At 45.9% G+C, this 59,808-nt stretch overlaps 3 protein-coding genes across 7 annotated transcripts; 1 reads left to right on the top strand and 2 right to left on the bottom strand.

The window, feature by feature from the left end:
• Positions 1–423: 423 nt before the first annotated feature.
• On the top strand, positions 424–32,825 carry smap2 (small ArfGAP2). Of its 4 annotated transcripts, none has more exons than XM_078081848.1 (9): positions 424–537; positions 27,769–27,902; positions 28,238–28,402; positions 28,515–28,574; positions 28,891–28,948; positions 29,105–29,262; positions 29,518–29,689; positions 29,809–30,206; positions 30,376–32,825. In XM_078081848.1, the coding sequence occupies exons 1-9, from the start codon at positions 441–443 to the stop codon at positions 30,493–30,495; spliced, it is 1,362 nt and encodes a 453-aa protein (XP_077937974.1). In that variant the 5' UTR covers positions 424–440; the 3' UTR covers positions 30,496–32,825. The 4 variants fall into 4 exon arrangements, with proteins under 4 accessions (XP_077937974.1, XP_040044342.2, XP_077937976.1 ...); XM_040188408.2 differs by lacking the exon at positions 424–537 and adding an exon at positions 20,398–20,877; XM_078081850.1 differs by lacking the exon at positions 424–537 and adding an exon at positions 25,993–26,198.
• trappc3 (trafficking protein particle complex subunit 3) lies at positions 15,139–19,955 on the bottom strand. Its single transcript, XM_040189250.2, has 5 exons — positions 19,612–19,955; positions 18,585–18,682; positions 17,031–17,130; positions 15,878–16,060; positions 15,139–15,752 (listed from the first exon to the last, which is right to left on the bottom strand). Exons 1-5 carry the CDS (start codon positions 19,651–19,653, stop codon positions 15,633–15,635), a joined length of 543 nt encoding a protein of 180 aa, XP_040045184.1. The 5' UTR covers positions 19,654–19,955; the 3' UTR covers positions 15,139–15,632.
• A 107-nt stretch (positions 32,826–32,932) lies between the features above and the next one.
• Positions 32,933–58,003, bottom strand: rims3 (regulating synaptic membrane exocytosis 3). 2 transcript variants are annotated; one of them, XM_040188410.2, is made up of 7 exons: positions 57,729–58,003; positions 49,183–49,518; positions 39,301–39,442; positions 39,110–39,222; positions 38,400–38,501; positions 38,157–38,296; positions 32,933–37,673 (listed from the first exon to the last, which is right to left on the bottom strand). In XM_040188410.2, the coding sequence occupies exons 2-7, from the start codon at positions 49,451–49,453 to the stop codon at positions 37,461–37,463; spliced, it is 981 nt and encodes a 326-aa protein (XP_040044344.1). In that variant the 5' UTR covers positions 49,454–49,518; positions 57,729–58,003; the 3' UTR covers positions 32,933–37,460. The 2 variants fall into 2 exon arrangements, with proteins under 2 accessions (XP_040044344.1, XP_077937977.1); XM_078081851.1 differs by having other exon boundaries at positions 35,100–37,673; positions 49,183–49,473.
• Positions 58,004–59,808: the final 1,805 nt, after the last annotated feature.

The following is a 59,808-nucleotide window of genomic DNA, read 5'->3' as shown; positions in this document are numbered from 1 at the left end:
AAGTTTGCTGCTTGTTCCTTTTTCCATTCTGCATGTTACCAAAAGGAAAAGCATTGTAAGTTGTAGCATTCACTTAAATGCGCTTGTTTCGAAAATGGTCTTGGCCGAAGCTCTGTGTTTCCAGCGTAGGTCTTGAGGATCAAAATGGAAACATATTGAAACCTTGGTACTGATCCAGCTCTCTTTTAGTTGTGTACATTCTTCATCGGCGGCAAGCGCTGCTGAATAAGAAATAGTTAAATAACAAAAATTTCCAAATCCAGAGGCTCCGGGCAGCAAAATACACCATGTCATGGGAATAAGGAGACAATTGAAGATGCAGTTATTTTTGTGCTTGTATATGTCAGAAAAAAACATATTTCTGGAGCTGTACATCTTAGAAACCTTAATTATCTGACCTAATATTCTACTTCTTGTAGGGAGTTTGCATAATCAAGGGAATGGGTAATCTGGAATGGGTCCTTGCACCGCCGGTTTGGCTCAGTGGCACCACAGCCGGTTGGACGAGACCACTTCTTGTTGCTTCCCACGGTAAAGGTAGGAATGACCCAATCATTAATGTTCTCTATATTCACAATTTAATGCAAAAGGGAGCCAAAATGACCGCAGACTGTGCAACCTCCAAAATGGGCCCCGCATACAAGCACATTCTGTGATTAAAATCAAACCCCAGAGTCAGAGCGGAAATGGTTTTACCATACAGCCAGGATCACAATAACACTAAATATGTCTCATTTTTATACCATCATCCATCATGGGAGTAGAGCATTGCATTCAATGGAAAACCATGGGACGTGCGTAACCTCAGCACAGTGCACGGTACTAACAGAGGGCCGGGGGAATTATCGTTGCCTCACAGCTATATCATTTTAAGCCATGTTAGTGAAATCCCTCCATCGGCGGTGATGAAGAGGTCACAGATTGATGAAGCACGGCTAGAAGCTTTTTGCTTTGCGCAATGACCATGAAATACTTACCAGTCAACACAATTTAAAATCGGTTTTCCAATAAATTGTAATATAATTGACAGATTTTCCCTCAGAACCTAATTTAAGTTTTTTGTGGTATCTATCAGAGCAAAATTCCTTTTTCATGTTCAAACATAACAGCAAATTTATGTAAAACGACACGGTGCAAATGGTTGGTTAGATGCTTTGCCCTAAGAGCAAGCATAACAAATAACATTGAAACTCCCCGTCACTATTCCAGGGTATATTAAGGACAAGTCTGTTATATGTCATGCCCTGGGTCATAAAAAACAGTTCAATGTAAAAAGTTCAATGTGTGCAGCAGACCAAAACAAACACAGGATAGTGCACTGCAAATGTTTGTGTGGGTTTTATTGGGAACATTCCTCATTGGCCTTCACGTTTAAGGGGCCGAACCGTACCAAATATATCAGCTATCAGGGGAACAACAATGTTAATGGGTCAATGTTGAGTCAGGAAACATGTGTATCAGAGGCAGGTTGCCAATGTATAATCTTAAAAAACAAAAAAGCTCTGCAGATATAAAGAATTAAACCTCCCAGATGTGGTGTGCTTTACATATATCCAACAAATAAAGCGAAAAACTGCAAGTGTCTTTCCACTTATGTCACTCGAGATCCGTCGGTCAGTAGCAGCATCTCTGCAGTGTTTAGCAGGTAGGCCAAATACTCTTTTAGTAACCGCCACTGAAATCTCCGGGACTTTGGGGCGCTTCATTGGCTTGACATTTCAAAACATTCCCCAAATCCATGCGATCATACTGAGAGGGAACATCTGTAGGGTGGAACGGCCCGCAGATGAGAACGGACAGTGGTGTGTGTGTGTGTGTGTGTGTGTGTGTGTGTGTGTGTGTGTGTGTGTGTGTGTGTGTGTGTGTGTGTGTGTGTGTGTGTGTGTGTGTGTGTGTGTGTGTGTGTGTGTGTGTGTGTGTGTGTGGTTGCGTGTGTAAAAAAGAGAGATGGTGGTAGTTTGTGGGTGAAAAAATAGTCGGGTATGATTGATTTAGGTCAAAACTGCATTTACGGTATTGTATGTGTCAGATATATCCTTCTGTGGACGCCCAAATACAGGTATTAGTACGTAATTGTGTGTGTGTCATTGTGCGTGTCGGTGTGTGCATGTGCCAACGAGCAGTACAGTCTGATGCCCTAAAATCCCAACGTCGTCCCTCATGGGGGAAAGCGAGGCTGTTCGCAGGGTAAATAATTCCCTAATTGAGATCATATGCGAGAATGGACCAAGTGGAGGAGTACGTGCCCATAAGGCCTTAACTGTTAAATCTTTGGAGCCCCCATTTCACACATTTCAGCCATAAGGTATTTCAAAGGGCTCTACCAAAGAAAAAAAGAAAAAATATGAAAATACTCGAATGGGGTTTAAAATGGGTGAAACAAAATTAAATATTGACATGTTTTACCTATTACCTATTGTAACGGTAGACATGGTACAGAGGTTCAGTCATTACACCACCGTTGAGAATAAACAATAATTTTAACTGCTCTTTGCTTAACCACCATTTATCAAGAAATCTCCTTGCAATGGGATCACAACAACATCCAGGCCAAATCTAGCCAGTGATGTAAATTAGGGGACACATTCCCATTGGTTGCAACACTGTTAAATTGAAAAAAATTTAACTCAAGTCAACTTATAGACACATGGCAAAGTGCAGGAGACCAACTGTGTTGTACAGCCGTGATGCCTCACACACGGACACACAAGGTAAAACACGATACCAGCGTTGCTGTCGAGGTCTAGAGGTGGCAGATAAGAAAACATCATTCGCACGTAGTGAAGTAGACTATTTGCTCTGCACACACTACTAAGCATTGCGAACAAATAAAAAAACCTTCACACTGGGCGAATATCACACTCGTCATAATCACGGTGCATCCAGATGACCCACACGATCCCCGCACACATCCTCCACCAAGAAGCACATGCACAACACAAACAGACACGCTGCCGATCCGTTGCATGTGCTGTACACACCACCCGCCACACGTGCTGCATTTGCAGCCAAGATCAACCCTGACTGACAGCTTAAGCAGATTCAGCCAATCTGTTCCCATCAGGTGTGATGACTGGCGGATTGAGGGGGGTAAATCCAGAACTCCACTGCAAACAGAGAAACAGGCGAATGTTTAAACTGGTCTTTGCCAACCGAGCCAAGGAAAGCAGGACTCTGCGGCCACCTCGGCAAACAGCTCGATTAAAAGGATTTGCCATTGATTTCTCGGTTAAAGTTACAGTGGAAATATTTGGACAAAAGGCTGCTGTCAACATAAATTACCACTGACATGTTTGTCCGTTTGAAAAAGAGAGCTTTAACTTGGCGAAACCTAGAAAAACTCCAAAAAGAGAATGTGAGGAAGACACAAAGAAACAAGGAAGGAGGGTGAAAGTGGAGCGCAGGTTGGTCGATGTGCGTTTCTCTGTGGGAAGCATGTCGGAGGTTAGGTGCACTCCAGTTTGTGGTTCTCCCAAGGCCGAGCAGATCCAGCCCGGCCCACCGTTCTCTAATAGACTCATAGAGTTACACGCCGCTACTCAGAGGGAGGGAGAGAGCCAGGGTTTTCCTGTTCATGTGGAAAAAAAGGAGGGGGAGGGAGGGGAGGTAACCCTAGCCACCGAGGTGGCCCTCTGGAAAGGCCCAAACCCTGCTATACCCTTTCATGAAGCTCTCAGTCGGTCTCATTTTCGAGGACACATACAAGGAGGGGGGGGGGGCAGTGTATAGACTTCGGCGGGTGGGGGGGCACTGCAGACCGTGGTTTTTGACCACAGTTACGTTACATGCCAGTGGGCCTCTGGTTAGGAAAATAACCCGGGATCGTATATAAAGTATATGTCACCAAACACAGGAATCCTAAATTCCAAAGACAGGAATTCAGCAGAGCTCTTTAGTTCTGCTTCACTGTGGTGTGGAGCTTTTTTTTCGCTCCAAAACGTCATCATCTCCATTACAAATTGTTCAGTAGAAATAGTGTGCGGACCCTCATTTGCTGCGTCGCAGGGTACTGAGTCTAACGGTCATTTTGTCGGACACGGCAGTAAATGTTCATAGCTGGTTTTCCCTTTTTTTTCGTCACTGCGTCCTGCTTTCTTCTCTCCATCTTCCCCTCGGCCTCTTTGTCAGATCACCACGTTACCACTCGGATACCAGCGAGGGCCCCGTCAGGCAGGGGTGAGGACTCCACAAAGAACAACGCAGCTCCATATGAACCGACCCCCGGTTCACATGCAGCACCTGGCTAAATATTACCTCAGCAATGCTACGGTGACGTCCTCAGAGAACACAAACGGCATCGTCCGATGACAAGTGCTCTGTTTTTATTAACAATATTATTCTCCAAGCAGCACAACTGTGTGCAGTTAAGAGTGGCAGATTTACTACCTGACATTATAATCAGCTTGTCTGCTGTGGCTGTCTGACTAATACAATTTGCCCCATTTGGCACCCAGATTACTTCTTGTAAGGAATTTTAAGCATTCACTTTATCGGAAGATCTAATCTGACCCCCAAACTGCTCCCTCGGTGCTTTAAAGTAGCTCTCCGCATATTCAGACGCTACTTTTTTTTTTTTGAGCAAGCTGGTTAGCTGCCGTACTAACAGCAGATAGACATTGTTTAATGCTTTTTCTTACCCTGTTCTATGCTGTGTAAAAAGACTCCTTCTTCAACCTCCTTCGGTGCTATAAGCTCTCTTAATACAGACCCATGCATACCGTATTGACATGCTGAGAAAATCCAGAGATGGACAAGGACGACATGCCAAGTCATGGCCGCGGTGAGGGGTTTAGCAAACTGTCAATTGTTAGTTCATAAATGAAGTAGCAATTTTAGACATATTGTATGAAGGAAAACACATTACGGGCTGGTTACTGAGCCTCAAAATTACATTTTTTGATAAGAATATGATAGTGAGACGATATTGGACAATATTCTGACAACTAAAGGACTCTGCTGGGTTTGTGTTTAATTAGGAACCCGTGAAATGACCTGAGTCTCAGCCACGATGTTCAGGAGGGCAGGTTACCTGTGTGCCCTGTCAGCAGAACGAACCGCTGCCAGAGTGTCTTTAAACACCTGTTTCTATATGGAATCTGCTTATCACAATACATCGGGTAGGTCATCATGAACCCATTCTTCTTCATTTCGATGATGTAACCAGTTAGCTACAACACATTATGACAAAAATTAAAACACCCGAGTTAATGAGGCTCCTTGGCTACTGTGCATGGGAACCAAAGAGCTTGAAACAGAAGCATGTGACACTTTGGGCCTCGGCGACCTTCGCCGCCACATGGAATGACTTATATCCACTCCCTGACTGCCAGAATGCGTTGCATTTGAAGTACAACTGCAGCCCTGTTTTTATAATTTAATGAGGAGAATGTCTTAAGTCAGAGCCCTGCTGCACTGTAGGTAATAACTCCAGGCTTGATGCAGATGGAGTATAGCGCAGCAGTTCGAAATGGACAAGGAGAAAAAGAAAACGTGAAAATTTAACATGCAAAGGGATCACTTTGTTCCCCCTTTGCCTGTTAAATGGTCTATTAATTACTGCCTGACAGAAATGAATAACATTTTATTGTTTTACAATTGAAAGCCCAGATTGGGCTGCGGCCATGTTACAGTTCAGTCCATCCAAGTCTAACTAGAAATCTCACACAAAGCTGACTATATCTAGATTTTATGAATAAGAGCGTTCCTTTAGTTCAATAACAAAACCAGCCTCAGAAGTCAAACATTCTCCCTTTTTAATGGGCTTTGGCGGCTCAGAAACTACAACAAAAAGCTCTCGGGTTTCCACAGCTGCTCTCTGCACGGTTCGCGATTCGGGAAACTGATTTGGAGGGATGGATAGAAGATAGTAAGGGGATTCGGTGGACTTGATGCAACCTGGAATACCTCGGCCGGTGCACGCTGACAGTGACGGAGAAGTAAAAACAAAAGGTTTGGAGGGACGGAGATGGATCACAAAGGAAATTAATATCTTGCAGTAACACATGGTGTGAAAGAATGAAATCTCTCTCTCTCTCTCTCTCTCTCGCAGACCTTGTGTTTTTCATTCCTCCCTTCTCCCTCCTCCCTCTCAGCCCTCCTCCACCCCTCACTTGTGCTCCATGCCGATTGAAGTGTGCAAGCATAACAGTCTGGGAAATAGGGGCCGAGGTTTATAAAGGAAATTGTATTCGGGCTGGGCCTGCTATGCTTCGTAAAGTCCATGTTGAAGTAAATGTTCTTACAAAAAGTATTACATTGAAGCCATAATACCATTGAGAGAAAAACAATCCAGAAGATAAGCTGAGCCAATAGGAGATGAGTATACAGCGGTATGTGGAAAAAGGCTAAATGAATCAGTGGTTTATGCCGAAAACTGCTCAGGAATTACTTAATCGCTTGCGGGTATTACTCTTCATGTACAGAAGCCAGACCTCATCCAATTTAGCCCGTATCCCCCCTCCAGCCAGCCAAACGCCAAATGTCTTCTCCCGTTTCACTTGAAAAGTGGCTTCGGTAATGTCGGTATCGAGGGACGACGATTGTTCCCTTCCTTCGCAGGACAGCTTCGTCTTCCCTCGCTCCTCCAGACAAGAATAATAGAAGCCAATTATCTCGCACCGCTGACCTACGGGGTTCAATGTGACAGGTCCGTTCCCACCAAATTTCGTCAATCGGGACTCGAAGGGGGTTTGCGACACCTGCTGTCGACAAAACAGGAAAGACGTCGGTCTAAATGACGATGAGTGCATATGCACACCGTCAGGACGCATTGTTTACTGCATCCGACCTGAACCTAAATGACAAAACACGTTTCCTACGCCCAGCCGACAGGTCAAACAAGTGCATCCCCACTTCCTTTTCCTTTGCTTCCCTTACAGGCCTTCAGAAACATTGGACAGGAAACATTGTTACCATTTTACTGTCCTTTACACACGTGGAACTTCCTGTTGGCTCACAAAGTTCACCGATGCTTAAAACAGACATTGAAAAATGGAGATCCGGGTTATTTCACATTATTGACAAACCCAGACACACTGTACACAAACATGGCCGTGTATTCAAACCATCTTAGTAAATGGAAATAATCACGCATTTCCTTGGAGCTGCCGGGTGGTGTTACAGCCCGACGTGGCCTGACGGACACCAGCAGCGATGGCGGGTCTAAACAGGTGGTGCCACGTGTCTGACTGCATCACACTACCTTTTTTGTGCGTTAAAATCCGTCACAAACGGAAACATCAGATGGTGTTTTCCCAGAATATTACTTGCTTCTATTTCTAGGTACAGTGTTCCTTTTTAAGACTAGGTACACAAGTCTATAAAAATGTGCTAATGAATCACTCAAAGTTCATGGAAACCCCCATTACATGCGTCATCCTTTCCTTGCGGTATCGAGCGTACACACCTTGCACTTCTGACCACAGCCATTCTATTACGTTGGTACCTCGAGCTAACTCTCAGTTTCCAACTATCGTTGTGCAGAGATGTGCTAGTAAAATGGTTTAAAAAAATCAAATTTTCTTACTGATCAGACATAAACTCAAGGGCGTTCCAATTTACAATGTTTTAACAAATCACTTCATGGTACACTATGGTGTTATAAGTTCAGCTAATGTGCACAAAAGCTTGACATAAACAAACATGCAAGCTTTGTCAAACTGAAACTGAAACTGCCACATTGGTAAAAAAATATATACCTGGCTGGGCCCTTCATGTGTATGTGTGTGTATATGGCTTTACAGCACGTGTATAACCATTGTACCGTGTGATGTGTTGAGCGGTACCTCGTGGGTCACAAGGAGCATACTGTTGGTGTTGTGGTGTATGTGACGGGGGTCACGGAGGTGTTGAGCCACTGGTTACGGGAGTAGAAACTGTGATTGACGGCACCTAGTTATAATTATAATATACACACTTACGCTTTTCTTCGTAACACATTCACCCCCTGGCTCCTTATTTTAAACTCTTGTCATCCGACCACCGTTTTGTGCCAATCTTAGTTATAACCACCCACTGACATGTTTTCCCATGTTTGCTAACACGGTTAGTGCTGGAAAACCAAACAACGCATGACCCAGCACTCCATCACCTGGCCGGATGATGTCATCTCATAAATAACCTTTTTCCCCAGCATGTGTCAAAGATTGGTGAGCAATGAGTGTGTGTGTGTCCTAAAATCAGTGACATTTTTTGGTGGTTGAGTAGTGACAGGGCATGTTTTTAAGGCCCTCCCTCCATGTTGTAAAGTCGAACCAGACCATGCGCCACCGGAGCTGAGTGTAAATGGTGGTTTTTGTCTCTGAACACAGTTCCCTCTTTGAGCCTCCATTTGCAGGCCCCCCCCCCCCCCCCCCCCCCCCCACGGATTGAGCATTCATAGAGGAGGTGTCACCATGGCTGCTTCTGGCATCAGGTGTGAGTGTGGATTTAGTGTTTTGACCGGTTGCGGCACGTCTCACCACGGCAACACCAGTGACGTCATTTACAATTGCGCCTGAACCATTGAGGTTGTGAGTGCTATGAATATATTTTGTAGTTTTTCAGTCAGAAGCTGATTTGAAAGCCACCGGGGAAATGGTGTAAAAAGCAGTGGAGCACTTTCAACCCAAAAGAAATTTTGCTTGGTTTTGAGCCGCACGAAAACATGACGAAAACATTTGACATTAAACAGATGCGTTTTATATGATTAGACAAGATTAAATCTCCACCATCGAGAATCGGTGCAGCGACTTTATGAGGCTGTCCTTAGGCCCCGGCAGCTTCGACAATTTCCAAACATGCCAATGTTTCGAATGTTTGGAACCAAATTCCATGGAAATTAATTAAGTAGCCTCAAGGCAATCTAATTCAAAACCACACAACGTGAAGCTTATTATTGGCGTCGAAGCAGCTTACTGCACAAAACATGGCATCCCCGCTAAAGCTAAGCTCAATCCTAAGAAGACATCAATGTGATGATACTTGATGATAATTGTATTTTGTTGCTTGCGTTTGTCACCTATGAATCTCTATGAAGCAATAGCTCCTCTCAAGTTCATGTATCTCAAGTACAGAACTCGCTGCTGCCAAAAGTATGAAGCTAAAATGCAGAAATAAGATATCTCAAATCCATATGTCAATCTCCTGCCAGTAGCTGTCACATCGTCAATATTGCTCAAGAAAATTTTTGTTTTTTCATCTGATTTTGTTGGTTATTTTTACACACGTGATTGTTTTTCAGATATTAAGAGGGTTAAATAATAAAAGCCGTATGCTTCATTTCATGAGTTGAGGTTGTGTGGCTGAGTAGTGACAGGGCCTGTCACTACTCAACCATCATTCAACCATCATGTAAATATCTACTCAGGGATTGTGTCATTCCCAGAGAAGCATACGGCTCAAAGGAAAGTGTTTTTCCTTTCGTCTTGGCGAAGACTCGTCTTCATTTTTTCTCTCACAGCATTATTAATTCAACCCTGCCAAGACATAGGTAAAATAGAGATAGATGAGGAGAAAGAAAATATTATGGACGTTCCTTCGTGGGTGGGCTCCTGCCATTGTCTTTCAAAGCACATGAGGACTCAGTCGCTCAGCTTTCACCTCCATTACAAGCTTCTCCATGATGACTTTCAACGAATCGAAGGCAAAAGAAACCAAATAGGATTTTGGAAAAACTGGATTGTCTTCACAGATTGCCTTTCAATTTCCTTTGTTTCTTTGGAATACAATTTAGGTTTAACTTATTATGGTTTAGTTTGCGAATCACAGAAAGTCCTTTTTAGAATTCGTGTGAAACAGGAACTATAGTGCACTCAGATCACAGTAGCTGACTTCTTGTCCAGTCGGGACAGAGAGAAAAGTGGGATATTTTTGTGCCTGGGACTGTTTTTGATTGCATACGTGTTTGTGTGTGTGTGGCTGCAACATGACCCCTGAGATCCCAATCTTTAATTACTCCCTGCATGAAACCATCCGACTGGTCTATAACTGGCCCCACTGATCTGGATGCCGGCAGTCGGATCGCCAAACATCGACGCGCAGCATGAGAGGCTCGGAGAGCATCCGACAACGGCTCCTGCCCTCCTCCTCTCGGTCGCTTTGGAGCTGGACCCAGTGGGTGTTCAGCCTGGGTCAGATTCACAGTAGATCCGAGCCCAACCCGACCGGCTTATTGGGAGAAAAAAAAGGTTTGAGCGTTATGAGGCCCGCAGAGAGCGCTTTCAACGCCTCTAAATTGAATGAGTAACAAAATCTCTCAGGGAGGTGCAAAGGTGAAGCAGATGCACACATGTTCACATGTAAAGGCCTCTGCAATGCGCATGCACGCACGGCAGAAACATTGCACGTTCGGCGCTGCGGAAAAATCCAGAAGAACTTTTGGCACGGTGCTCACATTACTGAATGACATGAGTGAGGAAATGGGGAAAAGGCAAGAGTTTTACATTCAGGTCCACATGTTTGGCACGAACTATTGCCATTTGAGAATACACTCCCATTATGCAGAGTACATCCACGCACGTAGCGTCTTTGAAGGACAATAAATGCACACAGGTACAGTTAGTAGATCGGGACTTTCATCATAAGTTCAGAACGTTCAAGATTAAAATCTCTCCCGCTGTAGATGTGTAAGCGTGCGGGCTCCACGGATCAGTGAAGAGGTTCGCTCTGTGCACATTGGCCCGTCCAACGTGAATACCCCAATACATCAATCCCTCTTCCCCTTTGTATCACTGCCCAGCGGTTGAACAGGGGGTCTTGAACTTGGCCACAATAGAAAGACTTTGAAGGCTTCACGGTTGGACCGAACTACTACCGCAGATTCCAGCAATATTGGGATGGAGAAAGACTACACCCGATAGTATATATGATAGAAATGAAATATCAAAGTGTGAACACTTGTCTGGCCTTTTCATTACTGACATAAGGACAGATCCACTATTTATTGTATTAGCCACAGTAGCAGCAGAGCTCTCTTCCAGTCAATCCACCAAATCTGTCCATTCTAACATATCAGTTCAGTCTCTTGGATGTTTTTGGACAGGATTCCCACTGACCATGGCGGCCCCCTGACTTTTTAGCGCCACCAGCAGTTCACACTCATAATTGCACTAAGTTTACACTTAGGCTATCGGACAAAATATTCCGACACGAATGGATTGGCGCGACGTTGACAGTCACGGTGGAGTGAAAGCTACCGATGTATTTGGAAACAAAATGGCATGAATTGAAACAACATCCAAATTGAAATAAAATAAAAGTATTTTCCAGTTTGACAGCTCGAGGTGTTATTTGGACTGAAATGTCTGGCCTCCATAATAGGAGACCCAGTCTCCTTACAATCACATGGACTCGTGCGGAAGGTGCCTCAAGTGGGCGGATAATAAATGACCTGCTGAAGAAGAGGGCTGGTGTCTAGATTTATGTTGTGACATTAGCCCGGACGTCATGCATTAAAAGTTAAGACGGACGACCTGCACGGGACACATGTCTCATCAGGAGTACTTCGCTCTAATCGATACACGCTCGGAGTTCTGTTACTCCGAGATGCGATTGGGACGTACCCGCGCGTGGTCGGTTCATGCTTGGCAGTGGCGAGCGCCGACATCCCGTCCCGTGCAGCTGGTGTGCAGCCTCTAGGCAGCCCTGTGCTGTGGGAGGGAAGCTTGGTTTGATTTTATTCCTGGGCAAACCAGGACTTTCACATTCCTGCTTTTCAATTGGAATCAATGTATTTGTTAGTGCCTGGGAGGCTGATATAAATATATGCTTACACATGTGCATTTGGAATAAAAAGGCCCTGGAATAATGACGTTTGAAGTGAGGTGCCGGCTGCCCTCCGGGCAAGCCGGTGTTGTGTTACATGACACTTTCTTCTTCTTTTTTTCTCACCCAATCACTCTCCTTGCTCCATCTTCAAGTGGGAGCTTTCCAAGCTGGAAAGTCCTGCCGCGGTCACATAAATTGTAGTCGGAGCGTTTGCAGGGTTCGGGACGAAAAGGAAGAAGTGTATTGTGGGAAAAGATCAGGTTCAAAGACAAAAAGAGGATCTGCAAAGGGTGAAGCCATAGGGAAGGTCTAAAAACTCCTCTTCGTCACATCTTGGGGGAAAATAGGAAGAACAAAAGAGAGGGAGGAAATTGGAAGCAGAGTAAAGGCAGCTTAGCAGCTCCCATCCAAAAAAGCCAGGAAGAAAGGGGAAGAGAGAGAGAGACTCAAAACAATGCATTAAGTGGCTCAGCGTTGTCCAGGGCGCCGGCTGAAACCCTCATGGAACCAGCCGGGTCAAACGAGTGACATGTCGACGCGCTGAGATCTTTCCTTCGTCAACAAGAAGCCTTGTGACAGCAGGGATCCAGGGTTTTATCAAGACTGCTGATGACCCAAACAGAATTTATAAAGGCTTAAACATGTCTCGCATTCTAGTGGATGGCGTGTCCGTGCGGCTGAGCAGTGCACGAGTCATCAGATTTATAGGAAGTGCTCCACAGTTAGTCTGCAAGAGGGTGATGATTCATGTTCAGAATGGCCTGCAGACGCTCCAGCAGATTTCAGAGCATAGTGTGACCGAAATCAACTTATTCACAACCTACAATCTCCCTTTTATCACAGACAACCGGGTACGTTTTAGCAGACGAGTGCAGAGCCTGTAGATTATGCTGCAACAACTCATGTGATCGTCTTTTTGGGTGCTCAACACAGAGACCCTCACCAAATACCCCCCCTCCCTCCCTCCCTCCCTCCCGCTTCATGGGAACACCTTACTCGGGCTGCCTTTAAACACACTTAAAAGAGCGCTGAGCATCCTGCCGCCAAGGGGCTGACGGGAAATCGAGGTCGACCGCATCTCCAGGCAGCCCCTTCCTCACCTGAGACGGCACGTTTCTCCAAAAAGGTCCGACCATCACACACCCTGTCTTTGATTCGGGCCCCGGCTGGCTTTCCTCGAGCACATCGGCAAAACATTAAGACCAAAAAAAAAGGAATAGAAGAAAAAAAGGGGAGAAGATAATTGAAACAATGACGGACAAAATAAAGTGGGAAAACTAAGAGGAATGGTGGATGGAAATGGATGGAGTGGAGGTAGAAGAAAGGGATGCGGTATTCAATAAGCCCGGGTCAATACCGGGCTGTGCGCTGAGCTTTACTGTCACAGCGTGCCTTTCAACATTTGTTTCCCATGAAGGACACATGGAAACGTTCAGCTGGCTTAAAGCAGATCGGTGCACGTTGTCTCGGGCCGTAACATTGCTACTTGTTTTTCAGGTCTGGGCTGGTAAACTTTTCTTAAAAACACAGGCAGCTGCAATAAACTTGCTCTGATGATAAACTAAACTAAAACTAAACATAAAGTAAAAAACTGCACATGTGCCGGTGGGAAACAAGCTAGATAAACGGTCCGAGATGTGAGCGATGGGAGTTGTCCTTCTTCCTGGAGTGCACGAGTGTTTTCACATCTACGCGGCAGAGAGAGGAGGGGAGACAACGGCAGATAAAAATAGCATCTTCAAAGCAATTCCTTTAGGCCTGAGACGGAGAGTCTTAACTGCACCAACAACAAGAACTTTTACTTCTCTTCGGGGTTTTCCATTCGGGCAACAACACCTGCGGTCTCGCAAAGGGAATCGCAGATGGACAGGTTGAAGTACTTTGTCGTTTAATCATCAGCTGACTTCCCTGTGGACGCAATCATATCCAGACATTTTAGTAGGCCTTTAAAGAAACTGCCTTATTGGGTGTTTGGAAAAAGCTCCTTCCTGTGTGCATTAACACCTGTTCGGTGGTGTAGGTGGTTGTGTTAAATCCGTACCGGGCGTTGGGGCGCATGTGTGTGTGTGTGTGTTTGTGAAGTCAAATACCTGCCGGCATGTGGAAGAGTGATACGGGTCTTCACAAGTGCACAGAAAACCCAGCTGTCCGTCCAACCCCCTTCCGCTTTCCCGCCCTCTTTCTATCCAACGTCCACATCACGGGCCTGCAGGACGCGTCGATATGTGCAGGTAATGTGTTAGCGAGCTCGGCTAATGGCCCACCAGGCGTCCGTTGTCGGGAGGCTTCCACTCTCTATTCTTCGTCCTTTTCTAACTACACCAGACAGGAGTCTGCAGAGGCTTAAGACAGTAAATAATACTTTGCAGCCCTCTGTAATATAAATCACTGCACGTTGTCAACGTCCGTCTAATCAAAAGCCAAAACCAGAGTCCGCGTACTGGTATCGGACATTTGGCTGAACTTTTCAGCTCTTTCCACATTCATAATCCGTAGCGAACCTTTCGTTTATGTTTTCCGGGAGCTTTTACTCCCGTGCAAAATGGGGGAACGTTGGGTCTCCCACAATACCCACTGCAGCCTCGTACTGGGAAAGGGGCTCCCTGCGGCTGGGGAACGCCGTGCACACAGCAGCCTCTGGTGGCTCTATGGAGTATTTTACTTCAAAGAGCCTGAAAACACAGACTGGAAAAGCAGAGATGGATTCGTGTAACAAACAGCTGTAGAATGTGATGGGATGAGCCCCAAGGTTTCCAGCAGATAACCGCCGACAGATTCCTCCAAAAAAACTAAATCCCTGATCCCAGATCTGACAATCTCATCCTCTACAGTCACTGCTTTTAGTAGACTGATTTTGGTACTGATGGAATTCTTCCATTGCACAAACAAAAAAAAGGAAAAACGTGGCTAATGTTCTCATAGTATCTGGACCAGATATCTGCCTCTAGAGCCAGAGTAGGAAGGATTTTTTTGGACGTGTGCGTGTACCTGCGTGTGCGTGTGTGAATGGCTGCCTGTGTTTTGAGTTATTGACGAGGTGTGCAGTCGGTCTGAACAGGCAGTTCTGTTCGTTACTTCAGAGCGACGTAAAGCCATTCACAGGTGTGACAACCAGACCCCCACCCGACACACACACACACACACACACACACACACACACACACACACTCACTCACATCACTTCCACGTCCCCTCAACAAACATAAGAGAAGCATTGAGTCTGTTATTGGTTGCCTTTTCAAAGCGACTGCGGTACTCCAAAGGAAGAAATGCTACCAAAGTACACTGGATCCGAAAGGACAAGGTGTGTGTCCGTGAGACTAGTTGAAATTGTTCGTGGAAGCACAACCAGCATGTTTTCAACTCCCTCGACTATCACACACAAAAGAAGTATCGTATTAAATGTCGCTTTTATTTGACATTCCTACCTACATAAATTAACATGCCATATAATTGGCAGAAATAAAGTGTGATTTCTAGAAAAAGGAAAAAAAAAAAGACATAAAGGCCTTCCAGCCATGCGCCACGAAGAAGACAAAAAAAGGAAAGTCTATACACGGCCGAGTGAAAGGACAAAATTCTTTTTAGAAACAGGACAGATATTTTGACAATAAAATGAAAAAAAAAGTGTCTTTCAGGGTTGTTACGAAACAAATGGTCAGAGGCTTTCTCTTCTTCCCAGCAGGAACATGTCATCCAGGCTCACACATAAACCTTTTTTCTTCAGATGGCCACAGGTCAGTGCCAGGAGGTTTTTACTGAGATACACCTCTTAATTGTACGTTTTGATTTCCGAGTTCATTCGACCTCTGACGGCGTTCTCTATGCAACTCGGTCCCCCCGTGAACCAGACACAAGAAATTGCGTGAGGGATCTTTTCGTCTCCATCACTCGTCTCCTGCGGGGAGATTCTCTTCAATCCTCTTGATAAACTTCATGCGTATTTCTGTCACACTGTCCCCCCTCAGAGTGTCCTGAGCGAATCTCACATCCACGGCCATCTGGACCTGAATAAGATAAGAAAAAGCGCTTACATTTGGGGATCCAAACTGGTTTCCCTGGACTACGCTGTTCTGCGATCACCGTGTGAATTGACCTTTATTGTGAGAAACGTACAGCGGATGGACCTTACCATCTCCAGGGCTCCTCTGAGGACGCCGCACAGCAGGCTGGAGTAGACCAGCGTGCTGTGGTTGTCCGGCAGCTCCACAAAGTCCACCAGTGGGTTGTTCTCCAGGATGAGGGAGAACTCGTCTCCCGCTGGGCTCCAGTTTGTCACACTGGGGGTGATTCCCAGGTACATCTTAAATGCGACCTAAAAAAACGCCACAGCACGGTTGGCGGAGAGGATGAAACACGTTACTCGATTGTAAAACAGTAGTGTTTGATGGCACATTAGTTTAGCGGAACATCATATTCACGCGTACCTTCCCCTTTATGTGTCGGCATTAATGCACTAATCAGCATTCGCTAAATCTGCACCGATACAAATATTCACTGCCAGATTATTTTTTTCAACACATTGAAGCGCAGCAGTTTTGCTGTAATTTGTATTCTTAAGCTGGATCAAGGGAATATATTAGTTAATCAAACCATAGATTCGTTGGTGGGATTAAGCTGTGGTGGTGTTGAAGAAAATGTATTTTTGAACCAAAACAATGATACATTTCACTGATGAGTAACGGATTCATGGCAAGGCTCGAGGTCACAGGATATCCCATATCAGATTAGGTTATCAATGCACCCTCTAAGGACGCCAACCGCCCCCCCCTCTTTGTGACCAAGAGCCGGTCCACTGAGCAAATATGATTTAGTATCGAAAAAATAAAAGATAAGATTGAGAAGAACACAGAGGAAAATTTAAGTACAACGTATCACAAGAGCAATCTGATCACCCAGCTGCTTCAGTAAACAACAGGACTACTGGTGGTGTTTCAGTGCAGCAGAGTGGGGGAATCAGTGTGTGTGTGTGTGTGTGTGCGCGCGCATCGCCTCTTTGGAGGGATCACATTACATACAAAACCCAATCGAATCCTCGCCTTCTAGACATCAACGTTACTATCAGGGAACGCAAAGAAGTGCAATCTTGGTCTCGACTGACTGAGGTTTTTCCCTCCCACCTCTCCCGAACCTTCTTCTTTCCGTCATGAATACTTTAGAGGCTTTTTCAACATCACTCTCTTTAATCCTTCTTTGTCTGTCATCCATCCATCCCTCCCTCCCTCTGTCCGTCTTTGGGAGACATCCACGGTCACTCTCTGATTGGCCCGGAAATGTCCAATTACCTTAGCAATGACATCTGCCGTTTCTCGGAAATCCTGACACCTGCCGATGCTGGAGCGTGCCAGGAAATCCTCAATCAGGCGCACGCCAATGTTATAGCCCCTAGGAAAGAGAAGGAGACAGAGAGAGACATTAGCGAGGGAGGAAAAAATGCAGTGCGTCGTACAGAGTCATTTTTGTGTCATACACATGGCAAATTATAATAATAATGGTCATGGTGCCAAGTCGACTTATCCTTCAGAATCTCAAACCAGCTTATTCTCCCTGATCCCAACGCGGTCTGGCTCGGACTACGACCGCCTTCTAAGGCCAAGCAAGACAAGGCTCATCGCGATGTTCGCCTTGAGAGAGCTTAAGGTTGCTTCACAACCAGGCAAGCGAAGAAAATCCGGTCCAAAGTCCCGTCAGTGGAACAGGATGTTTTGAATTTTTCAGTTATAAACCCATTATTTCTTAATCCTATTACTGTGGGAGAATATTATCCAATGTTGCCTTCCAGAGATTTTCTCTCCTCCATAAAAACACATCGGTGTTCTCTTTTATTGGAACACCCTGTTCCAGGAAGGTAGAAGAGACAGAGAAGTGTGAGAAATAAAACAGGATTATTATTATTAGTAGTATTATTATATCATCTCTCTGCTGTAGTTTGTCTCTGCCTGGAGTATATTATGGACAGAGCAGAGCGGAATGTGTCAAAGCAGTTTTAAAGGAGGACGTATCTTCGTATCTTGCATTGGTTTTCTAAGCAAATGATAAACTTCAACATGTTATACAAAATAACTCCTATATATTTAAATGCAAAAGGCCTACTATCAAGCTAATGCAGTTAAAGTCAAAGTCAAGTCAAAGTAGCTTTATTGTCAATTTCCTGCATGTCAGACATACAAGGAATCTATAAAAACGTTTCCCACTCTCCCACGGTGAAACATATAAACAGATAAGATAAGACAGACATTTAGATACGTATAGATATACATACAGATACACGTACAGCAGCATAAGTTTTTCTTTAAAGTGAGGTTATGGTAGTGCAAAAGTAGTAGCTAGTTACTACTATTGGGCCAGTTCGTGTGACACAGGTGGACTTGATCTAGGTAATTATTCAACTTCATTTCACAAAAAAGGACTATTTGAATTACAGGTTGCAAAGCAAGAAAATAGTAAAAACTCCCAAGCTGGTTAGTACCGTTGCAAGCCCCTGTACCTCTCTTTAATATTTGCATAAATATCTCAACAATACTTAGATCGCTTTGATATAACATCAACATTGTGACATTTGCATATGCAGTCGATGTTAGTTCATCTGTTGCACATTTAAAGGGTTGTTTTTGGCTGATATTAATATATGAAATAAAAAAAACATGGGATAATAACTGATACGTGGTGATAAATAAAGGATCCATGCAGTGTTATGATACCAAAATTGAATGCTATGAAATAATGATATAAGTCATTTGTTTGTTTACTTCAAGCACGGCAGTCTAAAGAAACTAGCTTGATTACCGTAGTTTGGTGTGAACATGATGAGCGGCGATCGGGTCAATGGGGATACTTACATCTTATCCAGTTGTTTATTGACCTCCTCGTCGTTCTCGTAGTCTTTACAGAGCTGGGTGACCAGGGCCCCGTAAGTCAGCGTGAACAGTTCAGAGTTCTACAGCAGAGAAAACAAACTTCCCATGTTAGTGATGCTGGGAATGATTTCATGCTCAAAAAATAGTGAAACACGCATGAAGGAAAACTACCTGGCTACTCCTGCAAAAGACCAATAATTCACATGCACATCTACAGTGAAATGACGAACAGAGAATGAGCAAACCATGCAGAAAGAGTATTAAGACCAGTCTCTTTGATTCTTATCCATATCCATATTATATATATATATATATATATATATATATATATATATATATATATATATATATATATATATCATAAGCCTCCTTAAACCTCTTAAGTTTCTCTGCAGCATGAAGATGGACAGATCATGCTTTGGACAGTTCCTGGTGCTGAAATGAAATCTAACAGTAATCTACGAAAAACATTTTAATAATAAACAATAAACACACTTTGTATATCATTTGTAATGGATACATCATGACTACATTTAGTATTCACTGCAGCATTAACGTTGAAACTGTAAAGCATCCCCCTTTTAACAGTGCCAAAACTAACTGACCCAACAGCAAATGATGACGTTACTTACTGTTATTATTGCACACTATGGGACTTCCTTTAGAAGGTTATCGTAAGTAGGGAACGGGCTAGGACGGGACCATGGTTCAGCTAACGCTACGTTGCCTTACTATTTAGCATGTGTGCTACAAGGAAATAACTACACATTTTATCGAAACCAGTGTTATTCAACTATGACCTAAACACTTATTTAGTAAACTGATTTAAAAGCATATACGGCTTGCATGTCTCCTGTCACACCTGTCAAACATATATACATGAATGAAGACTCGCACCGGTACCGCGTAGCCAGTTGTCAGGTTAGCTAGGCGGCTACGTTTAGCATTTTGCTAGTTAAGCTAGCTAACGTCAGGTCTGTTTGCTTTTAATCCCGCGGGAGTCGCCTACCATCTTCTTGCTGTCTGTTGTTCGGTTGGATTGCCTGGACATTGTGGACAGTGTTAGAGGCTTTAGACTCGATATTAATCCTTTATTTATTTTATTCTGGCTTGGCAGTTATTTCCGCAATCACCAGTCACAGACGTCCACAAACGTCAAGCTCGTCACATTAAATACTACATTTCCGGTCATACTCTAAATGTTTTAATTTGTTAATTAGTTTAACAATAGACACATAACGCATATATATGTTAAGAACACGTATTTGAGTAAAATAACATGTATTAAATGAAAGTCGTTGTTGTTTTCATCATTTCCTTTAATAAAGGGATCAGTCGTTTCTAATCTAACGCATTACATACTTTATTTTGAAGACAAAGTCGTTTCATTTCCGGTTTTTCTGGTAACGTTACCAGCTTTCATGTCCTCTCCTATCAGCTGTCACACCAACATTTCCTTGGCTGTTTCGCTGTCGGGAGGTCGCGCTATCGCCGCCTTTCGTCTTGGAGCCGAATAGCGGCCCACGAGGGAGACGAAACACTCCTCACGGTTGACCACTAGGTGGCGGCACACGTAGTAATTTCACATTAAGATAAACTAACCACTTGTCATTTCTGTATTTTTACAATATTTTAGAAATATGGCCCAGGTTTGAAAAATGTTTTAAAGAAACTGAAACATATGACTTTTCACAAAATAGCTTTATTTTGATACAAATCTATCACAGCATGTGTGTGAGAGTGAGAGAGCGAGAGAGAGAGAGAGAGAGAGAGAGAGAGAGAGAGAGAGAGAGAGAGGGGAGTCACTACAGCTCATTGATGGCTTACAGATGCGCCTTCGCGTCGACCTTTCATTCGCCTCCATTCATTCCGGCTCTGCATTCACGGTGCCTTTCCTCCACGTGACGTCCCGACTGCTGCCAGTGTCTCCCGCAGAACCCGCGTCCTCCGTCGGCCGGGAGACGGTCGTCCCCATCCCGTTGAAACAAACTCGCCCTGCCGCGGCGAAGAGGGACGAGGGACCCGGCAGCATCGGCTTTTATTTTGTCAAATAAACGACTAATTGACAAAAAAAAAGCCGGTACGAGCCCCGCGGGGTGGGAGGCTGAGGGGGGGGGGACGCAGGGAGGGGGAGGGGGTTGTCTAGCCGGCGGGAGGTGGACCAGTGCGATGATGCCGGGCAGATCTGTGAAGGACGTGGACAGGTACCAGGCTGTCCTCACCTCTTTGCTGGCGCTGGAGGAGAATAAATACTGCGCCGATTGCGAGTCCAAAGGTAGGTCGCTATCGACGCCTGTAGTTGCCTCCGCTGATCCGGGGGTCAGTGCGTGAGTCGGCCGCCCCGCTCGTTCACTACACGCCGGATAATGCGGCGTTGCACTGCGGTGCAAGACGCGCGTCCCTACTCGGCTGGAGCGCGGCATGCTGCCACATCACCCAGGTCCCTCGAAGTAATAGGACGGGATATCTACAGCAACAATAGACGCATATTTTATTAGACATAGCTGTCATGGAAGAGGGTTTTTTGGGGGGGGTAATGTTGGAGAACTTTATTACATGATGAATGAGTAAATGAGATCTTAAGTGGGACAGTTTGGGACCCCTTAACCTTCATGAATAGATACAGCAGACATCAAGATAGGCGCATCAGGAATGACTTTGAGTCACCCTGAACAGTTTGTTCCTGCAGTCCGAGTGCAGACGGGGAAGCCTTTTCAAAAGGGCAAGTAACAGTAATCAAATCTGAAAAATTGGAATTATCGGAAGGCGCTGTAACATCCCCAGTGCTTCCCCTGTGTGGCATTCGTTTTCTCTTAAATCACCACGGACAGACAGTCTTCTGTGTGCGTCCGTGCGTCCGTGCGCTGCCCCCTTCACTCCATCTGCAGATCCGACGAGGCTCCGGACGGTGTGACCACCGGCCTTTTTGCTTAACCCGCTTTGCTCTCCTCCATCAACAAAAAAAGGAAATGATCTGTGAATGTAAATACACAACCAGCGGCTTCCACTGAGCTCACCTCGGTCATAAATCCTCAAGTGGAGGCCCTGGATGCATCACTGCCGGGTGTAAAGCAGGGAGGATGGGGTGACAGACAGGGGGGGAGCACCCTTGGGATTCCTCCTGAAAACTTTATGAACGACACCAGTAAGCAGCGCCACGTATTCAAAGGGCATTGAGCTGCATTCTGCCCTGCAGGTTCAAACCCGTGTTTGGTTCTTCGACGGACTTAAAGGTGGGGACAAACAACAGCAGAGAAACCAGAGTTAGAAATCAATAAGGCCTGGGAAGCTTTTCTCCCTGGATGTGTTTGCCAGGCTGCCTCATTACGGTGGGGGGGGACATTTACAATGTTTGGGATAAAGACAAGCGTGCGGCGTGTGCTCGTAGTTCATTTGGGCCGACGTCCCTGTCCGGTTTGTTTGTTCGGTTATCCCTCTTTATACTTTGTACTTAATCTCTGTGTGCCTCATCGACAGGGTCTGCAACTGTCGATCTCTTTCGGGAAGCTGCCGAATGCAGACACAGAGCTGGAGTGTAAGACATATTTCACAAGGAGCACTAAGCGAGCAAGTCTGTCAATAGAGGATATTGATTAACCTCAACTAAACTCGCTCTCAGATAGAAAGTTCGGGTGGTGCATTGCAAACCCGACCAGTGATCTGAGTAGGAAATTAAAAAAAATGATGCTTTGATCCGTTTTTGTTTTTCAGTTTCCTTGCTCAACACAAAATCAAAGCTCTCCATTCTAAGTGAAATGTTTTCATCTAATCTCGTCTCGGTCACACGTATGTGATGCTGTGACTGTTCAGAAGTCAGAAGTCATTTTTGAAAAAGCACCCTGTGATCAGACTCGTGGAGCTCATCTGAGGACTAGACCGCCGTCACAATACACCGATTATATAAACGATGAGGCCTTGTTTGTGCGTTTGTGAAGTGGTGGACTATTCCTGTCCAAATTAGGTGCACGTGGAGAGACGGATTTGGATCTTTTTGGTTCTATTGTTGTTGTCTTTGATTTGCTATCTGCCGCATATCGCTTCCCAACCGCCCTTTTCTCTCTTTTCTTTCGCATTCTGCTTGATGTTTGTCCGTAATGGATCGGCGCCAGTTCACTGTGCAACAGACTGGCCTAATTAGACTGCAGATGAGATTATGGGTTAAGGGAGAAAATAGCAACCACACACACACACATACCAACACCAGTCCCAGCCGAAGCTCCAGCTGTACTCCGAAGAACATCGGCATTTCTTCGTATCATTCAATGGTCTCTAACTATGAAGCAAAGTGTGACTTCCATCAGCTGAGCGGAATTAAACCACGCTGAAGGAAAGGTTACACATCACTTTCATTCCCCAATTGTATTTTTATTCATGATCTTGGAGCATTCGGCCTCCTACCATCAAAGTGGTGCATTATGTTTGTTTTAAACCGCATGCCCCCCCCCTACCCCCCTGCCACCCCTCCCGTCTCAAGTCAGGCTTTTCACCATATGGCTTGTGATGAGGTTCCGTCTAATCTTGTTTGCCTGCACATAGATTGCTGCACGTTTATCACCCCCCCCCCCCCCCCCCTCCCCCCTTCCCCCTCCGGGTGATTGAACAGGAAGTGGTGAGACTTGTGGAGCCAAGTGCAGGTTTACATCAACACACAGAAACACATTAACGATGCTATTAGGTCGTCCATTTCAACAGCGTGCTTACCGTACACACGCTGCACCAATGAAATAATCGCTCCACTTTTTGCAACTTCCTGTGTAAATCTTTCGTCTGTGCCAAACTGGCTTACCGCTTCTGTTTTTTTTGTTTTTTAATGACTTCCTCCCTCTGTGAGACTGTGAATCCTCAACACGGCCACGAAATAACGAATAGATGAGCCAGAGAGAAGGTGATGCGGGTGCATAACGCAGTCAACACTCCTCTGGCTTCAGTCTCAAGAGGCTGCACACATACACGCGTGTGTGTGTGTGTGTGTGTGTGTTTGCGTAAAAGCCGCCCTCCATTATTGTCACTGTTGTACTTGTGTTTACGTACACACGGGTTGCCGTGGAGATATATCACCTGATGTCATGCCTTTTCCCTTCACCTCCACTTAGCCTCCGTCCCCTTACGCCCCTCTGGCCCCTCAGCCAATCAGACGCCAGCAGGGACGTCCTTTGAAACGAGGATGGTGACGGCATTGAGTTCAGAGAGAAGGCGTCAGACGAAGGCCTTGAAGAAAGGGAAACGTAGTAGGACCCGATCAGGGTCTCGATTGTGTGATTTGATGTTCAAACTAAGTTACAAATAAATCAAAAAAACACACAGAAACTGCCACATGCTGTAGAACTGTATGTACTAGAAAAACACACAAGTGAAAAAGGAAAAGCCAGTTGCCTGGAAATTGCTTCATCACAGTCCAGGAAATGGGCAAATTACAAGGAACCGTGTGTTTGATTGTTCTCTAACATTACACAAATAACCCCAGAGAGTACAAACAATAATACCAGTAATAGGATGAATGTAAGCATCAAAAATGCATTATGAGAACCAATAGCTTGCAGTGATGGAGAGTGTTACCCATCTTTTGACAACCCCCACGACTCACCTGCGGAATCACAGTGGCGACACTCGCACAGCATCACAAATGGTGGGTGTTCATAAGTAAATTACCAACACGGGTCCATCTGCTTGCCTCAGACAGGGACCGGGTCACGGGAGGGCCTCTGGGTTTCTGGATTGCTTTAGATGCCGAGGGGCTCGAGGCCGGGACAGGTGTGTCTATACGTGAGTGTGCGTTTGTGTGTCGCTGTCGGTGTGTTTAGTATCCACTGGTGAGTGAGGCTCTTTGGGATTAACTGCATGCAGAAAGCAACATTTATCCTTGTGGGATACCAGCTGATTTATGCACCTAGTTTGTGAGTGTGGATCAATATCTTCTTGTGTGCCGTGTGCACTTACAGGCGTGTCAGGAAAGCGCCCCATGTAAATACCATGTTATTGTATGTGATTCAATGGCAACCTCGAAGGTGAATGGAGTTTAACATTTTTCCAGGAAAGGATCGAAGTTAGTGGTGTGGGAGAAGCTGAATGTGAGGAACTGGGAAATGAAAGTGTGTTGAATGGGTGTGGGGGTGAGTGACAGAGCGGTTCATCATAGATCTCTGTTGGCACCTGCTCGCTGCTCGTCACACCCCCTGTGCTGTAAATCCCAGCATGCCATACTGCTCTACCGTTCTCCACCATTATAAAAATCTCCTCTTGTTTGTCTCGGTTTTTGGCTCTCGCCCCAGCTCTGCCTTCTCCTCCCCTGATGTGCTTCAAGCTGCATTTTTAACAACCACAACCACATTCGTTTTTTGCCAGGATGATTCATCCAGCTCGTATTCAAAACCTCTACTTTGAGGTTGTCTTGCCCCATAAAAAATGGATTTTTCCATTTAGTCAAACCTCCATTGTACCTCAAAAGAAGGTGTTGGGATTTGTTCGTTGGTTACCAAAAAGGAATTAGGCCGTCTATCTGCAATGCACGCTGCGATCCAAACCCGGTTGGCTACACTAAGACTTTGATTCGTAGAGGTTTCTCGTTCAACTTTCCTTTCTTTTCCACAAGTCTTTTCCTCCTACTCGCTCTCTTCTATATCTGTTCAAAGCACCTGGAGGTGTGCGTTGTTGCTGGATGGACGTGCTGTACGCGGGTTCTTACCAAAGCACTGCATTGATTGGAACCAGGCGAAAGTGGTGCAGTGTGTGGATGGGATTTACTTTTAATAACCAACCTTCAACTCCCTTTCCTCTTTCTCGGCTCGGCCCCTCGGCACCCTCCTGGACGAACCCCAGCGCCTGCAAACATTCATAATGACCCGTGGAAAGCAGATGAGACCTACGCTCACACCACTGGACACATGGACAAATACGCTTTGGAAAGAAAACAAGCTTTATACTAATTAGCTAAAGAACAGCTCGTGACGTTATGGAAGTCCATCACATAGTTGTTGAGCTGTCGGGCCTGGCTGGAAAGAGATAAAAAGTCAATACTATAGGCAGCAGCAAAGAATAATGCAGTGTTTAGGGGGCAAAGCCCCAGCAAGTGAGGGTGGAGAGCGATGCAGAGGGGGGCGAATTAGATCTGTGAGTTGGAGATATGGACGGACGGAGGGAGGGGAGGGGAGGGATGGGAGGAGACGGGGGGTGAATGAGAGAGATAAGTGATGGCAGCCGGGACACAGAGGAGCCTGAGAATAAAGATGAGAAGTCCACCGCTGATGGGAGTCCTTTACCCGATGGACAACGTCTCTCTCTTTCTCTCTGTCGGTGCCAACGTTTACAGCTGTTAAGCCGGCTTTGCAAAGTAATTCCTCTATTATTAGCCGGCGTGACAGCCAGCGCGGCGGCCTGGACGAGCAGGGTGAAGGACTGTGTCCGGCTCCCCCCATTGATGTCTTTCAGTCTCATAATTGTACAACGCGGCAGGCAAACTGCAACCCAGAAATATATACAGATGCAGATTCAAATGATGCGAGAAGAATGACCCCTTTTAGCATTCATAGTTCAGGATGCACCCGATACGGAGGACTGATATTTGACTCTGCTGCCTGACACTGTGTTTCCGCAGCTCTGGTAAGGGGGGAGGGCTTTTATGTTTTCTCTTCTTCCTTTTATTTGCATAGAATGGCCTTTCCTCAACAGCGCACTGTGGCTTTAACAACAATAACAGTAATACTTTCGTTTTTTATTTATTGGTACCCAAAGACGCTTTACTGTGTAAATCTGATAAAGGGAAACGTACAGATAAGAAAAATAAAAAATAAAATGCATTTAATTAAAAAAATGGAAACCGGAGAATGAGTCATGTAGGGGTCAGCGTTTCATGGCGAGTTTGAAGAGGTGTGTTTTGAGGGCTTGTTTTAATGATGATGCGGTGGGAGCCTGGCGGATTTGGGATGGGGAGGTCGATCATCCAGAGGGGAGGTGCAGCAGCTGAGAAGGACCTGCTATTGGCGGACCTGAGGCAACGGCTTGGGGGCCTGGAGGGGGGAGGAGGTCAGAGAGGTGGGAAGGGGCCAGGTTGTTCAGGGCTTTGCAGGTGATGAGTAGTATTTCAAAGTCTATCCGGTATTTCACCGGAAGCCAGTGGAGGTTGCAGAGGACCAGCGTGCGGATGTGTTCACAGCGGCGGTGGATGTGAGTTCTGAACATATTTCAGTTTGTTGAGGGTTTTTTGGGAGAGGATCTTGTTGCAGTAGTCGAGTCTGGAGGTTATGAGGGCATGAATGAGAACTTCGGTGGCGGCGGAGGAGAGGCAAGATTTGAGCCGTTCAATGTTCCTGAAGTGTAAGAAGGCAGTTGGTGATGTGGTTGGCAATGGGGTGTGAAAGAAAGGGTGGGGTCGAGGATGATACCGAGGTTTGCGGAGCAGGCTGGAGGCCAGTGACAAATCCAAATCAGAGCCGCTCTTCCATCTAGTGGTGTGAAGGCTGCAGTGCATCAACCCTTTAAGGCAGGGAGTCACAGCGGAGATGAGCGCAGAGGCCGAGGTTGGCAGGGGGTCGAGGCAGAAAGAGAGGAGGAGGAGGTGGAGGAGGGGCAAGAAGAGAGGAAGATGCTGGAAGAGATGGGGAGCGAAGCACCAGTATTCTCTTTGAAGCCGCCTGTATCCTCTGACGAGGACAGTCGCATCGCTCTCAGCACAAAAGCTGCTGCAATGTAACCATTGACATAGACATGGCAGCAAGATGGACGAAATGGTCCACTGAGCAAAGACATGCACCCACCAACACACACACACACACACACACACACACAGGCTCATGAGTAATGCTCCCTGCAGGTATCCAGAGTGTGTGTTTGTGTTACTTTCCACTCCCCCTCCCTCCTCTCAGTCTCAGTTATCTGGGCTAACTCTCCTATTGGATCCCATTATATGTCAGGACCTCGCACGACTTACACTGGATTAGTTGAGTTCCAAGCTGAATTAAAACTCCTAATTTAATTCCAGGCTTGTCTCTCTATAATTGGACTGAAATTAATCAGAGCTGTTCCTCATCATTCATCTCCCAATTGTGCTCGCCTGCTCACTCTACATGTCTGTTATACTTCTAGTGTTTCTATTAGCCCACTTACTCAATACCCCCCCCAACACCCCCAGCTCTGCTCCAGCATTTATACAATACCGTCCTCTCTGTACCAGGTCCAAGATGGGCGTCCTGGAATTTGGGCATCTTCGTCTGCATCCGCTGTGCTGGTATCCATCGCAACCTGGGGGTCCACATCTCCAAGGTCAAGTCCGTCAATCTGGACCAGTGGACACAGGAGCAGGTCCAGGTCAGAGGTCAAACAATCGAAACATTAGAGTTTAGACTTTGACTGTGGTAGTTTTTAGGTAAGATATAGTTAAAGTTAGTTATATTGGAGAACCCAGGCCAGATTTGACTTCTCTTTTGCTTTCAACTCTCAATTCCTTCCACATTTATATGTGTGTTCACACGCAGTAGTGGAAGTGGAGACTTTCTCATCTGTATGCACTGTATAGTTTTTGGGCAGGACAGTCAGCATTGTGCGTCCCAGTATGATAATTTTCCTCAAGTCAGCATCTTCGCTCTTCTCTTTCCTGAATGCTTAACAATGTGACGTTGTTTGTCGTGTCTCGACGTCTCCAGTGTGTTCAGGAGATGGGAAATGCCAAAGCCAGACGTCTCTACGAGGCTTTCCTACCCAAGTGCTTTCAGCGGCCCGAGACGGACCAGTCGGCGGAGAGCTTCATCAGGGACAAGTACGACAAGAAGAAGTACATGGACAAGGTCATTGACATCCAGATGCTGAGGGTGAGTACAAACCTTTGCCTCAGCGGAAACAAAAAAATGCTATTGTTTTGCCTCTTTTCATCCACTGCCTGTCGTGATATTCTAGAGCATTCTACCTGTTTTATCTGTACAGAAAGAAAAGAGCTGTGACAACATACCCAAGGAACCTGTTGTGTTTGAGAAAATGAAATTGGTGAGTATCCGGATCACAGCATTAACGGAGAACCGGTCTTTTCTCGCATTGAGCCGATTCTCGTATGCAGAGTAAGTGAGTGGTTGAGCTAGGAGAGGTGGCATAGGAGCTGAGGAAAGAGGAGACAGGGTGTCGGTCAGTGAGGAGAAGGTAACACAGGAGAGGGTACATTTTGAAGCTTGTGAAAACTGGGAGTAGCTATTCTGACCGGACCGGGAAGGTCATTTCAACACCAGTCAGGAGTTAAAAGATTCTCGATTTAAGCTCATTTGTCAACGCAGACATGAATTTAAATTGGCTTTCTCCATTGTGACAGAAAAAAGACATCAGCCCAAAGACAGATCCCCAGTCTGTTACAGACCTGCTTGGATTAGGTAATTCAACTCACACACACACACACGTGCACACTTGCACACCCATTTACAGCATAGAGGGAAGACAAAGAAATAGCAAGAGAAATAGACGAGTTTGTACTTGAACCACAAAATCGTTTTAAGTAATCACACTTGCTTCCATCTGCCCGCCATTAGATGCCCCGGCTCCAAGTGTGTCGGTGTCTAATGGTGGAGGATGTGTTCCAGACAGTAATGAGAGCCCGGCGGTGTCCAATCCAGCTCTGGCGCACTCTGCACTGGATCTCTTCAGCACTCTGCCGGGAGCCTCCTCTGCCTCCTCCATTAAAACCACGGTAACGCCCTGCGAATGCCACACGCCGCTCTGCGCCGCACGGGGGCCTCGTGTCTGTAGCCGCGCCGTGACAAATACAGTTTCACTGTGCACGTGTCCGAATGTCAAAGACAGCTGACTCTTTTAAATATGTCTATCTGAGTACAATTGTCGATTTTGTCACCCCTGCTTGCATCCTTCCTCTGTTGACAAACACCGTCTCCTGCCTTCACTCCGTCTCTCCATCCCCCCCCCCCGATTCCCCCTACCGCTCCAGCCGGTTTCTAGCTGCATGCCTCACAGCAGAGTGACTGCCTCGGTGCCGGACAACCTCAGTCTGTTCCTGCGTTCGGCCCCCAAAGAGAAGGGCAAGAAGATGTCCAAGGACTCCATTCTCTCCCTGTACGCCTCCACCCCCTCAGTCCACGCCAGCAGTATGCCGACTCACGGTGAGGCAAACCTTCTTTCTTAATCTTTATTTATTGAGTTGGTTGGTTTCCTCAAAGAGACAATCGCATCTATATTGTTAATACCTTACCAATTGCCAAAATGATTTTTTTTTTGGCAGGCTTGTACATGAACCAAATGGGATACCCAACACACCCGTACGGATCGTACCATTGTTTGGCCCAGGCCGGCGGAATGGGAGGTGCCACGATGATGTCCCAGATGGCCATGATGGGACAGCAACAGAGCGGCGTGACTCGTGTCCAACAGAAGGTCGCGATGGGACAGCAAGGTGTCACGGCTCAGCCGAGCGGCGCCATGGCGCCCCCCTACATGGCGGGCATGAGCCAGGGCGTGATGGGACAGCCGCAGAGCGGAATGATGGTACAGCAGCAGAATGGCACCATGGGGCGGCCGCAACAGAGCGGGATGATTGCGCAGCAGCAGGTGGGAGGTTTACCTCAGCAGCAGAGTTACGCAGTGCAAAACGCCCAGCAGCTACAGTGGAACATCCCCCAGGTAGGTGTGTGTGTGTGTGTGTGTGTGTGTGTGTGTGTGTGTGTGTGTGTGTGTGTGTGTGTGTGTGTGTGTGTGTGTGTGTGTGTGTGTGTGTGTGTGTGATTTGGACGGGATGAATCTGGGTAGTTAAAGTTCCGTTCAAAACAAAACGTGTTTTGTGTCGTTTCAGATGACTCAACACATGGCCGGCGTCAACCTCCACAACGGCGTGACGGGATACAGCGGGCAGCAAACGGGGGCCTCGGCAACTTCAAACTCAGAGCACATGACCGCACACGTTTGGAAGTGATCGGATCCATCCGGGAGGAGACGTGATGACCCAGAAAACAGAGGCAAACTGAGTTGAAGGAATCGGTGGATTGGACTCCCCAATCCTGTTTTTTAATGCAAGGGAGGAGGAAGAGGAGGAGGAGACAGGGGTGAAGAGGAACATGGTACTACTACTACTACTACTACCTCTCTTTCTCTCTCCTCTCTGACCATGCTTCCTCTTCTACATCCATGGCAGAATTTCCATGCTTGCCTTCCGAAACACTGACCAACGTATGATGACCAACGCAACAGGGTTCAGAGGCTCACTGCTTGACGTAACAGAACAGTTGGTTTTTGATCAGAATCAGCATAAATGTTAGGAAATGGTCTGTGAATTTGGGCATTTATTGGAACAAGATGTGTTTCCCCCAAAAGATGGAAACATAACTTAGAAACATGGCTTAATTGTCCTTTTCGCCGACAGTTGGATGAAAAGTTTGATGCGATACCACCATTAACTCTCTACAGCAGACGGTTAGCTTAGCATTAGCATTCAGACTGAGAGACCAGACGAAGAACTGGACCGACTCCGATGGAAGATTTCGACAGTTTTCAGATGGAATTATATGTGAGTTGATGAAAAGTCGGCTTTAGATACGCTCAAAGCAGGATGTGAGCGTGACAAGTCTTTGCGCTAAGCTGTCCGTCTGCTGGCATCGGCTCCATACGTATCGAGGAGGATCAAGCCAGGCTACGCTATGCTCGCCACATCTTTAAGTTAAAGGTATTACTGAATAAGATTAGCTCTGCATAAATAGGGAAAATGTGTTAAATTGTACAAAACACAATATTCTAAATACTTAACAACTTACAACCATATTAAAAAGGTAAGAAATCTCTTTTTGTGTAAAGTACCTTGTTCCTCAGTTCAAGCAGCGACACAACCTACCTAAACAGCCTGTATTTATGATGTCTTCTACCCAACCAACACAGGGCTTCTTTTAGAAATCAACACATAATCTCCACTTTTAAGTGTCTAAAATCCTAAACTGGATTTGGGAGACCAAAGATCAACGCTAGCTTTATTACGGTTGTACAGCATTCCGATGCTTTGTTGCATCTGTGCGGCCGCTCAACTAGTGATTAGTATAACTTTCAACTCAGCGGCCCTTTAAAAGTACGTTTGGTCGGTCTGGGCTCATCGGTTCACTGTGCTACCTCCTCAGCAAGAGCGGGACACTTCAGAATAAGGTCACTTGCATGTATGTTTGTCTACCTTGTACAATAGAGGCCTCAAATAACGCTGAATGTCTATGAGAAAGAAAGGAATACAGAGAGAGGGGTGTGTACAGAGGCACAGGACAACTGAAAGTACAGAGCCGCCATGTTTCAGATTCTTCCACTGAATTGCATGAAGAGAATGTTTATCTAGCTCCGATTGTACGTACTGTGTTAATTGAGGTATCTGAACGGGTCTCTATGAACGTTTCTCTCTACCCAGTTGACCCAGCTCTCCCATTCCGACCGGCATCGACTCAACGAATGTTATTCCCGAATGTGTTTTTCACACCAGGGGTGCGTTTTCTCTTTTTGATATTCTACCGCCGCGTTGAGCACTGGGGTCTTTGGAATTGTGTGCGATCAGCAGAACCGTAGTTCAACCATGAGTGAATAATCATTTAAAAACATCTAAATTAACCCCTGGACGCCGCTCCCTTCCAAACAAGCAGCAACCTCTGTATCCCAACCTCTTTAAAAAGCTTTTTTTTTTTAATCAATTTTTCTAAATGCATGGCACCATTAGTGTGAACTATTTTAGTTTTAAGCAGTTACTGATTGTGTTGCGAGATGAACGATTCATACTAAATGCTAATGCTAATGCTACCAATGAGCAGTAAAGCCTTCCAGGTTTTTTTTTTTTTTTACATTGTAGTTCATTTGGTGTCATTTTCTCTGCTGAGAGACAGTGTGTCGTCTTTGCAGCAGTGGAGAGTTTTTTGAAGCAGTGTGAATCCATCTCTGTGGCCGATGATCCTCTTTTAAGTTTGCTTGTACCCGGTCCCTTTTTTTTTGTCTGGTATATTTTCTGTGAAATAACAGCAATTGAAGGAATGTATATTTTGTATGTACTTGTCAATCAAGATGTTGTGTATTTTATTCTTCATCAGAATGTCTCAGTCACATCTAGTTTGGCTCTTAAGAAAGATTGATGAACATGTGCCGTTTTGTTAATTCTGCATTCTTTTCCACGTGCTTTGCAGCTTTTGATGTTACATCTACACGAGTCAGTCAATTACGTTTGAGAATATGTAACACATGGTACTTGTCTCTGTGAAAATATACAAAATAAATAGCGCTTTGATTCAATTCAGTATATTCTGTCTTTAAGTGTTCGTATCGCGATGGCTATTTGAGTCGGGCTTATGGATTCATTAAGGCGGAAAACTGTTTGAAATATACACACCCGACAAATGTTTGTGATTCAAATAAACTTTATTGACTTAACGTCCAGATGTCAAAGGGCATGCAAATACAGGCTTCTGAATCCGAAATTGTTCTTTTTTTTTTTTTCCTCAGTTTGGTTCAATTTTCTTACAAAACTACGTGCACCGTAAGTTTATCAATTCTGCAGCGTACAAACCACAAAAATACCAGTTTTACATTATCAAATACTGCACATAGAAAACATTTACAAAGCACAGGTATAAAATTACAGCTCCCTTTTTTTCCTCTTTGTGAGCATCATTTCATCATATAGTCTGCCAGGCTTCGCCCTTCTGCACAAACATTCCTGCCAAAACCAGCAATCCAACCTCACAGAGCTTTTGTTTCACCCGATGCTTCGGTCCTTCGGGTCGGGGAAGGGGGGGGGGGACTGACAGCGGCCTTAATATAGTTTGACGGACAGCTAAAAAGGAGAAAATGGATACTGAGGAGACTTGTGCTGTGATTACCCGACATTTATAGACGTGGACGGAGACAAACATGCCTCTTTTGAGCATCAGCTCAGCAGTGTTGTTGGTAAACAGACATTCGGAACGCATGCTCCTTCAGAAAAATGAAAATCAACACCAAAAACTCCTAAACAAAACGGTGTTGCTCACAGGGGGGGGGGGGGGGGGGCGATCATAAAATAGCTGTTCACAATGCATCACATGCTCTCACATCAAGTGCTTCTAAATGGGACTTTTACTTTAAATGTTATTCGTCGTCTCCACACAGTTTGACTCTAAATAGCCAGAGGTCACTGCCGCAAGTATTTCAGAAAGTGGAAGGTTAGAAATGCTACTTTAAGATGTTTGCATCTTAATGACTTTCCGTCGACGTTGTTTCTCGGGTCCAACTGACTTCACGACGCGTCATTATCATGATTATTATGGTGGCAGTCGTGAAGATTAAATAGATGAAAAGCATCAGAGTAACCATGCGGCGGACACTTTCAAGCTCAAAGTACAAAATCTTTTTAAACATTCCATCTACTTGATAATTTAATCTGCAGCGTGGGGGGGGGGGGATCCTTTCTGCTGAAACTCATTGTGGCGATTTAAAATCAAATATCAAATAAAATGTATTTGGCCAGAAATAACTCATGCTTGTTTCAACCACAGAGCTGATCTTTTTAAAAAGGACCACACAAAGAATAAGACAATCCGGTAAAAGCGGTAAAATGCAGGCGAGGTCCCTGGAAAGTCTTCAAGAAGACGAGTTAGCAAATAAAAAACAAAAATGACACGTTCTGGTGGAAGGATTAAGAAATACATTCAGAAAACTATACATATGCACATATATAACTTCAGTACATTTCAAGCAAAATACATTTGTCAAAACTTTCAGTTGTGTGCAACAATAGTGATAGCAATGTCTCGTGCACAAAATAAGGCCTTTGTAAACTGAACAAGCCCTCATTTCCACAACAGAATCTCAAGGCAGGTTTATGCCTCTCTGACTCTCTCCTGCTCCTCCTCCTCCTCCTCCTCCTCTGAATAACACCTCTCTCCTTACAAAAATAAAACACCTTTCCGACATTTCCGGCACCCGAGGGACGATTCGGGTTGATTGAAGATGCGTTATAAAAGTTCTGCACACATAAAGTTGATTCAGAGGATGCTCAACGTGGATTTTACTCGGCTGCTTCTTCGACTCATTTAAAACTGTCCGAATAAATCAAAACGACTACGCGAGAGACCGTGTACGTTAATCGCGTGTTACTACAATACGCTGTGATGTAAGGTGTTGATGCTCATATCCGAAAACCCTGATCCTTATATTCTCTTCACTGTGGTGCATGTTGCTTTTTGATAAATATTTACACATCTGTACAGCTTTCTCACATCTGGCTGCTCATTATTATCTGATCGAGCACTTTCAAGAAAGGCCATATGCAAACTTTCCATTTGGTTGAAGGATTCAAACGCCCTCCATGAAAAGCACTTCTTATAGAATAATCCTTTTCTCCGTCTGTACTCTCAATCATCGGAAGGGTTCATGTTTTGGGCCACTCGACATACAGCCAAGGGACATATGCGGCCCCATAAAAGTATCAGAAATCACATGGAAAACATCAACAGCATTTTTAAAGAGCGAACCAATGACTAAACATTCAGCAGGGAAGCTACATGGATCCGGAAATCGCCTTTTAGATTTATTTTACGTTCTCAACCAACAATTTTCCCGTCCTCACACGTTCTGAAAGGAATGTGTTCAAATACCAAGAGTACAAGTCCTTATTTTAACATAAAGCCAACTCTCCACAAGACTACATACACATGAAAAAGGGTTCATAAAAGGGACTTCATACATTTAAAGATATTCTAAGGAATAGCTCCAAAACGTAAAAATAAATTGGAATCCAGACCGTTGTCTTCTAAAAAGCCTGTATACATCCCAAAATAAATCAATAATGCCACAGATCCCTTTACCCAAAGTCTAAAGAGCGTTATATTTGTCTGTGCTGACGGGAAAAAGTGCTTCTCTGTTTCCCTTTTTGAAGAAAGTGTGCTGACGAAACAAAGCGTGAGCTCCGAAAAACGCACAAGCTATTTATAGCCCAGCAGGAGCCGCTCTCCCACGTCCACCAGAATACAGCCGCAGTGTCTTTATCCGTCCCCGAGGTTCGCCGTCGGTCCCGAGACGGACGGATTGAAAAACGTCTCTGAACCAAACGCGGCGGATGTCGAGATCAAAGTGGCGTTGGCAATTGTGCGAGGTAAACGTTAAAGAAGAAACTTAAGACTCTCTCAACAGAGGAGAAAGTTTAAATACGTCGCGTGTTACAAACGCATTGTAGTAAATGGTTGTTTTCGGAGCGCTTGTCGTAATCGTTTAGTTTTTTACTGTGCCGATGCTGCAAATATCAAAGTGCTTTGCAAACAAGTCACTTATTAAGATGCTAAAATCAGGGACAGCAGTGACCAGTTTCAGCTGCCCTAGCGGGCCTTGATAAAATACACTCTATACATATCTATCAATTCAAATCTTCAACAATAAACAAGCAGGTTGTCAAACCTGCATCTTTGTCATTCAAACGTAAATATATTTCATTAAAGTGCCATCTTAAAACACAAACACGCTGCCTAACAGGAAATATAAAGAGTGACACTACGGCACACAGCAGCTCAACAGTCAACCTGCTCCAATAGTAACACTGGCAATATAGTCAGCTGTTAAAAAAAAAAAAAGAAAGAATAGGAAGAATGATCTGGATTTCAATATAAGTTGACACATTTACAACAAGAGAGGTTACACAGAGAAGGGTGACCACGCAGACGGGTTAAAAGTGGCAGATGCCACGAGCCGTGTGTCATGTTTGCACGCAGACAGAAGCACGCTCGCCGTCTTCCTTCATCATGTAGAGTGTGAGAATCAAAAAGGAAACTAACCGGAAGTTCAAACATGTCGGAGTGCTGGTTTTAGAGGGAAGGGGAAGTGGGGGGGGGGGGGCACTCCAGCTGGACACGTTTCCCAGGAAGCCTTTGTGCAGTATGCCCGGAGTGGCGCAGCAGTCCTTTACTATTAAGCTTTTAAGATGAAGGATCCAAAATGTAACCTGGTGTCTTTTCCTCTAATGGGCCCTGACAGCCCCCCCCCTCGAAGCCCCATCCTCCTACCCTGCTCAGTGCAATAAAGTGGCTCTATATCTGCTACATTGGTCGAGGCGATGATAAAATGATTGAAGCGCTTGAAAATGTCTCTACGAGGGTTGCAAGCAAACATGCAGAGTGCAGCCGATACATAAATACAAATAAGTATTTAGCTATCTATTTATATTTATAGATATATCTATATAGATATATATATCTATTCACACGCACACATTGTAATATAAACTCTGCCCTGTAGGAATTAAAGAATAGCAGTGTTGCTACCTCACATAACAGCCGTTGTGGGACTTCTCGAGCCTGTTATGTTTATGTCGTTCTCAGCTCACGCGTGTAGAATGTATGTTGTTTTTTGCATTACATCTAAGTCATTGACTCTGCTACATATCCATACTTTATATTGTATACTAGTTCACCGACGACCTATAGTAGTAACAACAATAACAATTGCTTTGGTTTTAAAAAATAAAGTTTTTTTCCTTAGTTTGGCATAGAGGGTTTAGAAACTGGCATCGGGGTCACATGACCCTGGGATGCGTCGCGCCACGATCTGGTACATTGGAATGCAGATTTGCTGTTTCGTGGTAAGAAATGTTGAAATGGGACAGTGGAAAATGCTACATGTTCTGGTGTACTACTAAGACTACTTCAAGTTGAATTTGCTCTGTTTTTCTCAACTAAAAGTACTGAGAAGAATGTGAGTATGTGGACGTAGTGTGTGTAGTCATGTGGATGACGTCATGTATTTGGACTTTTATGTCAAATGTATCTCCCTCCACCGATGCACGTGGGTATATGTGTGTACGTGTATGGCTACCTGTCTTGCACTTAGTCGTTGTGTATATACAGTACGTGTCTGCATGACTCTGCCTTGTGCCCGTGCATGTGGGTGTCTACTAGGTGTCTAGGTGCACGAGGGGCTCGTGGCGCTCTCCAGGGAGGACTGGGAGAGGCGTCTGGTGAGGGGTCCGATGCTGGGATCTGCCAGAGAGGAGGTAGGGAACAGCTTGTACCAGCCGCTGACTGTGGCGGACAGGTCCAAGTCCTCGAGAAGGATCTGGGCCATTCCCATGAAGCACTTGTGGTCCATTCGCCCGTAATCCCCCCAGACTATTACCTAGAGGAGAGCAGAGAATACATTATACATGCAACACTAACATGTCACACCTTTTTTTAAAAGTCCCAGAATGAGTCATCTCAATCAGGCTTCATATGGGTGATGAGGACCTACATGAACACACAATTTCTGGCCAAATTTCACAGCAGAGAATTCTGCTTTAAAAATAAATTTAAAAAAGGCGAGGTGGGCGGGGCTTATTTGGAGAATGGTGATATCACAATGCACCAATCAGGATTTAGTAAGAATCAAAATCTGACGACAACCACAACAACGCAGTCTCTTTAAGTGGTACATTTTTAACAAACAATACTGTGAGACATATTTACGCTTTGATTGTTGCCTATTCAGTTGTAAATTGTTAATGTGACTGACAATTAAGCACCTTGTTCTCAGCGAATATAAAAATGTCCTGATTCCTGTTATGCAGTCCTGGACTAGAACTGAAGAGCTCCGTCAGGTGGTTGCGTCTACTTGTCATACCTGGAGGACTTTGCCCAGAGGACTCTCATCAAACAACAGAGCCTGCTGGTAGGTGGGGTCCAGATTCTTCTTCACTACTCTGGTTTTCTTCTTGGCCAAGCACAGGCCGTTCTCCAGCACGTACACCTTGACGTAGGTCGCTGCGGACGGAGCGACAAAAGACAACACGGTGAAAATCCCACACTTCCCAAGAGGCCGGATCAATGGAGGGACACCGCAGAAGAGGAAGTCAGTCCAGGGTACCTGGCATGTTCTTGGAGCCCGGCTTGGCTGTCAACCCTCTAGCCTGGTTGACCTCCACCTCCAGCTGCCCTCCTCTGTCTACCATGCCCACGTTGACGTCCCCTGCAGAGGCACAACGTACCACGTTTAATGCTCCGACGGGAGGCCTGTAGAACCGGCATGGAAAAGCTGCAAACATGGTGCTGCTTGGTTACAGCTCCCTGAAGCTGCGATGGCCGATACCTAACTGCAGAGGGCCACACAGAGCCGCGAGAAGGTCCTCACCGGCAGGTATGTCGGAGCGCAGTGCTCTGCGGTTTCTCGCGAGCAATGCCCTTTCGCATGAAAGATTTATATCTCATGCAAGAATAACTTCATCATGCTGAGTGAATACACTAGTAATGTGCGGTATTTTTAGAGGCTGCTGCGCATCTCAGTTTGGTCTTCGGCTGTAGATTATCGTCTCTTGTCGTCCTGCAGATCAACATCTTCAATAACCTGCGATTGTTTTGACGTGGTTGAAGAGCCCTGAATCTCGCCCTTACCGCAATAGTTGTTGAGACTTGGTGTTTCCTGTAAATCATTCTGGAAGTGGCTGTTGTTACTGGAAGTGAGAGCGCTATGAAGTCGTGCTCGAGGCCACCGGAGATTCGAGTGCATTAAATGTCATAAAAATCGCAGGAAGAAGGAAGCTATGCTTGACGATGATGAGCACTTCTTTAATGGCTTACCCATGGAGGGCGTAGCCAGCGTTTGCCGGCCGACAATTTGCGCGGGCCCCAGTCCATCCAGAAAGTCGCTGAACTGGCTCTCGGGCCCCAGGCGTGTGGTGGGGAAGACGAACCTAAGCGGAAAAAGACAAGAGTGACGGATGCTGCATGCACGTGGACGAGTGGAGGGCCGGATGGTTTTGGGTACTCACGTTCCGTCGGAGCTATTCGAGTTGGTGCTGCCGTCGGTGGAGTCCTTGCTGCCCTGCCGTGTCACTCGGTTCCTCATCTCCACGGCGATGCCGGTCTCCGTGCTCCGTCGGATGGTGCTGCGAAGCTTCTTCGTCCCGCCGTCTGGGGGGGGGGGGGGGGGGGGGGTAAGACGACAGGTTCCGGCTGTAAGTGACATTCTTTCAGCAGCATGATCCACTAAGCATAATAATCAGGAAGAAGTAGAGCAATCCGATAAGTACCAGCACACCAGCGTCTGCTTGATGAGCATTTCACGGGGACACGCTGCCTGTACATTTAGGTGCAATTTGGTTTTGTGAAAGGTCGGTAGCTTGTCCTTCAGATATTACGATGAAGATGGAGCTTTCTAACTTACTAGATGTAAAGGTTAGCCCCGATAACACCCATCTCTCCACTATTTATTTTGAAGCAAGTTCACCCAGGCAAGGAAGCAATCTCACGTCATTTCCACCGGGACGTCTCGGCCCTCATGGAAAATCTTCCTCCACTTCACAGGTATTACTCTGGCGCATTTTGAAAAGAGTTAGAGCACCATTTCACAACGGCTGCTGCGCAATACATTTTCTTGGGGGGACTGTTGAGCCAGACGCACAAACACTTCACTCGAGGAACGTCGCAAACTGCGCCGTGGGGGGGTGGTTGTGCTTTGCAGCTGTGCTGACTCCAGGAGAACGGGAGAAGAGCCAGAGAGTTGCTCACCACACGAGAAGCTTTCAAGGAATTATCTCCTGTAGCGGCACACTTCTGCCTCTGCGTGACTTGACGTGGTCCAAAGTGCTCCGTGGCTCCGCATGTGACACGGAAGGTTGTGCGATCATTCGTTTATCTCTTCCGTCACTCGCCATATTGGTCTCGCCTCTCCTCCTTACAACAATAAACAGAGTTCTCGAGGTCCAATGTGAGCAATGTAGGCTCACATCTCACAGAGGAACCACACGTGGATAATCGTTTCAGTAATTGTTCAAGCACACGATACGCTCAGGCTTTACAAATGTGATTAAAATAAATCCCCTTGAATTCAGGGAAATTAGAAAAAAAACTGACAGTTTGGTAACAAAGTAATTAACTGATTCATCTAGAAAATATTAAATGTGTGTGCGACCCAAACCACCCAGCGGCCTGTGTGAATCTGAGCCTGAATGGTTGTTTATCAGTTTATCTAGACCTACAGACGCGGAGGGGAACGTTCAGACTCCACACAGAAAGGCCGCTGGGTTTGAGTCAAACCGAGGACTGTAAAAAACAACGACAATGCAATACAAAAAATTCTTTCAACGTGATGATCTGTAGAGACACGTACAGACCTTCACACGTGCCACATTTACACTACACAGTCACAAGGGCAGTCTGAGCTCAGGAGGTGAAAGGTCAGTCAGGCAGCGGGGGACGACGGAACAGCCGTGGGTCCCTGCGTTGCCACAACTCGGCTTTACAAAGACCTCTAACGATGTCATAAAGCTTTTACAGACAGCTCAGACGGTTTCCTTTTTTTAAAGTCAATAGCGGTAGATTTACGTCTCCTGTTTGAGTGCAGCATCCTGGCGGCCGCTCGTGTCTGCATGGGCGGTCTCACGCCCCTCCTCTATAAGACCCCCGGCCGGCAAAGGAGACTTTTAACAAGCGCTTTGCTGTATTGTCGTCGGTTGAGCGCACGCCCAGTTACAGCTGTCCCACTTCATTAGGCGGAGCCACTCCGAGCTCGTTAAGCATCCGTGCCGTGCCTGTGTCTCGTCGCCATGACAACCACAGACACCCCGCATCCTTACCTTCGCTATGGCAATGAACACATAGCAAACAAAGCCACTTGATGAGACTCCGGGGGTCGGGCGGGGCGGGGGGGGAAGCAAAACAGAAGAACAAAGGGAAGTAAGTGGTGAGGAGAAATGCCTGAAGAGGAAGTTGAGAATGATGGGGTCACACAGATGAGAAGAAGGATGCTGGCTTCTATTTATAATCCTGCAGTCAGTGTGTATGTCTGTGTGTCTGTGTGTGTGTGAGAGAGAAAGAGCGTGTGTGCATGTTTGCAGCATCACATCCAGACAAACTCCACTGCCTACTGCTGCCATGACAACCCCCGCCCTCAGATCTGGACCCAGACAAAGCCACCTGAGACAAATGGCGCTATGGCGACAGCCTCCTCCCCCATCACTTTCCCTTCTTATATTTATAGGGGCAACATTTCATCAGGGATCCTGCACTTTGAGCAGACACATGGACGCACTGGTGTGAACTGAACTCTTCCAGACTCTTGATTAAACTTAATTACAGCTTTAAAACTGTGCAACATTCATTAACTAATAAGTGTGTACGATAACGGTATTCACGATTGAGGATCTGTCAAAATGACGTGTTAATACACACGGGTCGGACACTCGAAATGCATCCTTGAACTGTCAAGGACTTCATTCACCCAATTCCGTATCCACTTATGAAACTAATCCACACATACAGACACACACACCAGTGATCTCTTCCTTCCCATTTAATCCCCTCCTCCTCCTCCTCTTCGTCTGTGCTTTCCCTCCATCCGTTTCCATGGCAACGCGTCTGCATTGCACCAAGAGCCCCGGCTGGCGTGTTCGCTCACAAGCCTTTCCCCTCGCCCTGTGTCTCTCCTCGCTCGCATTGTCCTCGAGTCCATGAGTCGCACTCCTTAATCCTACACTTCTTTTTCCTTCTCTCACAACACTCTTCCTTCATTTCTATGTTTTCCAGCTGTTGGCACCATTTTTGTGAACATGTCCCCACTGATGTGCTTTAGATATGTCTGCAAAGTCTGCTGCACTTTCATTTCCCCTTCAGCGACCGTCCACCTCTATCACACTAACCTCCTTTTTCTTTTACCTCTGTCCCGTCTCATCTCAATTATTTAGCGAATATGCTCCTCTCCTTACTCCCCGGTTGAACCAACTTTTGTTATACCGTGTTAACATCAAAAGCACACGCACCCACCCCATTGAAGGAGTAATTAGAGGACGTCTGACAGATATTCCACAACATTACGTAAGGCCTTGTGCGCTGCCGTGCTCCATCAGAGGAAGTCTTTTCGTGTTACCAGGCTGTATGAAGTCCCTCCTTTTGGCTTCACTACGACGGCTAACGCTCAGCGATATCACAGGAATGTGACGCACGCTCTGAACTTTCTTCGTCCGTGCAAAAGCCCCCGGTGGTCATTGAAACGTCGGCGCAGGACGCACGCTTGGCAGTCATAACAAGGAGAGCGAGGGACGGGGGAAGACGACAGCGATGGGAGAAAGTGACGGATTAATAGCTTCAGTGGAGAGATTTAACAGCAGAAAGGTGCGATTACTGAACATGCCGACAATGCAGAAAAGAGCCGCACACTGTGACGGCGTGCACAATGGCACATGAAATACGGCTTTTCTCACCGTGTGTATAATGTGTGTGCGCGTAATAGAACATTAAAGCTGCGCTGACATTTGCAGAGACCACTGATGAAGCCTTTCTCATTATATGCCGTAATATGGAATGCTGTTTTTAGACTCCCTGGCTGCGCCGACATGCCTATTGGATGCACCGGTGACGACAACGATCCACCGTGCATAGCAACAGTAACTAAGCACGAGTGTTGAGATGAAAGATCTGTTGGGGTGTCTTCCCCGCCGGACGCATGCTGCTAAATTTGGACGAAAGGGAAGATTCAGGGTTGAAGAAGTAGGAAGAGATTAAGTATGAGAATCAGTGATTCGGAGCTACATTCATGTATTGTTCAGTTACATAAGATTACAGCCAGCGAGTCAGTAAAGTCGCAATTTATATGTTGTATAAAGCTGGAGACTAAAAAATGTCCATCTTTTAAAGCTTTATAGTAATAGTCAAACATGTTCATAACAGGATATTTCCCATTAGTTTGTAAACTTCTGAAGCCTCCCGTTTAGAATGTTGCCAGTGCCATAAAAAGGGGAGCAAAGTTACTTTTCGGTAAAACAAAATTATCCAGATACTTTATTAGTACCCCCTTTTATTTGTGTGTACAGTTATTAGTGTTAGAAATTGTTTATGTGTTGTGGTGTTTTACCCTGTTAAAACGTGTTTGTTGTGAGTTATTCATTATTGCAAAAACCATGACTCAATCTTTATACACGCAGGACGAGTTGCTTTGACCGCTCCGCGCACGGCGGTGAGTTGTAAAAATAAATGGTGCTGCCTGCCGAAGAAAAACATCGCTGGTTACGGCTATACGGCAGTAACACGGTGTGTGAAAGGGAAATTTCATACGAGATATTTCTGTGCGCTCGCTTTTCAAACCACTTTGTTGTGGGCGGGGCCTAATTAGTTCATAGGTTCATTTGTCACTCGCTTAAGCAATCCAATCACCATTCAGCAATTTAATCGGATTCTGACGACGACTGATAAATAGCGTGGCCACGCAATCCCGCCCACGCAATCCCACCCACGCAATCCCACCCACGTAATCCCGACAGAGCAGGTTAAAGGAGTGTTGAAGGGCATCGTTGGACGTTTTGGAAAAGGACCTGATGGAGATGAGGCGATCACGGACACTCCCGCTACTCGCATGTGAAGCTGAAGCCAGCACGGCTTGGTTGCCTTGGCTTAGAATAAATACTGGAAAACAAGGGGAAACGGCCAGCCCCGTCCTGAAGTTGATGAAATCACACCACCATTATTATTCAACCTTTTATGAGACTGCAGTCCACTTTGCTCGAGTCCAAGAGTCATGCAAAAACAAATAAATGTAGTGGGGGAGTTAAGTGGAGCTTAGTATCCTAAGTGTTATTCTGTCTTTAATGATAACTTGTGGGAGATAAACAAAACTAATCGCCTCCTGTCGTATGCACTGGCAGTGTTGTGTGACAGGGACATTAACAGCTCAGGCAGGGACATAAGCCAGGGAGAGGTCAGTGCAATGCGATTAGGCTTTCTCAGCACCGCAAAGGAAACGATTCTAGAAATCTAAATCCTCTCCTGTACGGCAGGATGTCTGTCACGAGTTAAGATGCCACGCAGACTCCTGTCTAATGACAATTAATTACAATGAGGAAAAAAGTAATCCAATTCAGATGTAATTTCCTCTTGATTACTCAACTCGGAGGCCGATGGGCGGATTAGATGACCAAACAATCTATACAGAAGAAACGGGCGAGTCGAATGGCTTGAAAACTAACATTTGATTATTTCACAAAACCTGCCGTTTATATATATATATAAAAACTAAACTAGATCTCAATCAATGTTTCCTGCTGTGCAGCAGCAGCCACTTTGGTCTACAGAGATTTACAACTGAATCTGTACATTCTCTTTTCTTCATTCGGCAAATGGCAGCAGTGTTTAGGTTGTGTATTAACGTGGGTTTTCAGCACTCTTCCATCGAGAGGAGTAGACGTGATGCTCTGATTACAGGGTACAGCTTTTACACACAGTCCTTCATAGCGCGGCGCGGGGACTCACCTTTACGCACGGCGAGCTCGGTGACACACACGCTGCCACTTAATGACCGTTGAAGCCCGGTGGGGGGTGCGAGCAAGCGACTCTGGTCGCTGAACTCTATTAGTGTGGTTTGCCAGATCAGCTGAAGGCCCGCCGACATCTATGAGAAGTAACACCCGACCGCGGCTCTGAAACGGCGACTCCGTGTTGCTGAGTTGTTGCTGTTAAAAGGAAGATCTTGGGAAATGTGTTTGTTAGATTGCGAGAGGGGAGTGATTTGAAGGAATGGCCAAAGGCAGTTCAGCTTAGCGCAAATAGCTGGAAACGGCTAGCTGGGCTCTGAGCGAAGGCTAAAAATAAAAAATGCCAAAAAGCCTGTTTCTATAAACGGACGCTTTGGATTGAAGGTTCAGAGCCTCACAGAAATGATGGCGGAGAGAAGGAAGATGTTGGTGAGCTGGAGGAACCATAAAGAGGAAGAAAAGGATGGAGAGTAAGCGCTCACGGGGGTCAGCTCGGCTGGTGTTCGGTAGCCTCCTAAAAGCACCGGTGGGGACGAGAAAAGCTTTTAGAGACACAAGTACGGTTTCAGCTTGCATGTGTCCCGGAGAGCTACGCTTCAAAACGCAAAATCAAAGTAGTGAAGCTCGAGGTCGGGCGAGGGAGCAGAAAGCTCACCTGAAAACAGCGGCTGCAAACACTCTAGGGGGATTCTGCCCGGTAGTCAAGAGAATAAATACCCATCATGTGTGGTGATCCTGTGAAACAGCGATTATCATGAAAGTTACCGCAGGTCAGGTGATCGCAAGGCCCTCGTTGTCGCTACTCTAAAAATCCCCCTCTTTGTTTCTGTTTCTTCAAAAGCCTTTTTTTTCCTGAGCTGTCATGAAATGTGAGAAATTCTCTTTAGGGGGATGAATTTTCCCTCCAAGGGGTTTGATCACTGTAAGCTCCTCCAAAAACGTCTCTGCCAAAAATTCCTGAAGTGTGCTGCCGTGACTCAGACACAGAAGTAGGACACCAGTGAGTCACCCTGGCAGCCCGCCGGAGGCTAAAATGCCAGATCTATTCTCCGGCCTCGGAGACGCACAGAAGCCTGCTGTTTTCAACCAGCGGACAAACTGCTCCGTGACCTTCAACTGTGCTAAAATATCACCGAGACACTCAATCATGAGGAATAGGATTATCGCTTATGGCAAAATACAATATACAGAGACGGAACACTTTCACGGAAATGACCTCTCTCTAATGTGACTTTTGACATGTTGTGTTATGTATTTCGGGAACTACGAGGACCTTTCATGTACACTGTGGTTCATGCAAACTGATCAAAGCGGAGCTTCAGCTAAACATTATACCGTCAATAGTTCGGCGCGCCCCTCTCTCTGCTTATCGGTAATAAACACAAGTGTAGGCTAGCGTGAGCTTAAGGGAGAAAGCACTGAAGCTCTTAAGATATCACGATTTATGAGTAATGTAAGCATATTGTTCCCCAAGCCGTTCAGGCAGAGTTCCTGGAGTCGTGAAAGCCGCGTAGCTTCGATAAAATGTGCTCTACAAGGAAAAACAAAGCCTATGAAAAAAGGATTTAAATCTCGGATTTGGCAACGAAAGTGAACAAAATAAAATAACCACCTGGGCTATTTGACAGAAACGCAAAGTAAAGAAAAGGGGAGGCAACAACTGTTTTAACACGGACGGCAACCACAGCTCCAGTCGGCCAACTCAAGAGGTTTGTTTGACAACAGCGCACTCAGAAATGCATCTGCAACCGGTCCTCGGGACAAAAGCTGGAACCAATTCAATGTACATTATTCTCTAGCCGCCTCGCTAGTTTCCTCCCCTGCATCTGTTTCTTTTCCGTGCGTCTGGTTTATTGACGACAGCGTCTCCAGCGCCGCAGAAACACAAACAAGTAGTCAGAGAGATTTAAATAAAGTAGATTGGAAAAGTGAAGTAGAGAAACTAAAGACAACGTGCGTTGATGAACGGGGGGGTTGAGAGCGCTGAATGGAACATAAAAACAGCCGTGCGTCCACGCCCGGGTTTTTAACCTCTCCCGCCGAGCCGCCCGCTCGTCGTCAGAGGCGCTGGTTTCTCCCCGAGCCGCGCCCCTCTGTGCCGGCTGACGGGGTGCCGAGGGACGCTCCGCCGGGCCTGTTTTCAGTCAAGGATGAACCAAACGAGGAGAGGAGGAGGCGCTCGGCGGAGGAGTGACTCACCGATACCAATAATAGCGGGTAATAAATAGAACGCAGATCAAAATGCCACCCTGAATACTTGCCTGTTACAAAAGACAGAATAATGAGGCGAGCGCACAGTGGGATGCGGGGCTGTGAGTGGAATTACGTGAGGAAAACCGGGGTCCGATATAGATAACAAACCGCATTGTTGTAGGAATGCATGGAAATAGCCTGTATGAAAAGCATCTAAACATGGAAGCACACCAACGGTTTCTGCATTCACGTAAAATCTGGAGGCAACAGGGCAATTTAGCGATTGACTGGCTGTCAACGGACAAAGATTTACTTGTTTGGAATAACTTTGTAAACCGAATAGCGTCTTCTTCCTTCTCGCCCTGGACATCGAAAGTCAACTTGTGTGCAGGTGTTTGTGTTCCTCATGTCAATGCTGAACGGTGGCAATCAGTTCTCAATTCCGTTCTCAGTGAGAAAAGGTTTGATGATATTCCATTATAGTTTCACCCCATATGAGGACTTGAAAGGGCCAGATTGGACAAAAATCAATCAATGCCAAATTCTAAAGCCAACTAGGAACCCCTGATGAAAAAAAGACCTTACAGACTAAGCACAAACTCTCCTCTTCACTAAACTCCCCCGTTTGCATACGAGTTCAGCGGGACAGATTCTGACGATAGCTGGAAATTGACTCGATCCAATTCACAAAATTGATCACGGGTGGATCTGACATCCCCTGCAGGAACTCTGACACAATAACAACAGCATAACCACGTTACCTCCTAATAGCCCTTTAATGGTGAGACGGTGACACATTACCCCACCGTCTCCGCTCACTTTGTCTTCATCTTCCTCGCTGTTCACCGAGTGTTGTTCCCAACCTCCCTTCATTTAGTTTTAAATATTAAGTGTAAATCACACTATGTGGAGTAGATACATTTGAAACAGAAAAATGCAATAATATTCAACAAATGGCCGTAAGACAGATGGTAGTTTCTCCCGTTAAGCAGATCGCATTCTGTTTGTCCCCCTCCCTAAATTTCTACACCTTGGTGCATATTAGTTCCCTCACACATCTCAGGGGGACGATCCAAACGGGGGCTTGTCGGCTGTTAGGGGATCGACCGAGCTAAGCGAAGGAGGCGTCGGCCGATCGATGCGGGTGTCAGTCGGGACGCGGAGCGGTGACAGCCGACCAGACGGGGCCGGCTCTAAATTAGGAAGTAGGGGAGAAAAACCGGAGGTAATTTGTGGCCCATTTCAGCCTCTCCGGGTCACCCGGACAACGACTTTTCAGTCTCAAACTGTTGGCGAACGGCTTATTCTGGGTAGAACAGTGACGTCATCTTGTTGTTGGGTGGATATAATCTAAGACGGGACACATTAAAACCAATTAAAGCTTGTTTTTTTTTAAGCCTACCTGAGGAAGTTTAAAACAGGGTTGGATTAATCCGTACTTTTGATCCCCAAGTACAAATACCGTAACTTAACCTAAACTCAGGCCGTTAAGTCCAGACCCAAATCCAGTGTTACACCCCCCCCCCCCTCGACCCCCGAGGGTTCCAGGAAAACTATCATGCAGGATCTCAGACAAAATCGCTTTAACGAGACGAGATACAGATGCAAAAAGGAGGAAGCGGTGCACGAGGTGTTCTTCTGGCAGCTGAGAACATCTAAATTTAGACACGCAACTCGTCCCCCCCCCACCCCAAACCTTTGTGCTGCCGTCCTCGGCGCGAACGCAGAGACATGAAAGACCTCATGGGGGAAATATCGACAGCTCTCTCCCCATCAGACAAGTGTCAGCCGTGTGTGTGTGTGTGTGGCGTTGTGTACTTTTGCACCAGCAGTAGGAAAAGACAAAGACGGGTAATGATGCAAGATAATGACGCAGTGTTTGAGTGTGTGTGCGTGCGCGATTGTGCATGTGAACCCGGGTTCACCGCCTATCAGCCAAACGGTCACCATGTCCGAGTTGGTCCCGTTGTGTTTATTCTCAAACGCCGGCTACCTAAAGCCTGAAGTTGTGCGAGGAGTTCAGATCGCCGAAAGCTGCAGGGAGTCGCTTTCCTACGAGGAAAACGGGACATTTTTTGTACTGTAACTGAGGCGTTTGAATACCCCTTTGGAGTGGACGCTGACGCTAACGTGCAAAGAGTGAAACAAACACTGTTCTGTACGGGAAAACATTTGAACAATATAAAGAAAAACAGATTCTTATCATAGTCAACTGACCTTGCTGGTGGAGCTGCTGTGTGCTCTTGCTCCACTGCGACAACCCCACGATGGCCACCATCTTGGCGCCCAGACTGGAGCGCCGCTTCTTGTTGCCGGCCAGCGAAGCGGAGTCCGGGCCCCCGCCGCCGGGACTCTTCTCCAGGCCGTACATGGCCCCCGAGATGCTGGAGGAGCGCACCACGTTCCGAGCCGCTGCCGCGCTCAGCCCGCTGAGACCGCCCATCCCGCCCGGGCTGGGAACCTCCACAACGGAGCTGCTGAGCATCATGGTCCCACACAGGTGGAGGGCTGGGGAGGAGGAGGGAAGGGGGGGTGAGATAGACGGAGCGAGGCCTGAGGAGGGGAAAGAGGAGAATAAACAGAAAAACAGACCTTCAGGTGTAAGTGGCTTGAAGGACATTTTCCAGCCATAAAAGACAAATAAGGAGAGCAAAGATCTGAGAAGTGCTGCGGCTCCCCGACGAGGACGTGAGTTAAGACACACACACACACACACACACACACACCGTGATGAAGCACAGGCTCCGGCTGATGGTGGACTGACTCCTCGGGAGTATTCGGCTCACAAAGCTCCGGCGGTCACAACGACATTTTGGTGAGAGAAGCAGAAGTTTTTTTTATAGGGGTGTAACGATTCATCCACTGAATCGATTAATCGATTTATATTCTTGTGATCCAACTGAATCGACCTGTGCTCCGCAAATCGGTATTCCGGACGACATAAATCGATTACAAATCGATTGAAATGGTACATAAATCGATTGTATCGATACTTGGAAACTGCACATTGGATTTAAGTACAAAAACGGTATGAATGAGTGTGTGTTTGTTTGTTTGTTTGTTTGTTTTTTAGCACTTTAGACACGTTAATTGTTACTCATTTCAGTCTGCCTGTCTGTGACGTCATCAGTACGCAGCGGCAGCCGCGCGAAACTCGGAACAACAACAAAACACAGCGTGGAGGAGACGACTGCGAGCGAGACATTTACAGACCAACTTATTGATCCAGCGTGTGGAAACATTTTCGCTTTTGCAAACACGGAGGTGTTCTAAATAAGTCGGTCGCTGTTTGTAGAATATGTAGAAGACAAATAAAAAACCACGGAAACACGACGAATACATTTGCCATTAATTGTTGTTCGCTTGTTTATAATATCCATAATTAATTAAAACCTGATTTCCTTACAAGAAACAACAGGGATCTCGGAAACTTTGCCTGCACTGTCCAGTAAAGTTACTGAATTGAATCGTTCTAAATTAACCCAGATCGTCAATGAATCGAATCAGCAACCATGAATCGCGATTCGAATCGTTGTTAAAATGAATCGTTACACCCCTATTTTTTTAATAATAATAACTCAATGACTGCTCCGATAGATGCATTTAAGCCCTGACAGCGGGACAGACGGCCATCATGCAGCCACCGTTGGTTGAATCATTTGCAGCTGCGCTTCTCCTGATGCGACAGGTCAAAACTTCGCCCCCTCCTCCCCTTCCCTTCTCTCCTATCCCCTTCTCTTCCCGAGCTTCAGAGTGATTATGCTGAGGCTGAACACACAGCCCGAGAGCACATTAAATGTGGAGACGCACGGTGTCCAACATCCTTTCACACGCATTGTATTTCTTTCCTCAATACTTAACTCACACCATATAACTTCAATTTCGTCCTCTCTAAAAAAAAAATACAGCAATGCAGTATTTTTGCAGCGCTTTGCGAGGAAACGTTAAATCCTGTGAGTCCGGCGCGGCCGGTAAAGTTCATGTGCACATTTCACCCCTAAGAGATGTTTACAAAGACAATGCAAAATGTGCATCGGATATAACATTTAGCATATTTATCATCTGTCTAGTGTGCACGCATACACTTGTTAAATATCCAAAGCTGCTACAGGTAAGGACGATAGGAATGTTATCCCACGCTTTTCCTGCTCTGTGTGTGGTTCTTCTTTTCTGACTTTTACCTCAACAATATTTACAAAATGAAGCATTTAACTGTACCTACTTTAGTCTTAATGGAGTGGGGAGACTTTTGTACCTCCTGCATAGACATATTTCCCATCTCACTTTGCCTCTGAATGCCATCTCTGCACTCGGGTGACTATAAGACGGCAGTTTTACATCATTCACCATCAAGCGCAGGAAACGGTGCTCAAATTCTTCCACTAAAAACACTCACTCCCGTGACTGGAAGTCATAAATAATACACATGCACTACAGAGAATTTGCCCTCGACGCAACTTTCAAATTGAAGACGTAATTCCCTTGTGCTCGGGACGTCTCCGTACATCATCGTCTGCGCTCTGCTATGTCACGCCACCGCACTCCGTGGTGCTTCTGGACCCAGAACGTGTTGTTGTTGACCCTCAGCGTGGATTTTATTTAGCCAAAACACAACAAATGGTGCTGAGGAACGTTGTAACGGATGTAGGAACATTTTGTAATGAAAACGTGTAACAGCCCGAGAGGAACACTGCATGCTTTGTAGAACGCTACCGGCTGTGGAGGGGGAAAAACAAGCGAGGGGAGGCGGGGGCTTTAAAAATGCAAAATTCAGCTGAGCCTTTATGCGCTTTCACTCCTATTTTTTCTTTTTATTTTGCATTCCCTCTCTCCCCCTCTCTTCTATTGCAGCCCATGCACACTTCTCTCCAGCTCTCTGGGGGGGGGGGGGGGGGGCTCTGTGCTTTGAACACACAGCGAACAACGCAGCCAGAAGGACGCGATGGAAGACAGAGAGACTGTTTCTGCTTAGCTGTGAGGGACGGAGAGGAACCACTGCGGGAGATTTGGGAGGAGAAGACGCTTCATTATGAATCGGCAAAAATGGGAAACAACTGCAGGATCTGTGAGAAATAAAGTGAGAGAGCGAGGATAGTGTCTTACTGATGACATCCTCAGGCTGTGTGTGTGTGTGTGTGTGTGTGTGTATGTGTCTCGCACCAAAGTGAAATGGGGTGAACTTAAGTGTACTGTATATAACATGTATATATATATAATTTGCCCAGATGGCATGTACACTGACAAGAGACATTGGTAATTGGGTTTAAATTGAATCTCTTTTGTCAGATAAAGATGCATTAAAGTAAAATAGCATTAAAAAAGTATCTTTAGATTCCATCTTGTGTGAAATGCAGAGCGTATAAATCAGACTACCAAAAGAAAATGTGAGTCCTCATGGAGTACCCTTCATCAACAGTGAGTAAACCGGCTGTAGTGGTGCCATCATGCTGGACATAAACAATAGTTGTGTATTTAAAAAGAAGAAGAAGAAGAAAAAAAACGCCACGTGCATTTGTTTTTCAACCGTACCATACTCTCCACGCTGAGTGTTGCCGGACGGGAAAAAAAGCACAACCAGCAGCCCATCAATCTTCATTTATGTGCCAGACAGCTTCTCCGGACTTCTCATCTGAGGGCTCATTTATTTCTCCCCCTGTCAGCACACCATCGGCCTCCGCCCGGAACCGCCGGTGGCGATCGGCTGCTCCTCGGCGCCCTGGACCTCTGCTGCATAGAGGGACCCGGAATTCTCCTCCCCGTTTTCAGTTCGACTCTGACGCAAAGAAGCTGACCTCTGCTTTGAGTTTTATCGCATAAACACAAATGGCAAACAAGCTTGTAATTAGATACGGCTGAGTGATCCATCAATTGATCGGTTTAAAGTGCCTCCTTCACTCAGGCCACACGGCCACCGTCGGTCAGCTAATTAATCCACAATTTAGCGGCAAAGCTGATGGTAAAGACGTCCTGTCAGCCCTGACTGTAAATCGCCAGTAAGCAATTCATATAAAGTCAAACTGATCAGTATATCAACGCGGTTTAGTTTTGTACTTATAGAACACACTAAATGTTTTTATGTGTGGTTGCTGAAGAATACGTTTTTCCCCCCAAAAAATTAACCAGCACTGGTCATCATTGATATGCTCCAACGTCAAGACATTCAAATTAAATGAGAAATGCTGGGAGTCCGTGTGTGTGGCTACCTGAATGTGTTCACCACAAACAGCCGATGTGTCACTATTCATTTGATTAAGGCCATTGTGGCTGAAACAATCGTGTTCTTAATTGAATTAATGAGCTTATACTTTTCTAAGGGCTAAACAACATCTACACCCCCATTAGTTAGGTGTGACTTACACCTGTTAGTGTGTGTCCAACTACGGTGACTCCCTGGTAATTGATGTCAAAATGTCCTGTATCCTTTAGGACTTTGAATATAACGAGGTTTGAGGAGGAGGTAGCCTAGATTATTAAACTATGTTTCCTCAGCAGAGAGAAAGGTGATCATACATGTAACTATGTATATTGTCGACGGATAGATTTCACATGTTGTTCATATGCAACATGCAAAAATGAAAAACATAAGCGTGAGCTGACGGCAGTGCACGCCAACAGGCAGGAGCTGTAACGCACTTCCTGTGGAGGCTCCCGTGGATACAGCCCAGATCGTGGTACTGTATGAGGCGGCACCTGCTGTCATTGCGTTGGACCCGGTGTTGTGTGTGTGTGTGTGTGTGTGTGTGTGTGTATGTGTTTGTGTGCGTTGATGCATCTCTCTGATCATAAGAGGTCTCTTTAGGAGAGAAAACAGAAGGGCGGCTTTGTAGCCACACACACACAAACACACTCACACACACATACAGAGTAAAGAGTGCCAGGCTGGTGGGCCGGCTGAGAGCCAAATGGATCACACACAAAAATCGCACTCAGAGCGAGCCAGCGTAGCGCAGACACACACACGCTGGACTGAACGTACGTGCCAGAGTGGCAGGAGAGGAAGCCGAAACGTTGAACTCGGCCGGTGGACTTGAATCGACACCCGAGTCTCCAGCGGGACACGCAGGCTCAGATCTGATCTCTTGTCATCACATTGGCAAAGACAGAGCAGCGTATCGGGAGGATAACAGACCAGATACGCTCGAATCTCCGTAATATTCACAAATGTCCCATTTCACACTGTCCAGAGTAATTGAATGCCCCGTGCACACACACACACACACGGATACGATGCCAAAGGCCGTGAAATGGACAGAGAGGGGAGTATGTAGGGAGCTTAAGCTTTACTTCACACCTATTGGCCCAATCAAACGTTTTATCCAATAAAATCTTTAACGAGGGGATTCATTTAGTCGCTCCGTGTGCATCACCTTGTGACAGCGGACGTAAATTCAATCCGTCACACCGCGTTCTCAGCCTGATTGCATGAATCGGGTGCATCAGGGTAAAAAAAAAAAATGTCCGAAGTTGTTTAAAAGATTTATTTTGTATTGAAATGCGCAGTTAAAATCTGTGACGCACACCTGTAACCTACAATGGAAGTAAACACAAATGAGCCATGACGTCTTCCCAGGTAAAGGTCGCTGCTACTTGACTGGAAGGTAAACGCACAGGAAGGTAAATAGAAGATAAAACGTCCATTTCTAATTCAAACAGAACTGATTAAAATACCAAATGGACGCCTACTCGATTTACACGGGACGTTATGACGCCAGAACCACGGCTGGCTGGGTTTTCCTGCATCCACACAGGTGAAAGGTGAAAGAGCATCACAACCACATCATGTTAATGATGCCCCGTGATCATGACCTCTTTTCTACAAATTGACTCTTATTTTTGTAGCCTGGACTGTAATGACCGGTGGTTATGAAAATATGGTACTGGCACTGCAGAGATCATGGCAGACAGCAGCATTTCTACAACAGAATCTGACTGAGCAGATTAGAAACACGCTAACAACTTGGCGTCCACACCCCCATTGGACGGTCCTCTCCTCTGCAACATTGCTGCATTCCAAGATCTCGGCAACTAACAGTGTGGAACTTTTAAGTGAAAGTGAGACCTCCCTCCCTCGTATCGTCACTTATCCCCCGGGCAGCGGTCTCACCAGCTCAAATAGGATTGCTCTCTCTGCACACCTCCGCGGGGGAACCTGGCGTGAAAATGAGACGCACTGTATCACTGCGCACTACACCGACTGCTTGGAAAATAAATAATCCCCTTCCTAACGGTTTCCCCCCCGCGGCGCTCCAACGGTCGGCCCCTAAGCTCTCGACTCCCATCAACCGCCGTCCGGCACTGAACAATTCTCTTTGTGCCCTCTTCTCCTTGAAAGTGGGTTAAGAAGGGCGTGATGGAGGAGACTTGGGAGGGACTGCCTGACTCGCGGTGGCTGGGAGGGTAGGGGGGCGAGGTGGTGGAGGGGGGGGGGGGGGTAGCACACTGTCCCTCACACCACTTACCCAGTCTGGATCACCGGGTTCCAGCTCGGGGCTGAGGCAGGAGCTGAAACAGGCTTTTGGGAACAGGGTCGAACCGGAGGTGTCCGCCCCGTCTCACGCAGTGCGAGACCTCCGGGAGGAACGCGAGCATCGGCACGCAGTCAGACCCTGAGGGAGGGCGAGATAAGAGCCGTGTGTCTCTCTCTCGCTCTCTCTCTCTCTCCGCTAATGTTTTTTAGATCTCCATCGTAGGCTTTCAAGGTTTTACTCGCCCATCTTCCTTTCATGTATGTGACCTCATTTCTGGAGTGGTTTTCATGTCCGAGTGTTGGAATATTACAATGGAATATTAATTAGTTGTTGTTATTTGCCGTATAATATACTTACTCGCCATTTACTTCAACTTTGAATATAGTGTGAAAGATGCCTGCATTTGCAAAACTGTTCTCAGTGTCTGTTTCAAATCTGTTGTTCTTCCTGCAACCATCACCGTGACGTGGTTGGACAGCTACAGATTTTTTTGATGCATAGTATGGTGAAGTCCTCTAACCGTTGTCATCTCTTTTTTTTTTGCATAATCTCTTTCAGCCTCGTAGACGGGTTTTGGGTTCACAGGGAGGGAGTCTCGTCCGTATGATGGAGGTCACCTTTGGGTGCAGCAGCAGCTTTTACACGCGTATCAGGTGTCGAGTGGAATTGATTTTCTGGAGACCGGCCGATGCCGAGTCCAACACAGCTCGGTAAAAGCCCAGCGGCATTCAACCGGATGACCTCCCGACGGTGTAATGCAAAACAAATACTTAAAAAATAAAAAAGAGACCCTCATCTTTTATTTGATTCAATCTGAAAGCGCAAAATAATCCCGAACAAGACACCAGAATCTCATTAGCAATCAGAGTTTGAACTGGGAAAAGAGGCGCGTATTATCGACCAACCACAGCTGCTTTCTTTGATGATCCGCGCCAGTTGGCCGAGGGGATTCTGCCTTGCAGACGGTCAAGTGCGCACAACAACACGCGCAGACACGCATAAAAAAAGGTGCAGCATCTTTAAAGAAGACCAGGCCCAGCAGCGGCCAGCTACCCGTCTGAAGTGTGTGCGTGCGTATGGGAGTCTGTGTGGGTGGGCTGCATTGGACTTTGCCTTTGCCCTTTCTGGCTATCAATTTTAGATAAGTATGTGTGTGCATGTGAGCAGAGACTCTTTGATGGAAGATGATACAGTGCACAGCAGTCAGCCTGGCCTTTTCGAGAAGCCAGCTCACCCGATATGATCTGACTGAAACACACACACACAGGCAAATATAGTTATGCCCTGGTAAATATGTCAATAGGACAGGGCTTTGCTTGCGGCACGGCTGTATTTCCAGAGTCCATTTTCAGCTTTCACCGTCTCTATGGATTATTCAGAGAATGAAGTTCGAATGGATGATTATTTGGCGTATTTGTCGTCGGCCAAGGAGGGCACGCTCCTTCATGGCCAGTTAAGTGTACTCACACAGTGCTTTTCACTGTGAGCATGAAACATGTGGGGGACACATTAACCAGCTTTCAGACTGTTGGATTCTCTTCACAGGAAGACACGGGAGGCACAGGCCCCTCACTACAGGTGGAGAGTACAGGTTTGAGCCAAGATCTGCCATCTGATCCAATATCACACCTCAGCATGCACCCGATCTGACCCGAGTTCTGACTAAGGACCTGCATTTATTTATCTCCTCCACCCTCACTGTCCCCCTCGCTCACACCTACAAACGCAATCGTAGCATAGCTGATGATTCCTAAATCACTTCTATGCATTTGATTGCTCCGTGCAACCTTAATCTAAATTGAAGATCCAAGTTGATTACTGACGAAGCTGAACTTCATCAGTCCCCCTACAAAGCAAAAAGTGTTTTCACAGACATCCAGTAACGTCTTAAAAGCTCCCAGAGGAGCGTATTTAACTGTCCAAACATGTAGCGCCTCGAGAAACGTAAGCACCAACAAGAAGAGAAATAAAGTATTTAGGTCAGATTAAAATGACCACACCGGCAGCCTTAATGGGCATTATCTCGTCTATAGCTTCCCCTGTGACCACAACAAATCCTTTAAACACTTAACGAGGTATAACGCATGAAACATCTTCGCATTACTCGACTTCCAATGCAACAAAAAAGGTGATTAAACAGTCAACACACACACACACACACCTCTGGTCACCGATCATGTGCTATTAATTGGTGCTAAAATGATTTGGAGCATCGGTGTGCGGCAAGTAAGCTGCACTGACATTCCTGCAAATTAAATAAATAAATAAATGAATGAAAGGAACCTGAGCACTTACCGGATGCAGCAGGGAGCGGCGGAGGCAAGGCGCGGGCTCGGAAGTTGTCAAATAACAGTTTGCTTCTCTCGTATCTGTAAGAAGGTCATCGTGTGTTTTGGGGGGTTGGTTGTCGCGGTGCAGAACGGCTGGTTCGTCCGACTGTTTGTTCTCCTCTCGGTGCTGCTGGTCACAAGGCGTCCGAGGCGCGCTGCTGTGGATGAGGAGACGATAGGAGGAGGAGGAGGAGGAGAGGAGAGGAGGAGAGGGAAGATGAGATTATGCCGGGTGGATTTCTGCAGCATGGCAAACAGCGACAGCGTGTGGGGGAGAGAGAGGGAGAGAGGGGGAGACAGAGAGAGAGACGTTCTGGTAAATTACAGCGATAAATGTGATGAGCGAGACGTTGACTCTTGTGCTAACAGTAGTTTAGCATCCCCAGGTTTGCTGCAATTAAAAATAAAAATGTGTTGAAAGCAACGTTACGTCCAACGTGGGCTGAATCACCCGCTCATCTTCGCTTGGTTAAAATAAGTTAAACGTGTTTAAAACTGGAGTATGGTGTCGTCTAAACGCGGCGTACTTAAGCGTTTTAATGTGGTGTTTAAGACATCGTTATACACTTTGTTCGCTATTTTTCTGATAATGACATCTCTCCTGTGAACTATTAAGTTAACGTTATTGGATGACGCGACAGCTGGTTAGCACCTAGTTAGCTTCCTTTAGCAAAGACTGGCTACAGAAAGAAAATGCTAGCCTCGTCAATGGTTAATACAATAAAATATTTAAATAAGTTTCATACAGTTATTATTGATGGCACGGCTCTCAATGTCACTGGTTCGTAGGAGCGAACTTTAACTAAAAGTGGAGGCTGCGACGTTAGCTCGATGCTACATCTGACAGCGCTGCAGTTAACGGGCTAACGTGAAGTTATTTCCAACGAACGTTAAGTTAGCTACTAACGAGCTACTAGCTTGTGAACAGTCGAGCAATTGGCAGCTAAAGAAACGTGTCCTCCCCCCAGGAGTCTATATAAACAGTTAAATAGAGTCTAAATACTGGACTTACATTTTACGGGTGAACCGAAAAATGCATTTGCCTCATTAGGAGTGGAAGTGATAAAAGTAGTTACAATACTTACAATATTACAATATGTCAACGCTGTGCTCACGCAAATTGTTTCCTCTGCCCCCAAGTGGCCAAGAAACACATTTCAGTTCCGCATAATAGAATTACAGGCCCGACGCAATTTATTCCCTAACTAAGTTAGTTATCTTCTGTGTTTTATGATATTTTCTGCTGCAGAAGAGAATCTGATATACACTTCAGGAGTGAACGTTTTGTCTGTTCTAAAATAGATGGCTACTAAACAAACTAGAGCTCGATTTTGGTTGAGCACTCTATGGACATGATTTGTATTAATTACACTAAGACGTGCAAGACTGTCTTTTGCAATTGGATGCAGAACACATATGTATAAAGCGAGCATGCAGTCTGCAGTGCATACACAGATGAAAATACTTTAATGCTGGTCTCAGATACACTATGCACTGACAGCATTTACTCTACTACTGCGTGTTATAACCGTGTGCGCGCAGAAACACGGTTCCAGAGCTGAGCACAAGAAATATGTGCCACTCAGTCACCCGTTTCGGCAAGCCACTCGAAAAGACATAAATCACAAGCCTCCGATCAATGCCACTTCCCATCGGTGAACTCCTGTGGCACAATACAATCAATTCTCGCTCTCTGCTGCAGCCTCAAGGAGGGTGGACTGGAATCAGGGCCCATCAAACATTAATACCAGCATTTAATCCAAATCAGCTCATTGGCATTATCAATGGAGAGAGCATCTGTTGCTTGTAACACGATGGCTGTGTTAAAGCAATGTACGTAACATTTAGGTTCACTGCAGATCACAAAAATGCAGAAGAATTTCAACGGCTGAAAGCAAAAGTCATAATTCAAAGAGTGGATCAGTTCAGAGCTCTGACATACGCAGCTGCAGTAAGCGATCCGAGTGTGGAATTAACAATACAGAGAACCTCCACTATCCCTGTGAAAAAAAGATATTGGAGCACCATATACAGTGGAGCGTATG

Source organism: Gasterosteus aculeatus, chromosome 10 (assembly GCF_964276395.1).
Source record: "Gasterosteus aculeatus chromosome 10, fGasAcu3.hap1.1, whole genome shotgun sequence".
NCBI lineage: Eukaryota > Metazoa > Chordata > Actinopteri > Perciformes > Gasterosteidae > Gasterosteus > Gasterosteus aculeatus.
The sequence above is the reverse complement of the archived record's forward strand: the minus strand, read 5'-3'. Positions and strand labels throughout refer to the sequence as shown.

Bases quoted from the DNA above. Each gene is read 5' to 3' on its own strand.
- smap2 (XM_040188408.2), top strand. From the start codon at position 20,772: ATGATGCCGGGCAGATCTGTGAAGGACGTGGACAGGTACCAGGCTGTC. The intron at 28,403-28,514 runs GTGAGTACAAAC...TTATCTGTACAG, and splicing joins TTGACATCCAGATGCTGAGG to AAAGAAAAGAGCTGTGACAA. The intron at 28,575-28,890 runs GTGAGTATCCGG...CCATTGTGACAG, and splicing joins TGTTTGAGAAAATGAAATTG to AAAAAAGACATCAGCCCAAA.
- trappc3 (XM_040189250.2), bottom strand. From the start codon at position 19,653: ATGTCCAGGCAATCCAACCGAACAACAGACAGCAAGAAGATG. The intron at 18,683-19,611 runs GTAGGCGACTCC...TCTCTGCTGTAG, and splicing joins CAACAGACAGCAAGAAGATG to AACTCTGAACTGTTCACGCT. The intron at 16,061-17,030 runs GTAATTGGACAT...GCGTTTTTTTAG, and splicing joins CGGCAGATGTCATTGCTAAG to GTCGCATTTAAGATGTACCT.
- rims3 (XM_040188410.2), bottom strand. From the start codon at position 49,453: ATGATGCTCAGCAGCTCCGTTGTGGAGGTTCCCAGCCCGGGCGGGATG. The intron at 39,223-39,300 runs GTGAGTACCCAA...TTTTCCGCTTAG, and splicing joins TCGAATAGCTCCGACGGAAC to GTTCGTCTTCCCCACCACAC. The intron at 38,297-38,399 runs GTACCCTGGACT...CTCCGTCCGCAG, and splicing joins GGGCTCCAAGAACATGCCAG to CGACCTACGTCAAGGTGTAC.